Below are 65,223 nucleotides of genomic sequence, written 5' to 3' on the forward strand. Positions count from 1 at the left end.
ACAAGACCAGGGAGGAACAACATGTGCAATGACCAGTTGGGGAGGAGGGGGGGAAAGAGCAGAGAAAGACGGGAGAAAAGACTTGACTCACATTAAGAAGGTGAGTTTAATAACTGTAAATATTCTTAAGATAAATGTGTCAGAAACTTTCACTGTCTGAATGCAAACTGTTATTTTTTTAATGATTAACTAAGTTAAAACAAAACAAAAAGAAATTTTGAGGAGCAATGTAACCAGAGGAGCAGCTCTGCAGCAGGGCATTACATGAATTTACGACGTGTGAAATGTTTCCTTTGTTCTTCCCTGTGGCAGCTTGCTCCGGGCAATTACAGAAGGCAGTGACCTGAAGTGAGATCATTACCCCCACAACCTATCATCAGCCCACATCATTTTTGTCCAGTATGATATGATTGACGCAGGAAAACTTTTCATATGCTCTTTATCAGCTCTTGCAGTAACACGGGGTTGGTGGTAACATGAAAGTAGCTTTTGCCTTCTGCGTTTCCACCTTAAATAGCTGTTAGAAGTGTAATTTATCATCATGTTTTCCCAGTATTGTGGTAAAATCTTACACCGAGCCGTGGCACCTTGCCAAAGTCTAAATTGCTCCACACTTCTTCTGTTTTTTTCTGGGCACTCGGCCCCTGAAATAAACTCCATTTGCCATTCCATTTTGCAAACCAATTTGAGATGTAGGGTGGGGGCAGGAAAGGGAGAGGTATAGGTTAGCTGTAGTAATAACCATAAATCACCTCTGAAATGCTGCCATGTCACATGCCACACTGCACCACTAATGACCGGACCCATCTTTCACTGGGTATTTTTATCTGTGTGCCCTGACACTCGACTTCTGGAATCGTCCTCTCGTTTTACGTCGTCAGCACCTCGGCCAGGACTGAGCACAAGTTCCTCACATATCTATAAATACCAGCCAGCTAAATGGCATTTTCTCTCAACCCACCCCCTGCTTGGCAAGAACCGGGAGCTCTGTGACTTGGCACACAGACTCACAGTCCTACGCCACGAAACATCTTGGGGCTTAGCCCCCCCGCACCCCACCCCAGCGTCACCCTCCAGAGAACAGCTGGCCAAAAAAATAGATCCATCTGCCACTGCCTTCAAATTCCAAAGTGGTCTCAGTTTAATTGAAAAAGCGTCAATCGGGCTTCACAAAATCGTGTAAAACATGACAAATATCGGCACTGCGGCTCTGCTTTAGGCCGCCTGTTGGATTAACTCTTTAGACTGCTGATGTAGCTGAAGCATTAACATACCGTACGTCAGCGCATGTCGGCTCATACGCACAGGCAGTCTCACACACACCAAGAGGAACACACAAACACCTGTACATGCTTCCTTTGTGCAGAATGTTCTGCCAAGTTTTTTAAGCTTGCTGACATGCGGCACTAGAGACTGCAGTTCAGCAACAGCTTCTTGCTATTCTGGGATGTGTCACAGCACGAGGTTTTAATTCATTCTGCCAGAATGTGTCAATCACTTAGCGGCGGGGTCCAGGCCCGGGTTCTGCTGCTGGACTGAGAAGCAGGAAGGCACAACAGGCTAGGCCTTATTAAAGGAGTCAAACAAGGATTCAGCTAAACTGTGCTATTCATAGACTTTCTTCAGAGGTGGGGTGTTAGAGGGGGTGAGGGGGTAGCACAGGTAAAACAGACTGACACGTGCACAACAACAAGTTGGCTGTTTACATAGTTTAAACTAGGTGACAAATAAGAAAATGAGACTGATATTTCCAAGTGTTTATATTAAAAGAGAGTGGGGGTACTAGTCACAGAGCACTGTGCTTCACCTCCTTTCAAGATAACACTCTAAGTCTATTTTATAAAGCATTTTTTTCTAATTGCTGTGTATTTGAGAGAAAATGCAACTACAGCTTTCTCTTTCTTCTGCCATCAGGGTACCATTTGCCATGCAAGTTCCTGTACACAAGCCATGCCAAGGGTTTGAATTTGACCCGCCCAATGCGGTGCCAAAACACACATATCAGTCATGATGCTATGTCATGCCAGCTACAAATGGCATCAAATGACTTTGCACTACTTATCCTGTCCAATTCCATGTGATAAATGATGAAAAAGTTAAATTGTGCAGTAGTGTGACTTTGGAAGATGACAGACCTCATTTCTGTGCCCTGTCATTTGGTGATCACTGTAAAAAATGAACATCGTGAAAGCGGCTATGAAACTTAATGTGAGATACGTCTTTCCTTTCTTACCCACAAACACAAAGAAAGATATTTACTTCCATTAGAAGGTATAGTTTTGGTAAAGGGCTGCTCCCACTTTCCTGCCTTTTCTTTAGGGCGACTTGACTTTTTGTCTCTGGGATTGCCAGTTAAACTGCCAGCCAGTCCAACAAGGAAATTTTTTTTTTGTTTTTTAGTGTTTGTGCAAAGCATTTGAAACCACAGAAACTTTGGCTCTTTTCATCTTACATAATATTACCAAGAAAACTTTGCACATAAACAAAAATTGTGTGTTTGTGAGTGTGTGTATGCGAGGGATAGTAAAAGAAAGTAGTGGAAAGCATTTTTCACTTTCTTGTATCTGTGTGTGTGTGTGTGTGTGTGTGTGTGTGTGTGTGTGTGTGTGTGTGTGTGTGTGTGTGTGTGTGTGTGTGTGTGTGTGTGTGTGTGGGCATGCGTGTGTGAACATTAACAGGATCTCTAAAGCAACAATCAGCGATCAGTCAGAGTGGTCGCTGACATCACGATCTTAAATAAATGACAGCATGGTAAAAGAGCGCTGATCCGAAGCCAGCGGGGCCCAACAGTCGGAGAATCTATAAGCCATAACAAACAATATTTCAAATAAACAGACCCCATGGCCAAGCCTGTCATCTTTCTGGGGCGTCTCCAAAACAGTCCTGTCTGACTTTACTCTCATGCTGTTTTCTGTTTGTTTTTTCGTTGCATCTCCAGCGTGTTTTCTGGCATCGTTGTCCTCTGTCTGATCCCCTGCCTGTAACTGTATACAGATTAACCACCACATTTTCCTTTGACTTGTTTGCATAAGTTTGCATTTTTGCCTTTCATGTTTACATATGTACTGTGTATTTTTAAAAAGCTGGCTTTCTATGGATGTTGTTTTTGAATATAAAAATACAGTAAAAAGTCTATATATACTTTTGCTATACAAATTTTTTTCTGAATCCTTTATAATACTGGATTAATGGACTAATTGGAGACCAGATAGATAGATTGATAGCTAGATGTTTTTGCTCCTGTGGGATATATAAAACTGTGAGCACATCATTTGGGCCAAACTATTAATAAGAAATCATTTTGGTCCCCTCCACCCCACCCCACTCTGAACCCCATTACTTCTTTGGACTCTTGCCCGGTAGTATCCGCATGGCAGCTGGACGCATGCGCAGGAGCAATCTTCAATAATGTCCCATGCCTCTGAACTGCCTGGTGCTCAAACTTGGACGCGGACTGAAAATAATGTTGTTTCCCGCGGGGGCGAGCGTTCCGGTCACCGAAAGCGAGCCTCGGGACCCGTGTTTGAGTTTGTAAAATTGTTTTAAGGACTCTGAATAACTCATCGGCTTGTTTTTGGACTCTTGCTGATAATGGCAAGCAGTAGCTGAGTGTTTTGATCCCGGTCAGTGACAGCCTGCAGACGGCAGGGAGAGCTGTGTGGCGATCACGCAGTACTTGATTATGAGCGCTCGCAAGAAGTGAAGAGAATCTGGGAGCTGATTTCTCGCTGGGACGACAATAGGTTTAACACAGGTATGTTTAAACTAGTTTGTATTTTCCCCAGACGGCTGTGGCTTTATTATTAGACACTTAAATTGTAGGTCAGGTGGCAGAAGCGAGAAAACTGTCATAGTTTTGTTGAGTTTGATTAATTCCGATTTAAAAACATTTATATGAAAGAAAAACAACAACAATTCAGTAAAATGTATCAGTAACATTAAAATGAATTATCCTCCATCAAAGAGTGATAGACTCTGTCCAGTTTTCTATAATATTATTATTAATATAAGTCTTTACCTTACGTTATTGTTGTTGTAAGGCCAGTGCATGCCTGTTAATAACGCTGATGTGTTAAGTGTGTGTTCTCCGACTTCATCCCAGCCCCGGAATCACGGCACACCGATAGATTACCTGATATTAAACAAGTGGACAAAAAATAATAATAATAAAGATTTAGTGGTTGCTGTAATTTTTTGCTGAAACATGGCAATAAATGAACAGACAATTACGTCAGATCCTTCCCCGTAAAACTGAATAGTTGTGCAAAAGGGTTTTCTTATTAAAAAGAAAAGAATGATAAAATTACAGTGATTATTTTTGGTGGTTATTGGTCACACATCAGTCTTTAACTGCAGGTCAGTGCGGTCCATCCTTTTTTCCCCTCTCAGTTTGTGGACACGTGAAGGAGTTTAGTCCCCTTGGTGTCCCCTCAGTTCTCAGTCTTCATCCCTCCGCGTGTCCATGGCTTTTTCTCTCCATCTCGGCTCTCATCCCACGTGGAGTTTGTGTTTATATTTGATATGTAGGAAATGGGAATCTTATACCACTGCCGGGCTCTCAGGGCTTGAATGGCCCCCGGCTATTGGCCTGCCTCTAACAACATGACAAGTTACACGCCGACTCAAAATCTGATAGGGGCCTACTGCGCCGTAATCCATACAGATTAGATTTCACATTAAGGGCTCATACTTAAACAACGCGCATTAATGCGCAAGATTTAGAGTGTGGAGAATTTTTGGAAAATTGTAAACTCCTGCACTGGCCTTCTATCTCATTTTACATTACGGCTCGGTCTAAGGATGATAATCCCACCAGAAATGTGAAATATTTAGGATTAAATATTTTGATGCAGCCAAAGGGGATTTTTAGTGGGTGTTGGCGTTTGCTAGTATATTTACATTTTTTGTTTAAATGTTTTTTTGGTTCTTTGTAATATCGGTTAATTAGAGGCCACCTTAAGGCATTAAATAATCCCGTATATAAACTGTATTTAACACGTCACATTTGTTTCTATTTATTCATTTTATTTTTCCTCTAGTGGGAGAACTCTAAGAGTATCCGTTTCATTATCTGGAAACTGTTTTATGTTGTTTAACCCTGACCCGAAACGGGGAGGGCTGCAAAACACACTGTTTTATCCCTTTTAAAATGACCAGAATAAAGAACAGCATCGCACTCTTACATTTTCCAAATCTTTTTTTGTACTTAAAAAAATGAACTCGTATATGCATATCGCATTGTTTATAGAAATGTTGCGTTAGGCCTAAACCTGCCTAGCATAAAATATTTTATTCTGATATGAAGATTTGAGTCTTCATATCAGAATAAAATATTGTATTTTTATTTATTTGTTTATTTTAACTTTTTAGGTTAAAAGCAAATGTAAATATTGACCATTTAAACGTCAGAGGCCTTAGGGGTTTTTTTTGGGGGGGGGGGGGGGGGGAGGGGGGTGTAAACAGTTTAAATTTTGCACAGACTAATCCTTAACTGGTAATCTTGGAAACTGCTCGTGTCATTTAAAGATCGATAGCTGCATATAAGCGATTGCTAAGACAGCGAGGTTAAACTCAAATTTAACATATGATTTTTCCCTGCAGCCACTCCGACCAGCAGCAGTCTGCGGTTTGTTCAACATTCTCCTTCCTTCGGCTTTTATAGCGTGAAATTACCGCGGTGTAGCTATTTGGTCCACTTTCTAACCCTCTGCCGTCCCATATGTGTTTCTTATGTCGCTGTCAATAGCCATAGTGAGAAATATAATTCTCTCTTCTGGGACGCCGAAGGAAATGGCAGGCACTATTGATTCCCTGTTTAGTGTCAGGTAACTGCTGGGTGGGTTTTAGGGCCGTGCAGGGCAGCTGGGGCAGATAGACAGCATCATTTAATAAGAATTAGTTCTGACATTAAAAAAAAAAAAAAGATCCCCTTTTAATCAGTAAAACTCCTTGTGGCTTATTTGTGCTATACTTTAATATAAAAAAAAACAACAACTAAGGAAAACTAAGACAAATGCTCCATTACAAGCATGAAGTAAACTTTGCTCTTTGTGGGTTTACTGCCCATCACGTTTCCGCTAAAGAAGAATAAATCATGAAGGGAAGGGTGAAACCCAGCCAGCTCGAATAGAAGGCTGATTATGTCCTCCACAAAGGTGAGAGAGAGAGGGCGGGAGGGAGGGAGAGGGTGGGGGTTGAGGGAAGCAGGGAGGCTTGGGCACAAATCAATTCACCTGAGAGACGCATTATTGTCTTCGGTTTCAGGCTAGGAGGAGCTGAGCGCTATGAAAAATTAAAAGGATGCCAGTTAGTTTAAAGGATCGAGCCAGAAAACTCCACAGTGCACACACATGCAAACACACTCGGCAACAAAACACTGCGCAGACTGAAGAACAACTTGGAGTGCCCCAATTTTGTGCTCATACCTGTCCATATTTTGGGAAAAACATTTTAGACCCTGATCAGTCTTTGTGGTAAAAGTAAACAAATCCCTTGTATCTGTCTTTTAGAAAGAGCAACACACTTGTATGCACATTGTAGTATTCACGATTACAGTCAAAAAGTGTTACAGTAAAATAAAAAGTGTATTTTGATGGAGAACTTGAGATAGGTACAGTTAGTGGCACTCTTTACCACATTGCTGGGAACAACAGATCTAATGACGGGGAGGACCTTTGTGTTTGCAGGTTGTGTGTGTGTGTTTTTGCAGCTTATTCTTTTTTCTGACGCCTTTTGCGCAACATACCAGAAAGGAGCCATTCAGTGTCACCCTGTTGGGATAATGGCACCTTTTTCCATTGTTTTGTTTTGTTTTTTTGCAGTCCTTTGTTGCCGCGTCACTCCGTGCATGACAGTAGCGACAACAAGACGAGGACGCATTGTAGCTTCTGTCCTCATCTGGCTGATCGCAACGCCTCATCTTCGCTTAACTTGTAGACAATCACCTCAGGCTTCTCCGAACTCCTCCGCCAACCTGTCTCCTGTCTAGTATTAATAGGGTCACTCACTATCTTCGTGCGCTAGCCAGCCACTGTGTCTGTGGTCCAGAGGCAGCCAAGCGGCCCTATCACTTACACTTCTCCATTTTCATTGTTGATATTTACTTCTGCAATTATCTCTCCACTTCACCCTCGGCTGAAGATGATATGCTGAAGTTAACGCTGTCGCTTCCCTCCTTCGCTCTCCTGTTGCTCACACATAAACGCAGTGACTGAAGGGCTAACCGACAGATGCACACACACGTACAAAGTAACTTAAATGCTGAACCGTGCGCGATTTCATTCAAGATATAAGCCATGAAACTCCCAGAAAAGTGGTTTGTTTTTGCTGGGATTTTGGTGGAAAACATCTCAGTCTATCAGATGATCTTGTTTACTTTTAAGTAAACAAAGCGTCACTTTTAGGCTTCTGACATCTATTTTATTTCCCTATTTTCTTTTTTGGCTTTCAAGTGTGTGGCAGATCAAAGCCAGAGGAGCCATGGAGGCCTCACAGGACCTCAGCGAACAGATGGTGAGTTAAAGGCTACTGTATGTAAGTGTGTGTGGCTGAGCGAGTAAGTATACCTTGTATCGGCCACACAAGTGTGAGGAATGGGTGCATTAGAGACATACATTGTGTGTGTGTGTGTGTGTGTGTCCAGGCTAATACACAGCAGCTGTGTTTCAGTGAGCGTACAGTAACCATATGGCACCAGTCAGAGTGAATGAGACTTCAGGAGAAACAATGTTGGGCATAGATGTCAATTTAACAATCATGTGTGTGAATTTTGTGAGCCGAAGTGTGTAACGCAATTCAAATCACTCATTAAATTGAAAAAGGAGGTAATTTTTATCTTTATCTTTTACATTTCAGTCACACACTGACACAGACACACAAACGCACACACACACACACACACCACACTTGAGCCCGAGGGTTTGTGAGCGTCCCAGGACAGCGGGCCATCTCTGCGTCACGTCAGCGCAGCGTCCCAGTTCTGCTTGTTTAAAGATCAGGCCGTATTGTTGGGAAAATGATTTTGGCGGCGAGCGAGGGCCACTCGCATTTCAAAGTCGTTAGTCAGCCACCAGAACAGGTGTAATTTCATCTTCTTCTCCTCCTCCATGAAGCAGCGTTCTCTCTCCCTCCCTCTCTCTGACCTGCCAGCCTCGACAGTAATAATAGCGCAAAGTGGGACAGAGCCCACGAAGTATGTTGTTTTTTTTTTCCCCCCCGACTTTTTGTGCTGCTCTGTTAGCCTCACTTCAGGTTGGATTACAGGCGGACCCCAGCGGAGTACATGTCACTCATACATAAAATGCACGCGCACACACGCACAGACACGCACACTAAAGAACACAAAAACACAGAAATAAAGAGAGAACAGAGAAAAACATCCATCTTGTCTTGCCGCTATCGCGACATCAAATATTGATGTGCATATTCCACAGTTACTTCACCTACTTTAAATAGGGCAGTGATATCATCTATAAGTGAATTTGAGCTGCGGCTCAAAGACATTGATTAATTGTTCGTGTTGGAAATGAGATATCGGAGCAAGGACAGAGATTTTTATTAGTTCGATGGTTTTATAGGCTCAGATTTGTGACTTCTAAAATGTTCAGGCTCAGCATTTTCTGTAAAGGGGCCAAAGCTTACTTTGTAACTTGGACAACCGGAGAATTCAGGTGTGTTGGTATTTAGGAAACTCGGTATATGGTTTTCACATGTGGACATAGCTAAAATCAATACAGGTCAATATAATAGCCCTGCACTAACACTACTTTCAGTTATTGGAAAAATTGAGTGATATTTGGGGTCATTAGTTCCAGTTCTAACACCCGACAGTATGCTGTAACTGTACTTAAGGACTGAGACTGAATTACTATAAGGTGGCCACTGTTTTCAGATATATGGCTAAACTTTGAACTGCAGTCTAATTTCAAAGGTTTATCAAAAAGATAAAGAAAACTGCAGTTTCATCTGAAACTGTTAAAACAGCTGACATATGCCATTTTTTCCTTTTAAAAACGGTTCAAAATATGTCAACCTCAAATACATTCAACCTCTTTTTCAAGGCTTTAAATGGAAATTTAATTTGCAGCTTTGCTCGTATTGTTTCAGTCTGATTACAGCTGAACCTTTAAACCTTTGATTCTAAGTATGAATGACAGCTTTAACATCTGACTGAACATTTTAAATTATAAACTTATCCTATACTTGTAAAAAAATTTTCAAGCTTTCCTTTTGGTTTTAGTCTTTAAACTGAAATTGGCTAATTCTTTCCCCGCACTCCTTCATTGAAATAGGCGTGTCTCGGGTGACTAAGAAAACAACTCAGACCTCACACACAAGGTTTCGGGGAGTTGTCTGTTGATATTTAATACCCCCACTCCTCCTCTTTACCCTTTAAAGTACCCTTACTTCCTCCACCCCGCCCTTTTCCCACCACATCCATCGCACGTCATCTGGGTTATGGTCAGGCGTCCTCTCTGGCCGCCTGCCTGTCGAGAGCCAGCCTGCCGTCTGGGGTCCTCTGGGAGCGCTGGAAAGGAGCCTGAGATGGCGCTTGCAATGGTTCGCTCCGAAGCGCTGCTTACAGCTTCTTGAGGTGTTTCGCTTCACCTGTTGTCGCATATTTTGTTTCGCTTTGGAGAAAAGCTGTTGTTTTTAGGTGATGCTCTGTGAGATGATGTCGACGAATACAACGATTTGTATTTGAATTCAGCTGTGAACATTAAGGAGATTGGATTGACAGATCAGCGTCAGTCATTCAGTGCACACACAGAAAACAGAAAACGCATGCAAACTCCACACACAGTCTCAAGAGCTCCTGATCCAACAGACCTCCGATTGAAGTCTCCAGTCTTTGGCTTGGTGGAGGTGGAAGCAGTGAGAGATGGGGGAGCAGGAGCATTTGTTGACCCCAGGGAGCTTTGCAGGATTTAAAATGTTGAGCCACCTGAAGGGAAAAAAAGTAAGAGAGATGGAGAAGAAAGAAAAAGCGTCTGAAACATGAGGGGAAAGGGTTCTTTTAGCTTTAGCCTTTTCCTCTGGTGCACTGGGAGAGGCCCCTAGTATGGCAGCTGTCCTAGTGTGTGTGCATGTGCGTGAGACACAGAGCGAGAGACCAAGTAGGAGAAGGAAAGGGGTCAGGTTGCACCCCTCTTTCACCCCTACAACCCCATACAGACACATTCACACAAACTTACATGCAGCAGCAGTAGCTTAATATGACTACAGCCCAACCCTGATTGCTAAGATTGCACTGGCGTCATAGATGGCCGTTTCAAAATCTGCCCGGCAACGGGACAGATCACTGAAGTGTAGAGTGTAACAGCTACCCCACTGGCATCCCTCTGGTAGGCTGGCATCCTAGCTGGGGCACCGAGGGGCACTTCAATTTCAGCTTGGTGTACAGTGCTTCTCGTAAGATTTATGTGTAGCTGACAGCTGAGTGTTGCTGAGTGAGTCTTCTCTCTCTGTGCAAGAAACGCTGCAGATTATTTTGATCAGCACAGGAGAAGGCAGAGGAGTAGGGAGAGCAGGATATGAAATATGGCATGCACAATGTAGACAATAAATGCTAAATGATATTAAACTGCATGCAGTTGCAGAGAAACCGTGACAAGAAAACCAAGCAAATGAGAGCAGATTTAGAAAATCATAGCATAATAGCAGGAGTTATGATAGTTTTAAGATTGCATGCAGAAGAATGCTCAGAATTTCAATATGTACATATATTTAATTAAAGGAATGCCTTTCAAGGACCGACAAACTCTGAGCCTCCATCCCAAAGTTTATATTAATGTAGTATTCAGGTTGACTAAACATTATATTGTTAAAGCTACAAACTTTAGCATGAGCCCAATATGGTAAGTGCTTACAATTTTAGCGGGAAATGCTAGTTTTTGGCCAATGAGTTAAATTGGGCTTACCATGGCAACACCGTTTGATCTAAATGGTGCGTGTGGGGGGGAAAAATTCACTGAAAAGTGTGTTAAACAGTTGGACACATGTTTCATCTCTAAAGGACTTCTTTCCCCAGTCACTAAATCACCCATCAGCACCTGAACCGCTAAATAAGCTAAACCTGTTGTTGCACTGGTGCAACAATGGATAAGACTCACAACAGATTCCCAACAGCTCCACCCATGTGGCGATGCATAGTTGCGCGTTACTGTAATAAAGATGTAGGGAAGTGCACAGCACAGTGTTTTTCCTTGGCTTAGTGCATCCATAACATGAATCGTCCTGGTGCTGCACATTGTTATTATTTAAGATGTGTGAAACAACCAAAACATCTGTCTTTTGCCAAAAGCCCTTCAGTCCATGCTTTGGTACAGATAATTTATAACTCGTATATGAGAATAGAGTGAGAGTCTGTCTGGCCAGAGAAAGGCAGCTAGGTGTGAGGTCAGCGGGTCACAGACAGTCCCTGAGCCACTCAAAGCCTGACAGAGTCAAAGCCCCCAAAACAGACTGGAGAATCCATCTAGAAGCCAGAGCAAGTGGCGTGGGTTTTCTAGAAGAACACACCAGACAGGAAACCACATGATATGTGTGCTTTAGTGTCTGGTGTGTGAGAGTACGAGTGTGTAGGTGTTTCTTTCTCTGTTATACGCATATACTCTCTGTGGTGTGGGTTGGCTGAGGTCATCTGAGTGGAGACTGTCTAATACTGTGGCCATGCTTGTTTAATGGAAGTCAATCAGGGCTATGTATTTCTTGCCAAGACTCATCACTTTATTGATTACTCTGAGACTTCTCAAGAAAATCCCTATATTGCCAGATGTGACATTTTAACATAGTTGGTTATTATTTCTTTCTTTTCTTTTTTTTGTAACTGACGTGCTGAACTGATGCTTTGAATTTGCTCCGTAAAGATAAAACACGTTTAAAATGTAAAAGCATAACCCCAAGAAGAAGTCATTATTAAAATAGTAAAACATTTTCTTCTTTGTTTGCAGTAACTTCCATAAATAGAGCCGTCGATATAGCCCACCTTTTGTTCGGCCCCAACTTCTGGCTAATGCTCATCTGCCATTGGTTCCAAAAAGAGGAGCATATTTCCTCATTTTGCTGGGAAGGAAATGAAATTGCAACAATTGTGCTTTGGTAACGGAGGAACCTTCTGCCTCGCCTGCCGCAAGAACTTCCTCTGTTGCTCTGCTGGGAGATTGGATTTCTTTCTCTGCAGCAGCGCAGAATCAGAGAGGTGGGAGAGAGGGGTCGGCGAGGCTGTGACCTGTGTCTCTGTGCTGACTTGACTATTGCTACAACTAATGGCTGTTTTCATTATCTGCCACTTTGTTTCTTGTTTTAAGCAGAGATTAATGCCTTATATTATTAGTGTTCATAGTCATGAGCATGGCCAAGTCACATATTTTAAAAAATCCATTTAAAACCAAAAGATCTTCAGTTTTTCATCGAATCTGACAGTTTGGAATTGGAATTTTGCACTTGTGTGCAATTCATGCTTTCCTGTCTCTTAAGAGTATTCCTTCCTGAATACATTAAAATAATATTGATATTAATTTCTTACATGTTTGTGCTTTGTATTTGGTGCTGGTGTTAGCCTAAAGTTCTGCATGGAGTAGAACAATGACTGGATACACTGAAAGTAAAAAAATTATTTATTAATCTTAATATTCATGAAAGACTTTTTGGTTTTGGTTTTTTGCGACCACATCTGAACTGCATCATTGCAGCAGTGATATCCAAAGAGAAAAATGAAGTCTTTTTTTTTGTTGTTGTTGTTGTTTTTGGTTTTGTCGTGTTTTTCTTCTTCTTCTTCTTCTTCTTCTTCTTCTTCTTCTTCTTCTTCTTCTTCTTCTTCTTCCTTTTTTTTTTTTTTTTTTTTTTGCTCCATGTCCTTGATTTTTTTTTTTCCTTTTCTTCGATCTGTCTGACTGACTGTCTGTCCCACCTTCTCTTTCCCCGCCGGCCTTCCCGCCTCTTCGTCTCTCTCTGTGTCTCTCTGGCTACAGAGTGATGATTCAGGCCCTATTGTGAAGTCAGCAATCCGATACAGAGCAAGCCCAAGAGCGAGGGTGGGGGGGGAGGGAGGAGGGGGTGGATGGAAGGATAGAGAGAGGGAGAGAGCGGGGGGGGGGGGGGGGGGGGATGAGAAACAGGATTATGGGTGTTCTCGTAGCGGCGCCCGTGCTATTGCGAGCCCTAGGCGGTTTGGCACCCTTACCTGTCCTCTTCTTTACCTGTTGCTCTCATTCTCCAAGTTCACTCTGTAGTCTACGTGTCTCTCCTTCTTTGTTTTCCTTTATCTTTATCCTCCTCACACCCACCGAACTCCTCACTGACCTTTTTTTCTTTTTTCTTTTTTTTAAGCTCCTTGACCATCTTTTTTTTTTTTTTTTTTTTTTACACTTACATACTCTCTCTCCCCTCAATCTGTCTTCCTTTTTTGTAGACATCTGGTATTGTGAGTGATTTTATTAGGAAGTTGATATGAAGTGTTTCGAGGCCTGGTATGATGGAACAGCTTGCCACTTCTGAGACATTTAACTCCTGTTCGCTCTCCGTGGTGCATAGGCCAGCCGTAACTTCTAATAATCAGCCGCATAAAGAATCCACGAGCAGATGGTGTTTGCATGTGTGGGTGTGTGCGAGAGAGACCATACCTTTCTCTGCACTGAAAGTCTCTCCTTGTGTCCCTTTTTTTTTTTTTAAGGATATCTACCTTATGTTGTACCTCTCGCATGCATGCACACTGTGATGTCATGAGCAGCATTATTTAACAGGCAGCTGGGAGGCCATTCATCATTTAATTAAAAGCGTCTGAAAGGGATCTGAGGCCTAATGAGATTAGCTTTAATTATTGATGCCGCTGCTGCTGCTGCCCCACACACACACCACCTCCAGTGATGACCACCACAGATATTTAGACCGTCTAGTCTTTCAGCCTTAACACAAGTAGTTGCATGCACATTTTTTTTGCTTTTCAGTTCTTTTCTTCCCTACCTGATGTCTTCCCAGACCCACGCACATCCCATTGATATTTGTTTCCCTTTGGGATGTCAAGGTGCTTTGGAGGGGGGGGGCTACGGTATGAAGACCAAGCAGGGGGTGCGGTAGCTGTGGTCAGGTTGGCGATGGGGGTGTTGCTTGAGGCTGGTGTTGAGTTTCTTTAGGTCTCGCACACCAGCAGAGAACTTGCTGCTTTATTTTTTTCCCCTTAGTTTCATCGCTTTCATACATATCAGTGGATTTATTTTGGATCCATTCTGTTAAGTCCTTGGTTTTCATACTGTAGCCTGGGCAGAAGGTAATATTTTGTATGGCTTGTGATAACAACTTACTTCATGTCACACTATGAAACATTAGTATAGAACCAGACCCAGACAGCATTTTCTTCCACTCTGGCTGTAGCTTATCATAGCAGGCCAAACCTTTTTAACTTTAACAAGGATCTGGTGTCGCCTTTATTAATCGTTGAAGAACACTATTAGGTACACCTTGCTAGTGTCAGGTTGGACCACCAAATGTTTTCAGGATGGCCATAATTCCTCATGAAATAGATTCAAAAAGGTGTTGGAAACATTTCTCAGAGATTTACGTCATGTTGATATGAGAGCATCAAACAATTGCTGCAGATTTATCAACCTCACATCCATGATGTGATTCTCCTGTTCTTCCACATCCCAAAGGCGCTCTATTGGATTGCGATCCGGTGACTGTGGAGGCCATTTGAGTGCAGTGAACTCAATGTCATGTTCAAGAAATGAATTTGAAATTCTTTGAACTTTGTGACGTGGTGTGTTATCCTGCTGCAAGTAGCCATGAGAAGATGGGTACACTGTAGTTATAAAGAGAGCAAAAATAACAGTCAGCTAAAATATCAGCTAGGCTGTGATCATGCTCAGTTGGTACTAGAAGGCTCAGTGTGCTAAGAAAATATCCCCCACACTATTACACCAGCACCACCCTGAACTTCTGGTACAAGACAGGATGGATCCATGCTTTCACGTTGTGTACCCCAAATTCTGAGCCTAACATCCGAACGTTGCAGCAGAAAATGAGATTCATCAGACCGGGCAAAGTTTTTCTAATCTTCAGTTGTCCAATTTTCATGAGCCAGTGTGAAAAGTAGGCTCCGTTTCCTGTTCTTTGCTGTCAGGAGTGGGGTCTTTTATTACTGTAGTCTATCTGCTTTATCATGTTGTCCATTCACAGATGTTTTTATGCATGGTTGTAATGACTAGTTAAGTTCCAAGGCATTCTCCTCTGACCTCTGGCATCAACAAGACATTTTCACCCGAACATCTGTAACTCACTGGATATTTTCTCTTTATTGGGCCATTCTCAGTAAAGCCTCGGGATGGTTGTCCCGGTTCGACCAAGTCTAGATGACTTGGGCCGCAATCACATGTTGTTCAGATAATAAAAACTCCGAAGACCTCTGCCCTTTAAAAACCTCTTTTTATTTTCTGTTTAAAATGTAATTTATAATTAAAATTCAATCTATCTGTCCAAGGTCATGACGCGAGAGAAAGGATCACCAGTATGTTTAAATAGAACACCATTAAAAAAATGTAAAAGTGGAATATTGGCCAGGTAAAATGGTTCCAAGTTAGGCAGATTGCTTGATCAAGGCTTTTAGAACAGCTTATAACACCACGGTCCAGAAAAGTCTTCTCACTTACTTTTAAGCTTAATCTGTGAAAACTCATATTCCTTCTCTTTCACCTCAAGGCTTTTACATTCATATCACACTTCCCAGGAGTTTCATATATTGTAGTCATAATTTTTACGACTGCATCGTGGGGTCTAAACCAGCGATTTATGGGGATAAAGCTAATGCAGGTGGGGAAAAGATGACAAAAGAAAAATTATTGCATGAAAATTACTTATATTACCTTGCATGCAGGGAAATTTGCAAATTAGTTTGCCATTGTGCTGAATTTTCTTTTAATAAAATTTAACATTGGTCCTTTAAACAGCATACTAAATCGCAATGCAGCGCAGATATGGGAGTCACTTAATGACGCATACGTTATGTTGTCATTTAGATCAATTAAGGGTCACTGATTAATCATTATGTCTGAAAAAGGTTAACCAACAGTCGATTAAATAGCATTTTAAATTATACTGATCCTTCCAGTTCATTGTCCACTCATCTGACCTACTGTCAGACTTTCAAGAACTTCATATTAAGGTGTTTGTTCTGGAGTGTGGTTCTATACCACTAAGTAGTTGAGTGATGTGCTCAGTATGTGTGTGTGTCCGTGCACGCAGTCAGCCATGGAGTGGTTTAAGTTTCTCCCAGTTGTTTTTTTAATCACTCTCATCAGATTAGCTGAGCAGGGCCAGTTGAGGCCAAACGCACTATTAACAACCCAGAACCAGTGTACACACACACACACACACACACACACACACACACACACACACACACATCCATCACTGACTTTTCATTTGTCTCCACTGAGTAAAGCTGCATTAAATCGTGTCTGTGATCCGTCACTCCCTTAGACAATGAGGAGCCAATTTAAATAGGCGACATGAAGACCACCAGCACGGTGAGCAGCATGGAGATTGGTCTGTTCCCCTCTGTAGCTCTTCCTCCCCCAAACACGTGGATTTACTACCGCAGTTCGACTGAAGAAAAACAAACGCTTGGGACTTCAGGATTAGTAAGATGCACTAATGATATCTGCGGTTTTGCTTAAACATAAACGCCCAGAATTTATACTGTGATAAGACTTAAATGGAAAAAGAAAAACAGTTTTACTGTAAAAGTGTGACTTTTATCAGCGAGCCGAATGGAACAAAAACTAGATCCACGAGGCGGGCGATAGTCATTGATTCCTTGTAGGCAGCCCACTTAGCCTTTAGTGGCTCATTCTGACCTTTGTCAGCAAGCTTGTTAGAAAGAAGAAATAATAAAAATAAAAAAACAACTTGTTTTTTATGTATTTTTATATTTTAAAAAAGTCCCAGTTTACCTTTGGAGACGCTGATAACAGAACAGCTTAGAACACAGTATTGTGCAACATTTTGCTGGCTTCATTTTTATTTGTATTTAACTGTTTATATTTTTAAATGTCTTTAATTGATTAGCATAATGTAGCTACTGCTTGTTGTAACAATAACTATTTATTTGGTGAAATCTTTCACTGCGATTAGTTATGCTGTCCAACTTCATCATATTAGTACAAATATATTCTCCTGGCATGGTTTGCTGAAGACATCGCAAGTCACTCGGTGTTGTGAGTTAGGCTCTCTTTCTATGTAGTAAAAGTTGTGAACATCACCAGGCTGGCAAATTTATGTAAGCATGGCCAGGTGAAGCGAAGTATACCTGGCTAGAAAGACATGGAGGGAGAGAGAGTGAGAGAGGTTTTCGGAGAGTACCTATTTCACCCAAACACCTCCTCCTTCTCCCTGCTCCACAAACTGTTCTCTCCTTTCACTCCCTCACTTTTTTCCCCTCCTTTATAGCTTCCTACTACACCTGAAAAAGGGGCATTTTTGGAGGCATAAAGAGAGGGATAGATTTACACCTCCCCAGGCTTGGGGAACTGTGGGGTGTAGGAGGAGGGAGGGCTGGAGGGTGGAGGCTCGGCACAATGTATTTTACATGAAAGGAAGGGGATAGAGTTACCATCCCGATAACCACTCATACAAACGTGGAGAGCAGAGAGCTTTGAGCAGGGGACAGGTAAACGGGTGACTCTGTGTGTGTGCATATGCGTGCACGAGGGGAAAATGCAGAGTATAGATCGAGATGAAGCTTGTGTTTGTGTGGTGAGCAACATTCTTCATGAATGTTTTGTGGTCGACACACCAGCCGATGGCGCAGGCAGGGATGGTTGGGTGATCGTGTTGCACAGGTGTATGCGTGCATGCCCGTGTTTGTGCGCGTGTGCAACGACTGTCCCTCTGTGTCCCATTAACTACACAACTAAAGACTACACAGCTACATTCTTTTTCTGATCCTGATGTTTTTTTAGCCTTTTTAAATGCAATTAAATTAAAACTATAGGATTTATTTAATACAGAAAAACATTTAGTGTCCATTTACATTTACAGTTTTCAAGTTTTAGGATTATCATCAGTAACTATTTAGAGCAGTTGTGACTATTTTTTTTTTCACCCTTTTTAGAATTTTATCCAAATCATATAATCAGGCATATGAAAAAGAAGAAGAAAAAAGTCCATAATTAAGCTGGTCACCCCTCTGTAATAGATTCCTTGGGTCTGGCTCTTTCAGATTAAAAGGAGGGTGTTTTTATTTAGTTTTTTTCTCCATTGTTGCTAGCTGCTCACTCACAGCACCACCTGGATCATTGTGTTTTTAACTAAAATGTCCTGTAAGGGCTGTTTTAAAGTAGTGGTACTTTAGTTCTGTAAAAGGACGTGCTAAGGATATAAAGAATGTGAATACTTTTAACACCACTAAGGTTAGCTTACTAAACCTAGCCAAACACTGGCCTTAACTGGGAATTCTGGTGCAATGTTGTGTCTTGAAATGAGGTTTTTGGAGATCTGGAATGTTAATGCTTTTGTCTGGAAAGCATTTTAGTGCAACTTCTGTTGATTTAAATGTGCCATATGAATAAAACACATTTGATCTGACTTGACTTGATCTTCTTGTCTAACTTTAACTGATGAAGTGAATGAGCCTATGCTTAGGCCAGATTTAATAAATCAATTCTAAATTTGTTAGATCAACATCAAAGTGCTCAGAAGTGGATTTTTAAAGTGTGATGATGGAGCTAAAAAAATATAAGTAAATCATGAAAAGCTAGATAAAAAAGGAGCAGGGTCTGTCTTAGTCAGCCCTCCTGTTGGAGGTGAAGAGATAAACTGCTGTTGTTCCACTTGAAGAACACAGTTATTCTCAAGGGCCTCTCCAAATTGAATGAGCCACCTCCAACAGGCCCTTTGAAAACACTCCTAAAGTCAACAAAAACCAAAAGTAAGTGCAGCTATTTGACTGTATTAATATAATGCCCTCTTCCTCTGCTCAGTTCACTGCTCAGATGTGCCCATGCCCCACTCCTGTTTTTTTTTTTTCTTTTTGTATGTGTGTGTGTGTGTGCAAGTGCATTTCATCAGGCGTGTTTTGGGACGCCTCCCCTGCTCCCTTCTCCACTTGCTGTGAAAATATTTCATCGGGGATGTTTTTGGACGACCCCCCGCCCCCCGATCGGGTCTAGCCTGGCTAATAATAAAGTGCTTGAGTTGTCAAGCGCTTCGGCAACACCCTAATCTGTTCTGACAGCCAGTCCTCCACATTCACTCTCAAACGTCCAGTACACACACACACGCGAACGCACGTCGGCATCCACATATAACACACTTTCAACAGACATTCGCCACGATCTGTGCACACAGGTCCTCTAGACAGTCTATCAATCACGGAGTTTATTGGGGCCGGGGATAAATGCTTTGGGACGGGGCCGCATGCTGTCACTATGGTGAGCGAGCTAAAGGTGGCTGGAGCACAGTTGGAGACAGTGGCTCTGTTCCAGATTGGTCTCCAGGCCTGTATAGATTTGTTACTGCTCCCTTAGCTATTTTCTATTGCCGTGTACACACACAGCAACATTCAAAATGTTCTGAATGTTGTTGAAGGATCATTCATGCCAATTAAATTCTATTTAGTTATAATCGTATCTAGCCACCATTTGCAACTATTAACAGTCAATTCATTCTTGATTGGTCTATTTAAAGTGGCATCACCAGCATAAAAAGCCTACACATCATGTTTTACATCTCATATTTTCCAGAATTTTAAGTGTTTTGACATTAAAACCCATCCACACACATATTGAAACAGCAAAAAATACAATAACTAAAACTAAAATGTTAATAGTAACTTTAGAAATGTGATGCTTTGTGTGCATAAATCTAAAAGAGTCAAGATCCACTGGTTTCCCCAGCAATATGCAACAATATGAGGTCTAAAATGTAAACAGGAGGAGTTTTGTTGTGCCTAAATTCATTAATTTTTTTCACAAGGCACCTTCATGTAATATAAAGTTAGTGAAGAGCACTGAATTTTCTTCCCCTCTGGGTTAAACAGGACTAAAATTGGGCCACGTCTCTCCAAAATGTGCTGAGGGAGTCAGATGTCAAGAGTTTGCTTCATGAAATATTTTTCTCCTCAAGTGCTTTTGTGTTAAATGTGTTTTTGTTGTTTTTTTAGGTCCTTTCAGCTTTAAAACTCTGATTTTTTTTTTCAAATCATGGGGAAAAAAGTAATGATCTCTATTTTTTTTTCCCATTTTAACCATAGCAGTATAAATAGAATAGCATTCGTCTTGTGTTTACTGGGAAATCTCAGAAACATTTATCTCAAAACTATACGCATGATCCTGTGCTGATACAGAAAAGTAAAAAAGCCAGTTTTGTAATGTGGGCGATCTGATCCCAGTATTGGTTCTATGGTGACGTTTAGGTAAAGAAGTGAGTGTCAGAAATTTGCAGTGGCCTAGTTTAGGCGCATGTATGAGTGTGAAATCATTCACTTTTGTTTGCTTAACTCCTAGTGAGTGTGCAAATGTGTGTTTGAGTCTGTCTCCAGGGGTTAAAGTGGGATTTGGCATGTTGGGGAACCCTAAGATTGGTTGTAAAGGCACCGTATGGGTAAAAGAATTACTTGTGAAGCTGTGATCAGCTGACCCAAGCTGCTACCCTGATTTATGGCTCTCTGTGGGTTCTACAAGATATAAGCAAATGTTTCATGAGCCATGGCTGATTTTCCAGTATGATAAACACTGTGAAGCTAATATAAAAGGTAGAATTCAGTGAGTGATTCTAATCAGCATCTTTACCTTAAATATAAACAGATTTTTGTTACCTTTTGATGTAACCTAACACTGATCTTGAATGCCGTGTCTCCTGTGTACCAGTCCAGCATATAGTGTATCACTGTGAACTTCACCATAATAGCACAAGCCAACCTGTTTAGCCTGCTCTACAATGCTTTGTTGAGCATTTCGTACCTCCTGTCCTCTTTCTTACATTTTTCTCTATTTTGTGACAAACATATTCCTGTCTGTGTACTTGCTGATATTTGTTCAGAGGCTCACAAAGATGCATCTTAATTTATCTCCCAAGTAAAGACAAAAAAGTTACTGCTTATAGCTCCATTCAGTGCCTCTAGCTAGTTGAGAAGCAGTTTATATCTACACCTTGAACGCATCACACGGATGAGAGGAAAGGATGTGTGGAGGGTTTAAGTGGGCTGTGGGATGTCTTTATTTTCTTGTTACTGAGCAAGTATCTCCATGAAGCATTAACTCGTTTGACGGTAACACGTCTTAAGATGCCTTTTTGGAGTTAATTGCTCGTTAGTTGACAGCGCCGGAACGCCGGTCCAGATCATTCCGAGCCCACTTTGACCCCTGTTGTTGTGAAAGGGTGCCATCTTCAGACTGAGGAAACTGGCCGCTTGTGTGTCTGTGTGTGAGTGTGATTTGATATTACACTCAGCCCATTGCGCTAGCTCTGTTAGACTTCACATATGAGACAGATGTGCAGCCGTGTGTTTCCAGTTAACACAGATTGAAAGTATGTGTGTGCGCGTGTGCTCAGGTGCACATGTGAGTCAGTGGGTGAGATGGGGGAGGGTGTGTGGGGGTAGTGGTGTGTGTGTGTGTGTGTGTGTGGGGGGGGGGGTCTCCTGCATGGTGTGAAGTTTATGGTCTGGCCTGTACTTTCTACTGCACAGCAAGATATTGACACTGCGTCCACACCATTTCAGCTTCATGGAAGTAATCACGGCAGAGCTGCCATCAGTAGGATTTATATACATGGATGTCTTTGATTTTAGGAAACATCCTAAAAACGTGTGTACAGCTCAGATGTTTCCTAACTTAGTTACTTCTGTTTTTCATTTAAATTCTCTTCCTTTTATGTTTTCATTCACAATCGAGTTAGGGAATTAAGTTTAACGGTGCCTATGTTAGGATTGGACCCACACATAAAAAAAAAAGACATCTGTTACATTTAAAAAGTTCTTTGGGTTTAAACGTAAGCTTGAGTGAGCCTGTAATGAGTGACAGCTGAGAGAGGGAGGGAGAGAGGAGGAGGAGGAGGAGGAGGAGGAAGAGGAGAAGAGAAAAAGAGGGGGTGGAGGCAAAGGAGGAGGGAAATGGGACGAGTGAAATGTTCCCCATTACTGGAGTCGAGAAGACAGAAGCTGAGCATGGATTGACCTTAGAGACAGAGAGGAAGAGAAAACGCTTGGTTTTTGTGCGGTCGTCATTTTCTAGCCCCTAGATATTTCTTCTGAGTGAAAGGGAGCGTCACAAAAGGAAGCAGGAAAAAAGTCGTCATTTGCTCCCTTAAAGCAGAAACTAGATAAACGTAACACCTGGAGTGCAAAGTGAGGAGAGGCAGGTAGACAGAGACGAGCGCTCAGTGTGTTTTCCGATAGTGTGTGAGAGACCAGCGAGCCTGCCTGTGAAGGGGAAGCTGGTGGATCGTACAGCTCTGTAATGCTTTGTGGAAGTAAAGGACTGCTAACGGACCCGATTACACCCTGAGGTAAGAAAAGGATCTCTCGGTCTGTATGGACGTGAGTGTGTTTCACGCTCAGAGTAATGCTAGTTATTTTTATTCAAGCAACTGAGATATTTTCTATATTCTTACATAGTTTGCTCATTTGTGAACAAATGTAAGTTGGACATCATTTGACACAGCACTCAGAGAATTTTTAAATGTATGGTGACAGCAGTGTTACTGGATTAACATTTGTTTTACTTAAATAAGACACGCTTTTACCGTAATTCTGTGTAAATACATTTTTCTTTGTGCTTTTAATACAAGGCGTGTTTTATTCTTCATAGTACTGTTTTCACATATACTGAAAAATATTCCACTTGTTTTTTTAAATGTTAATGTAGAAAATATAACCTCATCTGTATTTTCCAGTTTTTAAAAAAGCGACAGAAATTGACAAAAAAACCCCTTTTTTTTAAAAAATTGTGAACCATAAAATCTTATTTGTAGACAAATTTAGAAATTGTGTTTTTTAAAACCATCAAATATTACGTGTGTGTGTAACTCACTCATTGCTGATGTGCTGGATTATGTGTTGTTCTTCATTCTCCATCCCTGTTTTGTCTTCCTGCACTGAACTTCCATAATGTATCAAAGAAAATAACAAAAAACTCGTTCAAGCACCATTTTTATGAACACTTTTGGATTCTGTAGTGAACTTTTCTTTTTAGAAGAACAAGCAAGAGAAGGAAACACAACTCTGACTAGACCAAGGGCAGCTTCTGCTTATTTCTGACTCTCACATACGCGTTAATGCTTCTTAAGGCCAAAGAAGGCCTCACGTTATTATTACATCCATTAGATTGAACAAACATCATTAGTTACACAAACACAGCAGTGTATAATTCCCTTTAATAAATCATTGTTATTAGTTCTAATTACCTGTAGCACTTGTATTTTTCCCGTAGGGAGTGCTCGGGCTGCCTAGGTAGTGTTCTAGACCGGTCACCTGGCCAACCAGGTCAAAGGTCACCTATTTAAATGGCTCAGGTGACACAATTGGGGTCTTCGAGCATAGTGGCCACCAAAGAGTGGACTCAGAGGTGTGTCGTTTCAGTATTAGAAATGAAAATTGGTGCATTGTACTACAAAATAAAGGAAGAATAGCATAGACTATCTAAATGCGGGGCTTAGTCATCATTTATTTGCAGCTTTTTTTAATGTGCTGCAAGTTGACATCAATAATGTAGTTTAATAATATAGTCGATGAAAATGGCTAAAGTCTGTATTGATCAAAGCCAAAACAAGTGGAACAAATGAAAGCTGGATGAAACAGGAAAAATAATGCTTTTGATTGTTTTATTATGTTAAAAAAAAATTGTGATGTGATTAGATCAGTAAGAGAGTTGAGTAAAATCAATATGTGGAATCTGTTTAAATGTGAAACTAGTTGTCCTCGATCCGACTGAAAAAGATAAAAGTGGCGAGATGTTAAGAGAGGTGAGAGCCTCTAGACCGCGGTTGACGCGGAGGGAAAGCGTGCGCGGGGATAAAGCACGACGATAAAAGCTTTTCAGGATCAAAGCCCGCGTGTGCTTTCACAGATCATGCCGGGACAGAAACAGTCCGGCTTGTGTATTTTCAAGTGTGTGTGTGTGTGTGTGTATATGCACGAGAGCTGTGTGTACACCTGCGTGCTGTATGTAGCCCTATGTGTACGTTACATGTGCATTGCAGTTTCTCACGGCCATGACGCTGATGTCGTGAGTGACAGCCTTGTTAAATTTCACTAAAGCATGAAACGTGACATGAAAGTGGCTTGTGTGTGTGTGTGTGTGTGTGTGTGTGTGTGTGCGTGTGTGTGTGTGCGTGTGTAAAGTGATCCATACTAGGGCACCGGCTAACCTTTGAACCCCGTCTTAAACAGCTAAGTGCTGCTTCTTATTCACTCACAGCAGGACCCTCTAATCAGAACCATAACAGCACAGTGTGTTCTCCACACACACACACACACACACACACACACACACACACACACACACACACACACACACACACACACACACACACACACACACACACATAAATATTAAAATGTCTACATACCTGCAGTTCAGAGTCTGCTTAGCCATGCACTTTCTCTGTATACTTACCTGTGATTGCGATAATGTGCAAATGACTGCTTGAATTTGGTGTGGGTGTGCGTCTGTATGCGAATTTCCATGTACGGGTGTGTGTCTTTGGCACCCCACACGTGCCCTACACCGCAGCAGTGTGTTGACACAGTGATTATAGGGCAGCTGGTACACATTGGCCCTGGCTCCGCCCTGCATTTACTGTTCTAATTAGTTCCTGTTGCAAATAAGACAGAGGAATTTTAATAGAGAACCACTGGTCTGCAGTCTAGCTGCACATACCCTCACACACAGCAACAGCCTGCGTGTGAGCACAAGGAGAAAGTTTGCGGCTGAAGAGTGTTTTCTTGATTCTTTTTTCTTCCCTACATCAGTGAAGAAGTAAAAAGTTCCAGCGCACTAACTGACATGGCCAAATGTCCCCCCACCCACACAAAAAAAGTTAAGGCTTGTTTTAGTGTCTGTGGTGACCTGTTTAACGGCGAAGACTAAACCCCGTGCTTTGACCTAACATGACCCCGCCGTGACCTTTCAACTCTTTAAGGGTTGAAAATGAGGCTTGAGCGTGAGCTGGAGTGGGGTCACGGGTGAACAAGGGAAAATTAATATCTGTCACTTAGATGCCAGTTAGTACTTCTGTCACAGTGGCGGCTACAGCTACTGACACCACATCCTGATTTATTTCTTTTTAAACATTTAACATTTGAAAATGAGAACATTTGTAAGTCACATTTGATGTGATGTAATTTCCCGTTGAGGTAACTGATGATGCGATTTGGGTTTTTAATGCCTACTTGGCAGAATTTTCTCTGTATTTGGTGTTGTTCAAAATGTGATGATTCTAGTATATGAAAAAAAGATCTGTGTTCAGCTGCTCACGTATTAACATGGTCGGTAGTGGCACATGTTGGAATTGACAGATTTTTAAGCGGGATGCCCTTCCCAAACGCAAGCCCGAAAGGATTTGTGTCTCCCCCCAGGATCGAACTGGCAAACCTTAATTTGTTAGTTAAATGTGTTAGCCACTTCGGTGTTAATACTAATATAATCTGTCCTGTTTACAAACTGATTTATGAGGTTTGTTTATGACACACTAAATGCGTTTTCTCATGAACTGTGTGTGTGTGTGTGTGTGTGTGTGTGTGTGTGTGTGTGTGTGTGTGTGTGTGTGTGTGTGTGTGTGTGTGTGTGTGTGTGTGTTTAATAACATTTCCTTTCCTCTGTTGTCTCGGCAGGTAAAGAAATCACACACTGAATCTCATGTTCCAGACCCTTCAGACGTCAGGTACGCTCATGTGTCTGTTTGCATAATGTGAGATACAGAATGTGCTTTTTCAGAACTCTGTGTGTGTGTGTGTGTGTGTGTGTGTGTGTGTGTGTGTGTGTGTGTGTGTGTGTGTCCGTCCTAGTTCATTAGTCATGGTGCAGAGAGGTGAGGTTTCACTGCAGTTGCAAGCAGTGATGAGGTCATCAACACTTCCCCAAGACCTCTGTGTCCTAAAACTGCACACCTACACACACACACACACACACACACACACACACACACACACACACACACACACACACACACACAAAGAGGAAAAGATGTACTGATTTGATCAAACAGACAATAAAAAGGGAATGTGCTTTACACACAGTCAGTACATCAATTAGTCAAATTAGGAAATCAACTACATGCACTAAAATGCTACACCTTTGAATCTTTGAATTCAGGAAAATCAAGCACCCTTAGTGCAGTCTGTCTGTCTCTGTACTACGATGCCCCCTCCAGTTTGTGGAATTCCTCCCCTCTTGGGAATTCTACGATCAGCTGAAAGCTTTAGGCATTAACATCAGCACAAAAACTGTGCGCTGGGAGCTTCATCGAGAGTCAAAAAATTTTACAGTGTCAAAAGACTGCTGTAGCATGCTGCGTCTAGTTAGCTGTTGATAGCCTGAAGTGCTGGCAAATGTAGACAGTTTTGTTTTTGTTTTTTTAATTATCCACTTTAACTACTTATCCTAGTCTGAAATAGCTTAAATTGCAGAAACAGAGTAGCTGCAACCTGACAATTTGGAGATTTGACTTACTGCATGCCAGGATCCTGTAGCTTTGCCATTCTTCTCTTACTACCTGTTTTCCCCTTTTGTCCCCCTTTGGTAGCTTATTGATGAAGCAGTTTATACTTCTTAACAGCTGCATTGCAGCTCCTAACTATTTTTCTTTTTCTTCTTCTTCTTTTTTTTGCCTTCAGAAGGAATTGACAAGAAGGCACTTTCTTGCATAAAAAATCCTCTGAAATGGGCTTCTGTTTATATACTGCAACTTATTCAGTTAAGAGGGGGGAAAGGAGTGGATAAATCAAAAACAACCAGCTACAGGCCTAAATCTGCTAATTTAACAAAACGCGCCGTGCATCTCGGTAATATAGAGCATATTTTTTCAATGACCGAGCCATGATGTGAAAACCAGAGAAGAGTTTATGAAACACCACAACTCTTGCCATCGCCTCCCGAGAGGAGTGAAACAGAGGGAAAAGAGGAAAAAACAAGAAGGGGAGACAGAATCATTTCCTGCTGTTGAAAGACAAAAGAAAAGGATGGATGAAGGGGTTTAAGCACATGATGGAGAGAAAAAAAAAATGCGGGTTGGGGGTGGGAAACGAAGTGGTGGCGGCAACATAATCTGTGAAAGTTCTTAACTTTTCCCTTGTGTAGCAGATACACTTAAGGCCTTTGTTTGAAGGTAGGACTTGGCTCGTTTATTTTGTCCGCCGTAAACTGTCGTTGACGTCCATGCAATGAACGGGAGAACAAAATGAGTGTTTAGCCGTAAATAAGGAAACAAAAAGAAGAGTTGACCGAAATGGAGAGAGCTGATTTAGAGTGTTTATCTTTCACGCATTCTCCATTTTGCACCGTTTAGCAGGGTCTTTCTCGTTTGCTGAAAGCTATATGTTTATACCCATCAGTCCGACTGTGGGTTGCAGTCATGTGTGGAGATACTATCTGCCCATAGCATTGAGATGGCCTTCTGCCAGACCGCCACACAGATGCACACGCTCTCTTTTCGTACACACACACACGTGCGCGCATAAACACACACCGAGCAGCAGCGGCCCGCATTTGTTTTATTCTTCTTCCATCTCTGTCATTTCTGGCTTTGATGTCTCACACAAGAGCACAAGTGTGACCAACCTGCGGGCTGCATGAGTCAGTGCTCAGAAATATGCACACACACACACATTCGTAAGAAGTATTGTCCACACACAGACCGATTCAACATGAAACTATAGTCTTGGTCCGAATGTACTGAAATCTGGGTTTGTGGTAACAGTGGTGAAAAGTCTGAATAAAGTATTTAATATACATTTGCTTGAAATCTAGAACTATAAAAATGTATTAATAGGATTTTTACCTCTTAGTTAGGGGTTATAGAGCCTATAGAGAGAGCAGTTGTTGCCACAATAAACTGTAATACACAAAAGGCAGACTTTTATTCCACTATGTGCATCTGCACTCTGTTCATGTCTTACTTACTTCCACTTCCAGTCATCCGCGCACACACGCAGACACACTCTCACTTTACCATTACCACCTTGTGTGCTGGTTCGTCCCAGTCATGCATGTGGAACACATTGTAAAACTAAAGCACGCTGGCAGGCTGTGGGTTTGTATTGGAGCCCAGAATTTATATATATACACACACACACACACACACACACACACACACACACACACACACACACACCGCCACACCATAAAAGAGCCAGCAGGCCCACATACAAGGTGTAGCCCCTCTGAACACATGCTCATGTAAGCTAACTGGTGCTGAGAAGTATGAAGTTTATGACTGTGAGGATCTACAGTACAGTGGGATCTTAACATAATGTATGGTCGATGTAAATTCCCACCTGTGAGAACATATTGGCATTGATCTGCTATTCATTAAATAGCACATACAGCACATAACAGTAGAAGAGAGTTTACCTCTTTTTCCTTGCCATCTTCTCTCCCCAAATAGGTCTATGGAAATGCAGGACCTAGCCAGTCCTCATAACCGAGTGGGAGGTGGAGATTCGACAGGCTCCAAGCTGGACAAGAACAACCTTGGCAGCCCGTCTATCACCACCAATGGAACAGGAGGTGAGAAGATGGGATTTTTAGGAGGTTTTCTTAGGGGCTCCAGTATTTTGTACTCAGCTGTGTATCTGAAACTCAAAGAAAAAAATGTGTTCGACTGCTTAATAAATCTGCACACATTCCCAGAGGAAGTCAATATGATGGCAAATGCATAGATTTAGTTGTTTTCTGAGAAAAAGTGGGCTTATGGGTTCATGGCAACCCCAATGCTACTCCACCATCCCCACATTACTTTCAAGTAGCTGATCAGCTCCCTCCCACTCTAAGATGCCAGTTTAAGTAAAGCACAAAAAAAGAACTAAGAATTTTAAAAATTAAGTTTTATTTTTCCAAAATAAAGGTTGACGTTAAATTATATGAATCTTTCTTTGTTTGCAATCTTCTTCCATGAAAAAGGACATTCGATATGCTGCTGCAATAGATCTTTGCATTATTGACTGCCCACTGTGTCACAAAACCACTGTCTGACTATGGCCAACTTTAGTCAAAGGCATGACCTAATATCCCTGTGTGGATGCTTTTCCCACATCGTCATATTAATGTTGGTCCAGAATGAGTGTTACAGCTGACCAATAATGTTGTGATGTCATAGCTTTGTAATGTTGGGGTGGGGGGGCTTTTGTTAGTATAAAATTCTCTTCTGGAACAAATGCTAAGCATTTCAAGCATTTTCTTAATTCATTTATACAATATGATAAATATTGTTTGGGTTACATTTAGATTTAAATTTAGGTTACCAATGTTGCTTTGCTACAAGTGATAGTTTCTTTATAGCATTAGCTAACCTCTTGGCTAATGCTAACTGATTGCTCAGACAACATCATCCGTCAGATGCAATGTTTATCCAGGAACAACACCAACATGGGGTATGTCAGATACATAAATATCAAATATACTATATAAGAAATAAATAAATAAAACCTATATGTTTCCCTTTTGAACTAAACAAACAAGATTTGTTCATTTTTAAGCTTAAAAAGGTGCTGGTAAGCCAGATTGGTTACATTTGGACAGGAAAAAGCCAACAGTTTCATGTGTTTCAAGGCTAACTAATCTGACCCTCTTAGTCCTTTCTAACTCTAAGCTAGAAAACAAATTTGCCAGTATGTACGTTTACTTGAAATGCTGCATAAAGGTCCATGATGTATTAAAGTTAAAGGGTGAATTATTTCTTTGAAGAAAGGAGAGAGCCATTGATGCAGGAACAGTGAATTTACTGATTTCTATTTTTTTTTACGTTGTATAAAATGTAGTTGAAAGCCTAAACTCCTCCATTCAGAATACTCATTGTCTTTTATTCCTTTTTTTAATATAATCTTAATGCCAAAGGAGGTCCAATGCACATGTTGAAAGTCACTTAAGGCAAGAGCATTTGATGAGAAAAATGTAATGCAATGAAATTTATTGCAAAATCATCAGTCAGAAATCCTTTCAGCATGTAGAGATAAATACTTTTTGAGGAATTTATGGAGATGGAGGGACACACGCACATACAAATGCATGCATACACACTTCCAAGCTGGCATGAGTTCTTGAATAAACCACCGGAGAATGTGTGTAAACACACGGCGAAGCACTTCTGCACTCCTCCGCTAACGGCTTGGCAAAGTGTCTGTATGTGTGTGTTGGAGAGCAAGCTCAAAATCCCACTGGAAACTATTTCCTCTACAAGAGCATTAAAGCATCACTGCTCTCTTATATGTCAACACCAGTGAGCCCGCTCCTCTCTTTTTCTTCTTTTTCTTTACTCTGAGTCCGTATGCGTTTCTCCTTCTTTCTATTAATCTTTTTTTTCTCCTCTCACCCTTGATCTTCCCACTTTCTCATGCTCTGTCCTCTGGAACCATTTCTGTCAGGACAGTTTGATGATATAGCCCTGGACATGGTACTTTTGTTGAGGGCCATCGTTTGATCTATTGCTGATTTACCAGGCGGTGGAAACCACTTCTAATAATAATAATAATGTCATGGAAAAAGTGAGATGCTGTATTTTAGTCATTTTGATGTGTTAACATACTCGCAGTCACACATGCTCAGTGTGGGCTAACAGCACACCGAGACTGTATTAGAGCACATTAAATCATTTTTGATGAGCTCACAGTTAATGATTTAAGCAGACAGAGCTCGGGCTTCACAGAGAGCCAAAACAATCTACATACTCAACATTCCCCTCACCTGACATCAGCGAACGCTCAGGCCCAAAGGCCATCTCCATAGCAATTCATTTGTCTTCATTACAGCTTGTCCAGTGGATTGTATTGTTCCCTTAGGGGATTAATGAAGTTGTCCTGAACTCAATTGAGTTTTCAGATGGTTGCTAGTGATGGGCGTTTGAGAAAAGAAGCCCCTGAAACACATTATGTAGAATGATAAACTGATTAACAGGTGTCCTCTTCTTTTAAAAAGCGCAATCATGTGATGATAGATGAGCTGGTAATTAGAAGAATAGCTCGAGACTTTAGCAAGAACATATTTGTAGAGACAGAAATATCAGGAGATTAATCTAATAGCTGTTTGTTAAAGCAGATACAGTTGTCATGTATTATAATAAAATAGCTCTGTCTTAAAAGTCGCATATCCTTCTACTTTGACATATTAATGTTAGTCTCACATGTCCCCAGAATGTATATGTATTTATATTTCTCACTCTAACTCAAGCTATCTAAATGTGCCTTTTTGTGGATGAATCAGGGATTAAATGTGTTTAACCAAAATTCAGTTCAGTTTCATTAGCTACAACCAGTCCTGGCTACTACCAGACCTGTTGAATCAAGAACTTATTGAAACAGAATCTGTATGACAAAGTGAAATAGGCTTATAGACCTCAAAAAGTCCCAGATCATGCCACCATCTATAGAAATGTAAGACCTGTTTAGAATCGGTTAAAGTCACTGGTTGGAAACTGCCATTTCTAAGGCATTGGGACTGCATGGTGAGAGCTATTTTCCACAAATGGAGAAAAAGTGGAACCATGGTGAACCTTCTCCGGAGCGGTCAAGCTACCAAAATTACTCCAAGAGCACATCGACAATTCATTCAGGAGGTCACAAAAGAACTGAGAATAACATCTAAAGAACTAAAAGGCCATACGTTCCTTCAGTTATGGTCAGTGTTCATGATTCAACAATAACAAAGACTGGGCAAAAATGGCACCCTTTGGAGAGTTCCAAGGAGAAAACCGCTGATGACCAAAAAGAACACAAAGATTCACATTTGCCAAAAAACTTGATGATGCCCAAGACTTCTGGGAAAATATTCTCTGGACTGATGAGACAACACTTGAACTTTTGGGAAGATCTGAGTTCTGTTTTATCTGGCATAAAACTAACACAGTATTTCATAAAAATACAAAACCAATATTCAAACATGGTGGTGGTAGTGGGATGGTTTGTGGCTGCTTTGCTGTTTCAGGACCTGGACGACTTGCCATAACTGATGGAACCATAAATTCTGCTCTCTACCAGAAAATTCTGGAGAATGAGGAGAATGTCCGGCCATCAGTTCATGCCCTGATATTCAAGCAGGACAATAATTTGAAACACCAGCATTCCACCTCTGAATGGCTCAGAGAAAAAAGGTTTTGGAGTGGCCTAGTTGTAGTCTGGATTTCTGATTGAGATTCTTTGGCATGACAGGACGATCATGCTTAAAAACCCTTTAATGTTGTTGAATTGAAACTATTCTGCAAAGAAGAGTGGGCCAAAATTCCTCCGAAGTGACATGAAGACTCACTACATGGGTTGCTGTGTGACTTTGTGTGACCAATTGAGGCAGCATCAGTTCTTTCTTCTGAAACATGCTCAGTTTCAGAAAGTTTTTTTATTGGATCTTTGATATCATAAAGAAGGGATATCCTTAATATGGTCATCACAGCCTTCTGGTTATGGATGTGAGCATAGGAGCCCAATCCATCCGTTCTCTTCAGTTTATCCAATTCAGGGTTGCTGGTGGGCTGGAGCCTATCTCAGCTGTCTTAGGGTGAGAGGCAGGGTACACCCCGGACAGGTCATCAGTCTGTCGCGGGGGAAAGCACATAGAGACAGACAACCATTTGCACCACATTGACTCACCCAGCTATTTTTCTTTTCTCTTTTTCCCTAAGGGGCAGCCAATTACAAGAATGTTTGCATAAATGGGGTGACTTAAAGGGAAAATTATTCAGACAGAGAATGATTTGAAGGGCTTACCAAAATCCAGTGTGAGATACATAAGGGTTATTTTGACCTACACCCAAATGGATATATTACCTTTGATTTAAGACTCAAACTAGACTTAACAGGTGGGAAAATTACGTCTGGCTTTGTCCAAGGGTAACAAAATCCACCTACCAGCACCTCTAGAGTTCTGAAATCAGTTTGTTTTAATCTGTACAAAAAATCAGCAGGTTGGGGGTTATATATGCCTTTACTGACATCTTGTTTCTAAGCTTTTGGAGCGCTGGGAAGCAGCTGTTCTACCAGTTTTATAAGCTAACCATTTCCTTACTCTAGCTTCATATTTAGCATAGAGACAAAATTGTTACTGACCGTCTTAATAACTTGGCAAGAAAACATGAAAGCAAGACGATGGGGAAAAAAACACAAGTCTTTAAATATTCCCACAATATAACTATTTCGGGAATGTTTGTTTTTCTTTTATATTCAACGCAAATGTCTACGAAAAGATCAGTACCATGTGACCCCGTATACCTTTGACCTGCATCTGGTTTTCAGTGGGTCGTATCCTCATCACCTTCCCACCTTGCACCCCTATAGGTGAAAGCATGACCGTTCTTAACACGGCTGATTGGCTGTTGGGCTGCAGCAGCCCATCCCCTGCCACAGGCTCCAAGGAATATGGTACAGAGGTGCATGTGTGTGAATCCCAGAGCAAAGATTTTACAGCAATACAGCAAAAGCATAGCCGTTGAACTTTCTTTAGTTTTAGCTAGCCACGGTTGTTGACTTGTTGTTAGTTGTGTTTTTTTTATTTTGGGTTTTGTTTGTTGGTTCTTGCCAGAGTTGCTCTGACTGATTTTTGGTTTGCTGTGAATTTTTTCTCTGCTTTCTGAATCTTCATTGTTTTTCTGCATCCCAGTTTATTACTGTGTGTGAAGTTTCTTTCTCTCTTTTTTATTTTTTTATTTTTATAGTATATTTACAGGGTTCCTACCAAAGACCCTCTGAAAAGAGGGGAATTTGATAAATTTGCAGGGGGAGGGCAATAAATCGCAAACATTTGCTAAGGATCACTTTGCATTAATTCATTTTTGAATGTGTTACTTACATTTTATAGTTTTCAAAGTCATCCATATCTTAAAAATAGCATCAGAAAACAATGACGAAGTAAAAAGCTTCAAGCATAGTGGTTATAGAGAGCCATTTAAAGACTGTGAAATTAAATAGTGCTTGCAATGGGAACCCTGCACGCAGCATTAAGTTGACATGCTGGAATTGCATGGACGTTTTCTGCTCTTACCCACTAAGGTTTGTTTCTGTCTGTGTGTTGCGGGAAGTCTTTACTGCTTTACCCTAATACTGACCTTTTCCTTTTCCTTTAAGTGAAAACAGAGCCGTTGAACAACAGCGATACAGTTACTACGACAGGGGACACAGCCCTGGATACATATGCAGGCTCAGGTAAAGCACAGACCCTTGGATAAATATGCACACAATTCAGAAATATCACCAAAGTCCATACCTGTCAGTCAGAGTTTATTCATTAATCTAGCATTAAGAATCCAAAAGGAAGACTAGGAATTTGCAAAGCATCATGGGCAGGATAATGGCGTGTGGACTTGTGACAAAACCAGAAGAAGTGTATTTTGCATAGATTATAGTTAGTTTTTAACTTGCTTCCCCAAAACAGCTATTGCTAATTTTAAATTTGCAGGCTTGAGTTTAACCTTTTGACTGTCTTTATGTAGTAGTTGTATAAGTAGCTGTGATAGTGGTCAGAAAGCTGATCAATATATAATATACATTCTGTGATTCAGGTGAATACACTGCTTTTTAAAAACAGTGTAGGTTTGAAAAAATCAAATCCCTCTGCACTCGGAGTTGCTGTAAGACTGTAGATGGGGAAAAAAAGTACAGTGAGTTGACAACTGAATCAGCCATAGATAGACGCAGAAATATAAATGCCTTCTGGTCTCCGCTTGTCTGTTTTTGTTCAGACGCACAGAAGTCACACAATCACCATCATCCATTTGAGCTCACTGGTAGACCTGCTGAAAGCTTTAATCCAGTGAAATATTGCCTGTCCTTGGATTGCATCATCAAAGGCTGGCAGAGGGATAAGAGAGGGGCAGAGACATTTTACATTTTACATTTGTCTTTTTTCTTTTTTTTTTTTGGACTCACACACGTCCCCCATTCTCTTTCACACTGTAACACACACACAAAGCCATTCTACAAAACAGAGAGAGGGGTTTAAACCCAGCAGGGTGTTTGTCAGTACTGAGCTCTGACATCTCAATGACCACAAACAGACATTGTGTTTTGCTATGAGGCCCACTGTAAGGGTTTCAGGGACTGCGGTGATCTCTAAAGGAAGAACTTGGCTCCCCTCCATTCAAAATGCTTCAAATTATGTTTACTGGAACGGCATCTCGGCTCAAATAAGCTGGAGGCCCCGAATTGTCCTGCTCAGGAGTGGTTTTGGTAAATGCTCAGAAAAACAGCAGATTTGAGTTGACACCATCCGTAACATGTTTTTGCCTTGTTGTATTTGATTATTTTGCTGTTTTTAGTAATCACCAGCAGCGGCTATAGCCCTCGTTCAGCCCACCAGTACTCTCCCCCTCTCTACCCATCCAAGTAAGTCCAAGTTTTAAAACTGAATAGGCATCTTTGTTTACATTCTGTAAGGTTAGCTAAAGTTGAATTTTACTCAACGAAATAACTCCTAAATGCTATAATATACCAAGTGGCTAATTTACCTACTCCCACTGTCACTTTCCTCTCTCTTATAGGCCCTACCCTCACATCCTCTCCACGCCGGCAGCTCCTTCCATGCCGACGTACACCGGCCAACCTCAGTTCAGCAGCATGCAGCAATCAACCGTCTATACTGCTTATTCGCAGACAGGCCAGGCCTACGGATTGTCTACCTATGGTGTGAACCAACACACGCTGAATAAGCCACATAGTTCTACCCACACATCTCCATACAAAAACTGCAGAAAAATTATTTTTCGAAGATTTACAAACTAAACTGCAAGTGTTGTGTGAAAGAAGGAATCTTATTTATATGGTATTATTTTGTGGTAGGAGACATTGTTCAAACTCAAACCTAAGTTTTCCCATGCAACTGGGTTGATGTGTTTGTGCTGAGTGACTGGTTTGGATGCCCTTTAAAAACTAGAAGTAAACTCATTATGCTGTATTCTATTTGGGGAGAAATTAAATATTTTCACCCATTCAATCATTGCAACTGGGTACAGCCAAAGATTCGAATAAACTGAACTGAAAGTGAACTCGTAGCAGAATGAGGACAATATGCAGTTAGATCCATAAGTATGTAGGCGATGAAACAATCTCTTGTAACTTTTCCTGTTGTACACCACCGCACTGGATTTTAAAACAAGCAATCAAGATGTGATTGAAGAGCAGACTTCCAGCTTTAATTAAATTGAATTAACAAAAGTATTGTATTAACTGTTTAGAAATTACAGCCATTTTCATACCAGTCTCCCCATTTTTAGAGGCTCAAAATTAATTGCGTAGTTGACTTTTGTTCAGTTTCGTGTCCCAGTAAGGCCTATTCATTTGTTATTCAATGAAAAATTAAGCAGATGAAAATGTGGAGTTGATTCAAAGTGTTTTTATATTACATTTTGGTTATTCTTCATTAAAACTGTCAAAATGAGGTCTAAAGAGATGTTGATGTAAGTGAGGGAAGCCCAAATAAAGCTATCAGAGAGACAGTGGCCAAATCACTGGTAGACTCTTAAAAATCTACGGCGTTACTGCCCATCTCAGCAACACCAAAAGTCTTGAAAGAACACAGAGGCTAACTAAAGTGGATGAGGACAGAACTATTTCCGTGGTTAAGAAAAACAACTTCAGAACATTTAAACACGTCGGGAACACTTTCACAGAGATAGGTGTTTCATTGTCAAGGCCTACAATCAAGCAACACCTTCATGAATGGAAATGCAGACCAGCAAAGTGCAGACCGCTGGTTACACTCAAGAACAAGAAGGCCAGAGTGGACTTTGCCAGAAAACATCTAAAAGAGTCTGCACAGTTCTGACAAAAATTTTTGGACACATGGAACTGAGATTAATGTGTATGGGTGCCAGTGGAGCTGGGTCACTACTGTTTATTGATGATGTGACTGCTGATAGAAGTAGCAGGATGAATTGTGAAGTATTATGGGCTTTACTCTCTGCTCAGATTCAGCTGCAAAACTGATTGGACAGCACTTCACAGTGCAAACGTTAATGACCCAAAACGAACTGCAAAAGCAACCTAGAGTTTCTGAAAGCAAGAAAAATAGACTCTTTCTGATGGGATATGCTTTTCAGTCACCTGATCACAGCCAATCAGAGCATGCTTTGCAGTTACTGATGACAAAACTGAATGCACCGAGAACCTCAAACAAGCAGCAACTGAAGGTGGTGGAAGTAAAGGCCTGGCAGAGCATCTCAAGCATGGAAGGAGCATATAGTAATGCCCATAGTATCTTGACTTCAGTCAGTCATTAACTGCAAAGGATTATTGTTATAAAAATAATCCTTATAATTGAAATTACGTTAGTTTGTTCAGTTTATTTCGAGTCTCTAAAACTGGGGACAATGTATATGTAAATAGTTAATGCAATACTTTTCAAATTCAAATTTTATTTGTCACACACACAACCATACACAGTACGACACGTGGTGAAATGCTTATTGCTGTGCAATGCCCGACCATTAAATGATTTACATATTTACAGATTACTACAAAATTTGCAGATTTTAACTTAGAAATTTACAGTTAAAATGTGCAAATAACAGTTTACGTAAGAAATTATGAATAAAAAGAAATGAGAGGAGTCCATTGTTGGGATGGGAGAGGTCCATCATAATCTTCCTGGCTTTAGTCTTGCACTGCTTGGTGTAGATGGACAGCAGGTCAGGAAGCTCTGATTGAATGATGAGTTCAGCCGAGCACACCACTCTTTGCAGATCTTGTCTGTCCTGCTTGGTGCCGTTCCCAAACCAGGTGCAGATGTTTCCCGTCAGGACGCTCTTGATGGTGCAGGAGCAGAAGTTCTTAAGCACCCTCAGTAGCAGGTGGAAGTCTCCAAGTCTTCTGAGGAAGAAGAGACTTTTGTTAAACTCTGCAAATTAAAGCTGAAACATTTAATATCATTATTTTTTTTTCAATTGCCATAGACCTCGGTGTAATGCTTCCCGGCATAAAAACAGAAAGCGGCCTAGCCCAGAGTCAGTCTCCTCTGCAGACAGGCCTCAGCTACAGCCCCGGCTTTACCACACCTCAGCCTGGACAGACTGCCTACTCCCCCTATCCAATGCCAGGTCTGTTTATAACACAGCCTTTTATTTAACTTAAACATTTTTGGTTTTTAAGTTCTTGCTAAAGGGGGGTTAATTTCTGAACAGGTTCCAGTTTCACTCCTTCCTCAGGCCTCTACACCACCAACAACTCAGTGTCCAACCCCGCCAACTACACTGCCACACAGCAGGTACGACCGCATGCATTTGTGAACACAGGTTGGTCTATCATACGAAGCTAATGTGTTAGCTCTTTGTTGTCATTTAATGTGATTATCTTATAATGCTGTCTCCAAAGCAGAAAGACAGAAAGAAAGGGAAAAAAGGATCCGAATTTCATATTAGTTGCATTAGGATTTCAGACCAGAAATGGTTTTCCAGGCATGCTCCCACGCAGTTTTCATCATCACAATGCAACCTTGCAACAGGGAAAATTCTGGGAGAGAAACAGACAATTAGTCTTTGTGAAAGAGTGTTATGGTCTGAATATTTCTCTATGTCCATATGATGAATTGCATTGTGGTAGTAAAAATGCTTAAAGGGGGATTTTAATGTCTCACTATGATAGATGTGGCTGTTTACAGGAAGAAAGTCAAGGTTTGGCCCATGTGGGTGGATTAAGGGGGAATATAGTGTGTGCGTATGTGTGTGTACTTGTATTACTCATGTTGTGGGGACATAAATCTTTTTAAACAGTCACACTGTGGGGACCTGCCTCTCTTTTGGGGACAAAGAAGCAAGATCCAGTTGCATGAATTGCAACATTTAAGTTGGTTTAAGGTTAGGGTTAATCTTGTTGGGTAAGCAAAGTAAAGTTGAAGTCATGGTTAGTCTCCGGGAAACAAATGCAAGTCAAAGTAAAAATCTCTATGTAGAAACAAGCTTACTTTCTATGACTCTGTTGCGTTTACATTTTTCCTTTACCCCTTTTGATACTTCAGAGCGTGCGCACAAGTGTTGCACTGTATGACTACACACCAACTGTGCCTTCTTATTGTGTGTGGCTTTGTTTAAGGACTTCTGGAGATGGATGTAGTGACAGGTTTAGAGAGCTGACTCATAAAAAACGTCCATCTCCACTGGGTCTGTAAAAAGCAGCAGCACGAGGTTTTAATTGTTTCAGAGATATAAAATACAGAAAGGCAGGGACAAAAGATTAGAGACATGAGAGGGAACACTTGTAAAATCTGTCTTCAGAAGTCAGACTGGTCCTTTCAGGAAAACCTCTCCGTCTCCCTGTTTCTTTTTGTTTGCTTGGTATGTCTTTGCGTGCTCATAATTCTTGTTATTTTCCGCAGGATTATCCCTCATATACGACATTTGGCCAAAACCAGTATGCTCAGTATTATTCCACCTCCCCTTACGGGACGTACATGACCTCCAACAACGTGGATGGCACCGGTTCCACAGCAGCCTACCAGCTGCAAGATCCCACCCCCGCCATAACCGGACAGGCTGCTGAACTTCACCCAGGTTTGTGTTAACATGGGCATAGTTTAGAAAGAAGCAGTCGAATTACCAACACCACACCCCGGCTCTAACTTCATAAATATGCAAACAAATGTCAAAAGAATTTTTCACCACTTCTGATTGCGGTTTCATAATCTTGTTTCCACAGTTTTAAGTTAACCGAGTTCAAAGCCCTCTTTCTACGATGATGAAGCACAGGAAGTAACTTTAGACTGTAGCCATAGTTACCTGGCATTGCGCTGGCTAATTGGAGAATCGACATGTGTTTACATTAGCGTCCGAGACTTTGATTGGAGACAAGTCACGTTAAATATTGCACTTTGGTGGGCAAGCCGGAGGAGAAAGTGGGAAGCAAGAAGGACTTAAACTGCACACTTGTGCTCAGGAATATGGATTCGTGTTCGGCTTTTCGTTTTTTCCATATTATTATTTGGTTTATTTTGGCTGTAATTCAGGAAGCCTGATTAAAGGAGCTTATCATTCTTCCTGTCACTAGCTCTTTTTCTTCCGCTGGCTTTCTCACTTTTTCTCTTTCGCTCTTTGTCCAGGAGTGTCTTTTTTTATTTTATCACCAACTTTTTCTTGTGTGTGAGTATCTTTATCCACCCCCCCCCCACCCCCCCTTTCACTCTCTCCACCCCCCCTCCCTTTTTCTCCCTGATTGAGACATAATAATATGCGAGCCGAAGCTCAGAGTCTGGTTCTAGTTACCGCGCAGCAGTGGGAGCATATGGCGTTAGGAAAGTGTGCGTGTGTGTGTGTTTGAGCCTTTGGGAGCATTCCCATGTATTCTCCTCAAGAAAATTGTATGTACTGTATCTTAGCAAGAAGCATCACATTACCTAACCTAACTAATTTATTGCACACTTCAATCTTCCCACTCCCCTGTTAAATCTTTGCATGTGCACGCTGTCATGAATCAGTCAGAATACCGGTGGTACTTTTGTTTAGGTTTCTTGGTAGCCTTTAAGTTGATCCGTCATGCCAATTACCTTGAATTATTAAACCTGACAACATGGCTTATTACTGTACAGGGTTTGAATTATTGCTTCTCCTGAAGTGGCTACAACTCCAGAGCACCTGTGGGATCACCTCAAACCACATCATTAGTGCTGCTTTTAATGGAGTGACTTTAGTTTGTGATTGCTTGTGCAGTTTAAGACAGATATTTGATCACATGTAAATTTAAAATGTTTCAAAAGCCCTGTGTGTGTTTATATACACTCTCAGGGGACTTTGATACAGTGCAGAGCCCTTCCACACCCATCAAAGAGCTGGATGACAGAGCCTGCCGGAGTGGGGGGTCTAAGTCTCGGGGCAGGGGCCGCAAGAACAACCCCTCCCCTCCTCCTGATAGTGACCTGGAGGTAAGAGACTAGAAAACATACACTGAGAGCACCGAGATTACTGAATGAATGCTCCCTTCAATTCTCCATGGACACATGGTATTTTCTTTGATCTTTGTCCATTTTCTTTACTTTAGTCTCCAAATTCAATCAAGCAGAAGCTATTAGAGTCATTGTCATTGTCAATACAGGCCTGAATGTATATATTGGCCCTTATTTGCTAATATGCATATATGTAAAACAAAACAAAAAAGTGTAGATGCTATATTAACAGCAGATTTATAAAATCTGTACACCGGACTATTTTATTTGTACTACTGCGCATTATATTAGTAAATCAAACTGTGAAACAGCAGGGTTGTGCAATCTGCATCCTGCTCCGTCCCAGTTTCTCTATATAAGGAAGCATTTACCGTTAGATGGAATTAGATTAGATGGCAGGGGGAAAAAAGAAAGAAGTGGTGACAGCGTTGTGAGAGTTGAGCTTGCATCTCTAAAGCAAGAAAGCAGGAGACAGACTGAAGAAACTGAAACAATCGCGTCCAAAGACGGGGACAGAAAAGGCGCCCTCTTCATAAAGCGAGGCTCCGGCTGAAATAACAGAGGTTTAGAATATTGTTTCTCCTGAGAACGCTCACTGTGGCTCAGGTTTGGACATCAAAGCTGATGTGAAAAAAAGGCTAACAGAATATAAGAAAAAGAAGAAAACAGATGGACGACAAGGAGAACATGATCTGTCAGCCTGTGATGAGAAACTCATTAAAAATAAATAAAAAGCACCAGTGGGATAGTGCCAAGATATTAGACTGTAGGTGATGACATCCAGCAATAATAGAAGTCATTTTTAATGGAAGACCAGATATTTTAAGATAAGAGAAAAGGAATGCTGGGATATGTTTAAGTAAACCCTTTAAAGTCTGCATCTTTATATCTCCTACTTTGTTTTCTTTACATACAATTTAATTTTAGGTTAAATCCGACTGTAATTCTGAGCATTTTATTGATTTATGGTGTTTTTGAAAGCAGTAAATAATAACCAATAGGCAATAATAGTAGTATAATAATCATGCTATCATCTTACTATAATGATGTAGCCTATGTTTGTCTGTTTCCTAACTCCACCTAGACAATCATAATATTTTCATGTACAGATTCACTTCTACATTTGTTCATGAAGTGTAAGTAAATTCAGGAATGAAAATGTTGATAAATCAGAACATTTGTACTTAATAAATAAATGTACTTATTAAATAAGGGCCATTTGTAAAATCAGAAGAATAGACTCAAATTTCTTGCATTGTGTCTTTTTTGTTGTGATGTGCAGAGGGTGTTTGTTTGGGATCTGGATGAGACGATTATTGTCTTCCATTCTCTGCTCACAGGCTCCTATGCACAAAAATATGGCAAGGTAAGACTGTTTTACTGTGTTTACTTGCTACGTTAAGTTTACTGTTCGTAAAGCTTCTATATGTATCTACGCTTGACTGCCCATTGGATTCACGAGCAATGAACCTTCACATCGTGCCAGATTTAAAGCTTAAGCATCAGTTTGACTACTAACACAACTCATAATAGATCATCCATAATAACTGAGCCATCGAGAGGAGGGCCTAATCTTGAACTTTACAAAAGGTGGGCATGAAAATAAAGCCAGTGTTGTTTCTTGAACCTTCAACTCCCCAAGTGAGTCTATTCATGTGGATACTCATTTAAAAAAATCTGGTACAGAAAGAAAACGAAAATTGTTACAGTACAACAGGAGGTAAACTCACCCAGTTAAGTGATGACACCTAATGTTACGCATTATTAGAGGTGTGGCGTGTTGGTGCTGACACCAGCAGCTGCACCCAGCAGCTGTCTGCTAAGCTGCACCTCAGCTATGTAACGCAGCCCTAAGTACACCAAATGATTCGATAGTTTGTGCAGCTAGCTTTAGCAGCAATAACTTGTTAAATTGTTTGATGTCCACAGCACTTAAGTGGCGTTTAGATCTGGACTTTGATTGCCTTGTTTGTTTGTTTGTTTTTTCTTTTTCCTTTTTCTGTCATTCTGTTGTCGATTTGCTGCTGTGCTTGAGGTCATTGTCCTTTTTGTGACCCAATTTGGGCCAGCTTTAGCTGCTAGACACATGGCCTCAAATTTTACTCCAGAACACTTTAGTATACAGAGCGGTTCATGGTCAACTCGATGATTGCAAGGTGCCGAGGTCCTGTAGCTGCAAAACAAACCCAAATCATCACCTTGTGTAACCGCTGTGGCAGACAGTTGGTATGAGGCATTTGTGCTGATATTCTGTGTTTGATTTTCTCTAAACATCACACATTATGGCCACACATCTCCACTTTGGTCTCGTCTGTTCAAAGGACATTGTTCTAAAAGTTCCTGTGGTTTGTTCAGAAGCAACTTTACATCCCTAAATTCTGCCTCCATGTTCACCCTGCCCGGGAGCCTTTCTTCTGGTAACACTTCCAAGCTAGCAATTCTTGTTCAGTATTTTTTCTAATTGCATTGTCATGAGCATTTAGTATGCTACCACAGACCTGTAAAGTCTAAGATGTAGCTCTTGGGGTTTTGGCTATTTGTCTGAACATTTCACGGTATAACTTTAAGGTGAATTTGCTGGGGAGATTTGGGCACACCTGAATGATCTGCACTATTAAACAGCTAAAATTCCTGCTGTTATAAGGGCGCTCACACTTGCTGCATAGTTAATCAAGGGTATACTTACTCTCTTGAAGAAAATATATGGTGGTGGTTTACTGTTCAGGCTACTGTGCCCTGTGGTGTAGTGAGGTGTGGAGCTTTTTTTTGGTGGTACATGGCCACATTCTGAAAACACATCCCACCTCTTCTTATTTACAGGTGGAAAATAACGTTAAATGCTAGGTTAAATTTTAGCTTTGAAAGTTAATGTTTTCTTGAAAAGATACAATCAACATAGATTAAAATTGGTAAGTTACCATAAATTGGTAAATTATATAATGTAGTGAGGATCTATCAGTGAAGCAGATTTTTAGGGACCAATACTCCACCTTCATACACCATCTCTGAAACCAGAGTTTCCATCCTTACTTTGATTTTCACAATGAGCACGCAAAGTGAATAAGCTTCATTTGTCTCTGTAGATTTTTCAAAATGACATCAGCCACTTCAGGAATGTTACGGTCAATTTGGGATGATAATCTAATGGATTATAAAACAAGTCTTTAAATTGCCAATGCTTTCTTTAATTGAATGATAATTTAATGTGCTAATTTCTTACTTGGGCTGATGTTTATTCCGCTTTTCTCTGTGAACTTATTTGGTGGTCTCTCCTTCTCCCATAACAGCATCCCTGTTTATAGTTCCCTTTATTTTAATAAAAAATGTTCTTGGAACTGATCTGTGGTCGTCCCGCGTAGCCAAGGCTGCAGATTTTTATTGGGTGATGTCGTTTCCTGTGGGCACCGGCGTGGCCACCAGCCCGCCTGTACGGACTTTGCATCATAAATCCGTTCTGATATTGCTGTTTGGCAGTCGAACAAAAGCTGGCACAGCGTACGCACAATTTGGAGCCCGACTTGCATTGAGCCATAGGAGCCCAGGCTTTTTACAAATAGGGTTTGCAGGCATTGATGTGCTTCCTAGTTGTTCTGCATTTGTGGACTTTAAGGTTTGGCAATTGGGATTTAATGGGCATAAGACAGGCCCTGGTGAGTTGTAAAATGCCATGTTTAGAGCGAGGGCACACGTGGTCTTGATGGATAATTCAGCCTCTTTGTGTTGTATTTTCTGTAGAGAAGCACTGAATTGAATGGTAATATCAAGAAGTGAGGTTTTGCATTTGTCTTGACTTGCAAACTAGTGAATTAGATGTTTCCAAGAACTCAAATCGGGGTTTAATGTACCCTCTCATAGCACGCCACGTCAGATTACCCGCATGGCTCATGACAACTGGCAAATCATCGGCATTAAAAAAAAAAAGGATATGCCTCCTAATATTTGCCTGAAAATATTTGCGAGAGAATTTTTTTCACCTCGTTTTCTGCCGCTGCCCTTGAGAAATATAGCAGCAGCTGTGTCTGTTCACACCTCACCCAAAATAGTGTTTACACTATTAACATAGAAACCACAAGACCTAAGTGCCCCTCTCATGGAGCTTTGAGGATACAGCTGCTCCAAATGATGTTTTGCCTTTTTGTCAATACAAGCATAGACGTCTTTATCGCACAAGCCAATCTCACTCTCTGTTTCTTACTATACTTAGTATGCTGCTCACATCATGAGGAAGTGTTGAGTTTCCAGAGCTTAAGTGATACCAGCGAAGGTGAAGAGTGCATCTGGATTTTTGTGCAGTAATATTATAATAGTTATTTAGCAATAACAAGTAGGAGTTATTGACTTTTGTATGTGCGTAGAATATAGCCAGTGATGAGTCATAGTGGAGATTTAACAGATGCTCTTCAATCTCTGTCGTTCACTGTGTGTCAGAGATAACAAATTTCAGTAACATGTGTTGTTATGGTACAGAACTCATAAGTATATGTGGTGACAGTTTTGATTAAATGAAAAAGACTTTAGGCGATCGTCCTCAGTCTTCCTCACCGTTAGCAAATTTCTGATTTAAGATGCACATCCTTTTGCACTTTCTGACATTCATGAATGCCGCCAGTTTCTCTCGCTTTCCGTGCCTGAGCACCTCGCCTGCTCACTTTCGCTCTCCTTCCTGTTAGTTTCTTTCTATTCTGGTCGTCTGACAGCGTCAGCGAATCGTGCGGCAAGCTGTCGACCCTTGCTGACCTATCACAGATGATAGTTTTTGCAGCTGAGCGCTAGCCTGGCAGTGCAGGCCGCGTTCTCCAGAACGCCCGCACACACACACACACACACACACACACATAGACACACACAAACCATTCACACACCACATACACTCCAGGCATCTCCCTTTGAGGGCACCTACAATTTGCAACACACACACATGGAGGGACACAATCTTGCTCTCTCCCCCCCCCCTCAAAACGTAAGGAATGCTGATGGGACAGAACAAGTGCAACCTGTCTGTCAGCGTCTGCAGTGATGAGCGGAACGTACCAAGTATACAAATAGGGGTTTGTTGAGGGTGGGGGGTCTAAAATGGTTTTTGAGGTGGAAGTAAGTATTAACTCTGGAAATTTGTTGTCATGTTGATGTCATGATGATGTTATCTTCCTCTTCTCTTAGGACCCTCCCATGGCGGTAACACTGGGTCTGAGGATGGAAGAGATGATCTTCAACTTGGCTGACACACACTTATTTTTTAATGACCTGGAGGTGAGTCACAGCTGTTAACATTGTCAACAGTTTTTGCTCCGTCTTTAGCTTTTGCACAAAGCGTAATGTTGAGAATGTCATTGTTCCACTGATTTGATATACACACCTTATCATACACCAGCTTGGACTGAGCAAACGGTAGGGGACACCACTGTCAAAATTCGTGCTCACAGTCACATCTAAAGCCAATTTCCAATCAACAGTTATCTTAACTTTTGACTTTTAAGTTAATACATCGTCTTCTCGTTTATCTGTATTTGTTTCTCTATTGTTTTCTCTTGTTCTTAACTAATTGTGAAGCACTTTGGTCAACTCTGTTGCTTTTAAATGTGCTATAGGAATAAAATCTGAATAGAACTGAATTGAATTAACATAATGACTTTGGGCTGTGGGAGGAAGCCTGAGGTCCAAACCATTACCCAGTTAGATACAACTGCTGCCCTCTAGTGGTGAAAATGAAGTTAACATACTGTAAATGTCACAACATGTCTATATTCTATCTTCGGCACATTGTGCTTGCAATAATTGTTATTTTTATGTGTATCTGTATACAGGAATGTGATCAGGTGCATATTGATGACGTGTCATCAGATGACAATGGCCAGGACTTAAGGTGATTATTTAAAAATTAACTTTTGTGTAAAGTTGTAGTATTCATTCATTTCTGTAGATCATATATTCAGATAAACATTAACAACATTTGTCCAGTTTGTGTTTTAATATTAACTTGATGACTAAAATTTTAAAAGTATGTAGATGATACTTAACTGCATTCTTAGAAATAAATGCTTGCCGTTATGTTTGTGATACCAATACCAAAATACAAATAACCATCTTGTTTTTTTTTCTACCAGAGCAGATTTCCAAATAAAACATATTATTATTATTGACAGTACTTACAGTTTTGCAACTGATGGCTTCCATGCAGCTGCAACCAGCGCAAACCTGTGCCTGGCTACGGGCGTCCGCGGTGGAGTCGACTGGATGAGGAAACTGGCCTTCCGCTACCGACGAGTCAAAGAGTTGTATAGCACGTACAAAAACAATGTGGGGGGTAAGCCAATCAGAATAGACTCAGAACGGAGTTGAAAATGAGTTTTACTTTAGTTAAACTCTACAGGAGTTGAAATGTTCTAAAATTATATTCACACTCTGTCTGGGAAAGGGGGGAGCATTCAGTCCTGATCATCTATTAGATGTTAAAAAACTGTTTTGTTTTGGGGGGGTTTAACTTTGTATAGGACTATTTAAATATTAAAGTTAATTAATAACAGAATAGAAGAATAGAATAGTCCCTTGCTGTCACAGGGAACACTGTGCAATAAAATAGTGGAACAGTATAGACACAGATACAAATACAGCAAATACAGCTTATTTTTTAATGCTCAAACAAAATTGGAGTGCATTGTAGAGTGCTTATAGAGTAAAGAAGTTGGTGCTGTGTTTTAGGTCTGCTGGGTCCTGCTAAGAGAGACGCCTGGCTGCAGCTCAGAGCTGAGGTGGAAGCTCTGACTGACTCCTGGCTCACCCACGCACTCAAGTCCCTGTCCATAATCAGCTCCAGGTGCCACTTTCCATTTTATTTCCACGATTTACACAGATGGCAATGTCTCTTCTAGTCCTCTCTTCCTTTGATTTCCGTGGTTAAGAGTTAGGGTTGGACCTGAGCACCAGTGGACACTAGAGGCACTCGGGAATCTATTCATGCATTTACCTACCCACCTCCACTGTGCATAATATGGCCTATTCTTTCTCTTTGTCCCTCAGGAGTAACTGTGTAAATGTGTTGGTGACCACAACACAGCTCATACCAGCGCTGGCCAAAGTTCTCTTATATAGTCTGGGATCTGTTTTTCCTATTGAGAACATTTACAGTGCAACAAAAATAGGTAAGCACACGTAAACACACGCATCTGTACACAGTCCATGAATTTAAAACAAAGACTAAATTAATGATTTCATTCATGGACTGAATTAAATAATACAATATATTGTGGAATAGAAGTCATAAAATAGTAACTGGATAGATACAGTACTGTGCAAAAGACTTGAGTCACTCCTCATATCTTTGTTTTTCTAGGAAAATGGGAAATAGGTGCAATGATTTATTAAAACATGTGTAAACACACACGGGAAAACAGTCCATTTGTACAATTCACACAAGTTTGAAAGTCAGTGTTTAATATGACCACTTTTATACACAGCCTGGACTCTCTTATCGTTAGCTTCATAGCATAAGTGCCTAAGTCATTGACTTAGTCAAATGACTTAGGCACTTATGCTATGAAGCTAACGTTATTTAGGCTTTCTGGTAGATTCCTTGAGCAGTCATCAGGAATAGTTCTCCAGGCTTCTTAAAGACATTCAAATCTCCCCCTCTCCGTCAATAGAGTGTGTGTGTGTGTGGGTGTTTTAAATCCAGGTATGCTTTTACTGCATCCTTTCCTTTTTTTATGCTTGAATGACTCATAGGTCAGTGTTAAGATGTTAAATGGCTTAACAAGCAAAAAAATCATCCCTGTGAAAATGATCAGATATAAGAACTCGACTGAAAATGATGAAAAAGCTGCAAAAAATAAATAAATATCGAGACCATTGCTAAACAAACTGCAAGATAATCTGGATAGATAGAAGCAAGTAAGGGGTGACTCAAGACTAATTTAAACGTGTGCTCTTATACTACTAATGTCAATGATTTTGATTGAAAGGGAAGATGATCTTTTTGAGGTGGATGACGTCACACAATCCGAAACACAGCTCCACCCAGCAGATGTTTCATTTGCCACATTAGGCGAAGTCACCTGTGTGGGTGTTGAGTGTCTTTAGTATGACTTACTTATCCCCACACTTACAGTATTCTTCCAGCATTATATCCGCACTCAGCTCGTGCGTTCCCGATCTGGCCTCGACACACATGTCGCTCAGGCTGCACGTCTACACTCTGAACGGACTCTAACCTCAGCTGGTTGTGACAGTGTACCGCAACCATGGCCAGTGCTGACTTATTGAAGAGTGGAAACAAAACAACTCAGACTGGGGTTTGGGTAGAAAGATACAACACTCAGGAAATGTATGTGTGTGTCACTATGTGATATGCCTTGATTCAAACAGATGTAACAATCTGATATCTTTAAAAACTAGTGTTTAAGGTCAGATGCCACGCCACTTCTGGGTACGCTATTTTTAACTATTAAATCACTAGACACCATCTTGTGTGTTTGTGTGTGTGTTCACTTCACCCTAGTACGCACAGCTCTACCTCTTCCTGTGTTTTATTTCAATCTAAACAAAGGAAAAACCTGTGAAAGCCATTTGTTTGTCTCCAGGCAAAGAAAGCTGTTTTGAGCGTATAGTCTCCCGCTTTGGCACAAACATTACATATGTTGTGATTGGCGATGGAAAGGATGAAGAGCATGCTGCCAGCCAGGTAAACAAATGACACCTGAACTTTGACCCCTCTGACCATGTGACCCTCCTTCCTCCCCCTTGTTTATTTGTTTTTTGCAGGAAAAGAGAGTTGCTTTGAACGCATAATGCAAAGGTTTGGCAGGAAAGTAGTGTATGTTGTAATTGGGGACGGTGTGGAAGAGGAACAGGCGGCCAAAAAGGTAATGGACCCGCAACCTCACCGTGACCCCCGCCTACTCAGCACAGCGTGTGCTCTGATTGGACGAAGCCCGCCTTTCTTTGCTGCTGCAGTTTTGTGTTGGTCCTTTACTTTTTCTGGTCTACTTGCTTTGGTTTTTGTTTTGTTTTTTTCATGGGGTGACAGGAGACTTTTGCAGCCGTCAGAGTGAAAATTTGAGAATGAGCCTCAGCTGCTGATGGATATTTTTGCACCAGCTTTTTCAGCGTCAGCTATTCCAAATTTGTGTCAATAACAGATTTTTATTAGATTGACATTGGCATCTGCAATTGTGTAATGAATGGCTGTGTAAATGTACACGCTGACTGGGCTGTGAACGGCCTCATTTGTTCAGAGCAATGATCCTGCCGTATCCTGTGACGTGTCTCCTGTTATGTGTTTTTAACTGATGTTGTAGTTGTATAACAAAAAAAAGGGAGATAAGTAGTGATCTATTTTAAGTTTGCTACACCAGAATATTTTCTTAATCCTCTCTTCTACAGCTTTGGGTTTCATTCATCGTGCTGGGTGCTGGGGTTGTTAAAAGATGGCTTTGCATTTTGGGATATACTCTTTTTTTTTTTTTTAACTTTCTTACTGAGCACTAAATACATTGGATTTGGATGGTTTTCAACATTAGCATCATCTTAAAATTGGTTCAGTCCCCCTCCTGGCCCCCATCAGTCTACACACAATACTCCACAAGAACCTAGTATAATAGGATTTTGAAGTGTTTTGTCAAGTTATTAAGAATAAAAACCTGGAATAACCCATTTGCATGACTACCCTTCACTTGTGTTAAAGCTCCTTTGGCAGCAGCGAGCGGAAATGAACCTTCAAGCTTTCATTTGAAGATTTCTCCAGTTCTCCTTAGCAAAATTGTTAAACATCAGCCAGCTCAGTCAGACATTTTCAGGACTCTCCAGAGGTATTTAGGTCTGGACTCTGGCTGGGTCAGTCCAGGAGTTTTCCCAGAGCCACTCCTGTGCTTTTTTGGCATTGCACTAGGGCCTTTTTTTCCTGCTGAAATATAATCCTGAGCACTCTGACAAAGGTTTTCACTCAGGATTTCTCTATATTTTCTGCCTTCATCATTCCCTCTATCCTTACTGGTTTCCCAGTACTTGACAGAAAATTACTGATGGAGCATAATGCTGCCACCTCTGTCTTTGACTGTAGGATTGGAATTAATGAGGTGATGCCCAGTGCCTAGTTTCCTCCATGCGTCTGTCTTTATTTTAGATCAGATTGGATTATTGTCTTAATGAATGTTTCTCCCATCCCTACAAAGGATTTTATTCATAGTGACTACTGGGTTCTTAGTTACATGGCCTCCGTCCCAGTTACGGAGTTTGGCTGAAACAAGGAGAACATTTAATAAAAGTAGGAAGCGCCACAACTGTGAGTGTCATAACAACAGGTTTGTTATCATCCATCCATTCATCCATCCATCAATCTTCTGCCACTTATCTGACACTGGGTCATCAGTCTATTCACAACACAGGGGTCATGTTTACCTCTGTAGCATCCCCTTTTCTTTTAACGACAGTCTGTAAATGTCTGGGAACTGAGGAAACCAGCGCATGGACCTTTGGGAAAGGAATGTTGTTCCTTTCACACAGTCCAGTGTCATAGCATCAGAAATGCAGGCTTTCGAACTGAACACTCTTGAATCCATTTTACCAAAATTTTGATTCATCTGACTGCAGAACAGTTTTCCACTTCCAAAACTGAGGTTATTGTACTAAAAATCTTAAAGATACAGTGTCTAACCAGATGCTTACTCTGGATGGCTTTACCTTGGCCTCCAGTAACACTGGGATGAGTCTTGGAGTCTTTTTTGACCAGGATGTCTCCTTCAATGCACATATTAAATATTGTACAATAAAAAGCACCTTGAGGCAACTGTTGCTGTGATTTGGTGCTTTATAAATAAAACTGAATTCAACCTGATGCTCTTTTCATACCCAATCATCTTAATGGCCTGCCTCAAGTTAACCTGATAAGTAGCAAACTCTTCATCTAGATATTTGTTTTAGCACCACTTTTAGGCTTTTCTTGTCCCCATCCAAACTTTTTTGTGATATTCCGCTGCCGTCACCTTCAAATAAGCCAACATTTCTCATAAAATGGTATATTTTCTCAGTTTAATATCTTTATTAAAATATGGGTTTATGAGATTTGCAAATCATTGCATTCTGTTTTTATTCACATTTCACAGAGTGACCCAACAGTTTTTTGGGGTTACGCATGAAGACAATGTTTCTGTCTCTAATTTTAGTACAGTATCACAGGACTCTGAAAACTCTGTTTTGTTATTGTGGAGTATTATGTGTAGACTGTGTTTAGAAAAAAACTGAATTCATTTCAAGATTAGTCTAAAACATAATAAAATGTAGAACAGGATGTAAAAACTTCCCACATACAATTTTGGCACTACTGTTAAAGCTTTTTAGGAAACTATTGACTTCAAGCTACAGTCAGCAAAAAGTTAAATTACCTTAGCATAAAGGCTGGAAACATTGGGGAAACTGGTGTTTTAAAAAGTAAAAATTTCTTAGTCTTTACAGCTCACCAATTTAGTTATATCTTGTTGATTTTATTGTAATGAAAACAAAAGTCAAAAACAACAGCTGCAGGGATTTTCTATGGGTTATATGAGTGTTTCAAAGTAGAGGCTAGCATCAGTCAAAGTAGAGGCTAACATCATCAGCACAAATCTTGTTATCCTTCATACATTTTTTAAAGTTCTTTGTACATATTATTGCTGATACATATATGTTACAATTAAGTTGGTGATATTGAGAATTGCCCTTTGTAGATTTTTGTGCTTTTTTTAAGGCTAAGGTACCTATTTTTAAAATTTTTATGCTAAGCTAAACTGACGAACCGCTGGCTGTAGCTTCACCAAGAGGGGAGAGATGAGTGATATAAATTATGTCATCTGATGTAACCTTCGGAACAGAAGGATAAGCATAATTCCCAAAATGCCACCCTTTGTCTTAAAGCCTTAGAAATGCATGGATTTTTGTTTGCAGTGCAGCTACAAGCTACAGTAGTGTAGCTTGCATGTGGTTAGGCGGTGGTGGTGTGCAACAGTGATAATTGTACGTCTGATTTTAATGATGTGTGTCCACTCCGCAGCACAACATGCCTTTCTGGAGGATATCAAGTCACTCTGACCTGCTGGCATTACACCAAGCACTGGAGTTTGAGTACCTGTAACTATTATAGCAATATGGACTCATTGCATTGTCACATGGACACGGTCAGCCAGGCAGCCCCTTTCTTTTGTATAACTATTTAAGAACACACGACACTGCAAGTGTTTCTGTGATTACTTTCGTTTCCTGTCTTGTTTTTGAATGTCTGGATTTACAAACTCGTAACGGTCTTAAGAGGTTAAAGGAGGTAAAGAAGAGGAAAGTGGGATTAGGAAAAGGCTATCCGACACATCCTTGCTCAGCCCCCCTGGTCCTGATGCTGGGGACAGACCTCTGAAAATCCAGTCTGCTGTTCTTGCAGCTGTAGCAGGCTAAAACTGTCAAGGCTTAAGACCTTCCTTGGACTGGGAGGATATTTTTTTTCCCTTGAGATCTAGTTTGTGGTCAGAGCACCCAGGTGGAAATGAGGACTTGTGACATCACTTGGGGGGGAAGATCATTGGCTATGCATTAATTTGAAGGCTTCTCTGTACAGACCATATCATGTATACTGGGATAACAGCTTTTTTTGTAAGGGTTTTGTTCCCAGTGGTATAATAATCACGACAAAAGAATGCAGTCTGTGGTAGAAATTTGTGTAAATTATTTACAATAAACTTACATGACAGTGGTAGGGTTTTGGGGTTGTTTTTCTTTTTCTTTTTGGTCAAATAATTGGAAATTTTGAGGCTCTTTTGTTTTTTCCTTCTGGTTTTTGTATTTTGTTTTCTTTCTGGTGGGTGGGGCTTGAAGATGTGCGTCATGATGTGTTGTGCCTTAATGTGTTTGAATGTCTTTTCTTTATTCAGAAATGTCTATGTATGTAGATATAAAGGAGAAAACTTATCCACATGACCTATGCATCTTCTTTCATAAAAGAAACGAGATCCTTAGCACAACCTGTGATACTCTGAAACTAAAGTCACAAAATGACAGGGCTATAATAAGAAGGGAGAGCAATCTGTTAGTGAGCACACTGAGCCTAAAGAGTTTAACATCCCTATTGTGCTCTACCTGAACAGATTGCCTTTGAACCTTATACTGCATACCTGACTCCTCTTAAGGTTATTTTCATGGTTTTTGCTTAAAAAAACATGAAAACCCAAAAAACAAACACACACACCACACAGGTACGATTTCCTATTCTGCTGATGTACTGAGAGAGATGACAAACAATGGAATATTTTGATTTTTTTTTCTAAATTCAGAATAATAACTGTCCCATATTCAATATCCATTTTATGTACATTGGAGAATTCTAGGCCTTTGTTTTAATTTGATTACGGTTTATTTATAGCTCATAAAAACCATCAGAATACTTGATTTCAAGCAGTATAAACACTCTTTTGGTCTGCTCAAGTACCCACAACCTTAAGGAAGACGGCTGACTTGACAGTTCTCCGGGTCATGATCATTAACACCTTCCATAAGAAGGGTAAGCCACAGAAAGTCACTGTTGAAAGGCTGGTTCACAGTGCTGTATCAACAGATATTCATGGAAAACTGACTGGAAAGGAAAGTTGTCGTAGGAAAAGGTGCACAAGCAATGGGGATGCCCGCTGCCTTGAGGGCATTGTCAACAACTTGGGTGAGCATCACAAGGAGTGGACCGAGGCTGGTGTCAGTGCAGGAGACACCAGATGGAAAGAGGCTACAAATGTCACATTCCTCATGTCAAACCACTGCTGAACCAGAAATGCGAGGGGCATCTTACTTGAGCTGAGGAGGAAAAGAAATGGACTGCTGCTCTGTGGTCTCAAGTCATCTTTTCAGATTAAAGTAAATTTGGGATTTTCGTTTGAAAATTAAGGTCCCCGAGTCTGGAGGAAGAGTGGAGATTCACCCAGTGAAGTTTTTTCAGTCTGATGATTTGGATTTTCATGTCAAATACTAGTGTTGATGGTAGTCGGTCCATTATGTTTTATCAAGTCCAAAGTCAATACAACCATTTACCAGGCGATTTTAAAGCACTTCATGCATCCATTTGCTTACAATCTTTATAGAGATGCCAATTTCCTTTTTCCAGCAAAACCTGGCTCCTGCTTGCAGTACCAAACCTTCCCAACTGAATCTAACATGAACACATGTTCTCTGTAGAGATGGAAAAATAATCTGACTCCAAAATACAGACAATCTGAAGGCTGCTGTCAAAGCAAACTGGACTTTGATTATCAACTCAGCAAGGCTACAAACTGATGCAGTAATTTGAGGCAAAGGAGACTCCATTGAGTTCCATTTAAATGAAGCTGGGCATTTCTGTATTATAAATTAATGATCTTAGGAAATATTCTAATTATCAGGTTTGATGTATGATTTCCTTGAGTTATAACCCATTATAATTAATTCCAAAATCAAAGGATTGAAATATTTCAAGTCATACTTGATAAAAGAATTATGCAACAAACTCGTGATAGTCTGGCTTTTTGGTGTACTCGATTGTAACCTGAGGAAACGTATGCAAACCTGCCAAGCTGCACAAGGTAAATGGTAAGCTTCTCGTGCAAAAGGATTTCACATGCATCATTTTATGTAAAAAAAAAAAAAAATAATAATAATACATAAGCGCTGTTTATTAGAACTGGTTTTCATGTCATTTTTTGACACTAGTACTATAGCAAATAGAACAATCTAGAAAACCAATTACTTCGATGGTATTCATCTCAACTATTTCATTTCTCTCCAATTACGTAACTGTTATTCCTTTATATTCTTTCTTGGATAATGTTCCATTTAAGTGTTCATTTGATGTTTGCGTTTTAACATTTCAAAGCTCTGTTCAATGTAATACATTGGGAGGCATTCAGTATTACACTTATATAAGTTTTTAAAGATGTTTTGAAAGCTTCAACAATGTTCATTATCTGACTGGCTTTTTAGTTTTCAGTCAAACCAGCTAAGAGACAGCAACACTCCATGGAGCCTAAATCATAGTAAGTGGACTCAACTTGAGGTCAAGTTAAGGTCACCAGGATTTGAACTTTTACTAGATGCTCCAATGGTGTGAATTTCAAAACTGCGCATTGCACGGTTCAAGTTTCACTCGTTCATACTCACAAATTTGGGATCCATGCTGCTTGACCATCAACGTTTTCTGGCTAAGCAGTAACAATGTTATCCAGAGGGCAAAGAGCTTTTTCAAAATTAAAAATAAATAAATCTGAAATTTTCAATTTGGAGAAAGAGCTCATGAAATGATGCACTAACCAAGCAACAAGATTGGTACACAGTAAAATAATGCTCAATATCCAACCAAGCAACTCAAATCAATAACACACTCCAGAGCTTCATTTCATTGTTTTATTGACACTTCATTTCTTGGACTTGAAGTATTCCTCAATCACATCCTTGGCCTGGGACTCCTTGCCATAATCCTGTAGGGGGGATAAATAAATAAAATTAAGGTCAACTGAGCCCAACATCACAGACATGTATGCCTGCAAACATTAAACAGCCATTTGGAAATAAATGTAAGTTTATTACGCAAGGGAAACATAACGAGCTATAATTAACATGTCTCCAGATATATTTAAACACTACTTGTTTCAGTCTTTGTCATAAATTATGGCTCAATGCAGTGTGGAGGTGATCAGCTTGTTACACCGTGTCAACACAACTCACCTCTGAATTTCATTTAGTTCAGGCACACATGTTTACTGCAGCTGTGGTATAGGTATGCTGCTTAGACTGAGTTAAATACACCAACCCTGATTTTATAACTACACTAGTGATGACACCGTGGCTCGCCTTCTAACTGGTAATCGTAGGTTTGAGTCTATCACCCCATTTCTCACTGGCCTCCAATTAAACACTGCATTGATTTCAAAATCCTACTGCTTACTTATAATACTATCATACTATTCACACGTCTGATTCAATCCAGACCTTCAAGTCTCAATTGAAACCCCACCTTTTTAGCTTAGCCTTCCCGGCCTCCTACAGCATGCCTTTTAAGTGTACTTTCTTTCCCTTCACTTTCTTTGCCTATATTGTTTTATTGTTTTTATCGTTAAGTCTTGCTTGCTTATCTGCGTACTTGTATACTTGGTTAATCAATGCCTTCCACCTGCTAGCTTCTCTGCTATCTGCTTTTGTACTCTACTACTGTTTTATTGGATGATGTGAAGCACTTTGGCTACCTCTGGTTTTAAATGTGCTAGACAAATAAAGTTGTATTGTGATCATTAAAGGGAAGAGGAATTGCATGGATTGCCTTTATAGCACCTTTTTTTGCCTACTGTCATTTGGTACTCTATGTAGCCATCCTTAGGGACCCCGGACACCACAGGCAGATGACGGGGCTTGTACGCTGGCTCCTCTCTAGCCAGGAGTTAAACAGCTGCATGGCATGAGGCACAGCAACTGCACTTGACTGGCAAATATAGTCCTAACTCATAACTCTGTTTCTTTCGCTGTTATGTTAGAGGGATCTCATTGAATTCCCATTTAAGGTTTCCTATATAGATCAAAAGGCTAATCAAGTGAATTCAGACTAGCCAAAGAAAGAAAGCAACATAATTACCTTAACAACGACGCAGCTGCAGCCAACCACCTTGCGTGGTTTACCCTCGCGGTCGATCTTGCACAGACCAACCCACTCACCAAGCTTCTTGTTGTCATCAACCTGCCAGAGTTTAAAAGGTCACTTCAACTTCATGAATGAATTTAAGTCAACACAGTAAAAATAATAGTAAGCACGGGTAGAATAGTGCATTATAGTCCAAGCTCAACTGTATCTCAGACAGAAATTGGGTAACAATTGGCAATCTCCTCACAGTGTTCAGTAGAGGGAGCCAAATTGTCATCAGCGATACAGCAGTGCTACATTCACTTTATGCAACTGGTTTAAAAAAAATAAATAGAAGAACGCAGTCCAACTGTCCATGAACATCAAACCAAACCCAAGCAAATTCAGTACCTTGATGAGATTGATCTGATGCTCGGCGCAGAGGGCCTCCACCAGCTTGACGTACATGGGCTCATCGCAGTTGGCAGCAAGGACGCAGAGATGGGCCTGACGTCTATGAAAGAACAGGGGAAAAAAAAAAAAAAGAACTCACATTAAAAGGCTACTACATTATACCATTCACACTTTAAACTGATAGGATGGCTCAGACGTTTTAAGTTAAAGCTCTCTAAAAGGTTTAAGACTTACTTGTCCAGAGCCTTGGCAGCCTCACGGATACCGCGGGCTAGGCCATCGTGGATGAGTGCGGTCTTGAGCACTTCAGGGAGAGCGGTGTTGACATCCATCACACCTCCGGCAGGACTGCTGTTGGAAGTAAGATAAAAAAAAATCTTAAAATTTTGAGGAAGATGAGCACAAGAAATTGGGGCCTCTTCAGCTGAGCTTTTGGCATGTCAGAGCGGCGAGCGTCTCACTCATTGTAGAGTGAAGGGGTATCCGACAAAAGATGGGATCATCAGTCATGCACAAAAGCTCAGCTGGCAGAAAAACACAATAATGAAATTTCAGAATAATATCCAGACTAAAAACCTAAATCTATACCAGGTTTATCAAGCCTTCCTGCATCTAAACTGGACTACGACGGTTTGGAACTCCTCTCTTGCCAAGTTACAATTAGTTGTAAATACTGCAGCCAGACTGCTGACGACATGATATATTCCATCAAGGTGTACATGTTTGGCTTCTCAATCATTTAAATCTGAGCTGAAGAAAGGCCAACTGAGTCAGTGTTCTACACAACACTGTCACTAGGTTTCAAATAAGTTACTGCTAGCATGTCAAAGCCCTTAAATACTTCAGATCAGTGAGAAGACTTCAAGTTACTGAAAAACATGCCTGTTTAAGACTCCACATATATTTTTCATACATAGCTGCACTAAAGGCAGGACTACTACTTCTAAACCCTTTGACTGTATTCACATATGAAGAGCAATATAACAAAGATCAAGGTGATTACACTAGTGATCATTAAAGGGAAGAGGAATTGTAAACGTCAGTGAAGCTGCCGCATATCAGTATCTCAGGTTAATTTTATACTAGATTTACTATTGTGTGATTGTATAAACCTGTTAAACATTAGCCCCCTGGACCGGACTATGGACATGACTTATCTATGAGCTTTCTATTATGTGCCTTTCTCTCATTTTTGCACACATTTCTTGTGACTGTATACATTTCTCCTGTTTGCAATTTATCTGGCTGGTGACCTGTTACATTTTATTCCTACACAGTTGGTGTTGTACAATTGCGTTGTACATGTACAATGACAATAAAGGGCTATTCAATTCAATTTTATAGTAAATTGCTACATGCGTGGGGGTAGTATAACTGAACCTCTATCCCTGCTAAGCTAGCAACTTGTCTCATGTGAAATATTCTCTTTTATGCTATAAAGCACACTGTTACCAAAAAGCTTATGTTTACAAGGTCACTATCCTCTCCTAAACAAATTTCAGCTGTAGTTTAACTACGGCTCGTTTAAGTAACTTTTATTATCAAGTCATCATACAGAAATGTCTTGCTCACCCTTCCTCGGCCATTGTAGATTTGCGATGGATGGTGAACTAAAAGTTCTGCAATGAAGAAGAAATGTGATATAAAAGTTATTATCCATTGTAAAGCGCCAACTCTTATGAATGTACAACTTAGGATGTTTGATTAATCCAGACGATTGTGTCAAGAGTTGAGGGAACGCACCTTTCCTGCAGATAAGCAGCGAGTAAAGAGGACGTCATAAGCCCGCGACGCGAATTTAACACCAGCAGGCCCCATCTGCGCCTCACTGTGGCGCCAGCTAAGTTGCCTGTTGTAGCTTTAGTTAACAGCTGAAACTACAAGTTGCCTCCTAGATATTATTCAGGCCTGCCAATACCGGCGAAAAACACGTTTTATGACCCACAGACACAATTCAGACAAATACATCTCAAGGACAGATGCACATTTATTCATGTCGTTAGATAAACTCGTCATATGGGGTACTTCTTAATGTCATTCAACATTTCCCATTGGACATTTTCACAGTGTAAACACTGATCCTCCTCAGAAACAGTGGATTTTGATCTTACTGGAATTTTCTTCCTTTACATGTTTAGAGGAAAACAAGCAAACCAAAGAAGTTTAAACTTTAAGAAAACGTTAAAAAAAAAAGATAAAACGTAAATAATAATCCATAAATGCAAAAGATGCATAATTTTCCTCAGAAATGTGTTGTTTTTTTTTAATTTTAGGAAATAGATTTTTTCAATAGAAAACATAATAACATAAAATATGATCTCCCCTACCAACTAATAAATAAATAAATAAATACATTTAACCAGCTCTCACATGAATATGGAAACAACAACATGAGATGAGTAGAAAACAAAACAGCATACAATACAATAAATAAGCATCTTCTTTGATGTGTAGATAATCAGAGCAAATTCATAGGAAGAGTGATGCTGTATTTTTAAAGGAGCCACATTAAACCGTGACCGTGCTACTTCCTGGCTTTTTAGTGAAGTGGAAAAAATTGCCCCCTAGTGGCTGCGGGGGCCCTATGCATCTCTAAAGTCTACTTACAGCAATAAATTGCTCTGCAGAGAACTTTATAATGCATGATTTAAGACTGCATCACATTTTATTGTACTTGAGCTTCATTGGAGCTCTGTTGCTTTAACATTAGACACTGATTTTATCATTTCAGCTTTAAAGTCAAAAAGAATTGCCTGGATTTAAGCATATTTGCACTGCAGAAGACATGATGTGGATTGCACAACACTGGACATTATATTCTTCATTTCCAGTTAATACTTGTACAGCTGCTGTTATTGTGTATATATTTATTTATATTTCTTCATACATTCTTATATAGTTCTATATTGTGTATTTTGTTTTCAACTTTAATTTATATATTTTATCTTATTCCTTCCCAGTTAAATTTACCCTTCATTCTAATTTGTGTTGTACAGTTATTTCCTTTTTAATCTTAATTTATATTTTATTCCTTCCTAGTAAAATTTACCCTTTTTAATTTTCATATTTATTTCCCTTTTTAATTTTTCATATTTATTTCCTATCTTATGCATAGCCTTTTCCTTTTTTTGTTTTCTTTAGGTCACGAGCAGTTGTCCAAGCATTTCTCTGCATATCGTACTGTGTATGACTGTGTACGTGACAAATAAAATTTGAATTTGAATTTGTCTTTTGAATCTTTTTCTCTCAAATTCACACCAATTTTCATTTCGCATAAATGATTAGTTTAGAAATTTGTTAGTGAGTTTCCATTCTTCATTTTACTACAACAAATCAAAATACTTTTTACACCTGTTCTGTACAGGATGTAGTCATTCCGGATTCAGACAGGGGGAAAAAGTAAACAAGATAGCAAAATTGCCAGGATCCTGGGTCATTTTACCTAGCGTTCTTAGTTTTCCTGTGTTCCTGTGTCATTTTAAGTTAATTTGTTATTCTATGGGTCCTAAGTTGTTCAGGTTAATTTACTAGATTTCCCCTCATGTCTTTATCCCCCTTTGTCTCCCTCTGTGTGACCGTGTATATAGTGGTGTGAGTTATTGTGCTTTGTTCATACTCCTCATGTTCTGTGTTTTCCTCTTTCCGTCATGTTCTCTCTGTGTACTCTCTGTGTTATGTTTAAGGTCCGTGTCTTGGTGTCAGCATTTTCAGTTTCATGTCCTCTACGCGCTGTCATGTGTAATTGTCCTCAGCTTGTCATGATCTGGCTGTGTGGCAGGCAGGAAATAGGACCCAAACGCACACTCACGGAAAACAGGGCTGAACTCAAAATACAGCTTTATTGCTGATAAAGATGACAACGATACAAAATAACATGAAACTAAACTGGGAAGAACTAAGGAACGGACTTACAAGGAAACACACGGAGGGGCACACAGTCATGAGGGAGAACGCGACACCGAACCGAGGGAGACGCAGACATAAATACACAGAGGGTTAACACACGGGGAACACAGCTGACACAGATAACCATAACGAGACAGGGCAGGAGTGAACATAACATGACGCATACAGACGAGAGATTATCAAAGTAAAACAGGAAGTACACGGAGGTTCAGACAGGAGGAGAGAGAGCACAGGGAGAACAGACATAACAGGCTGGGGAAAACATGGAATAAACACAAGGAGAGACTAGGGCTCACAAATACACAGAGGGGCACACAGGGGGTAAGATTCACAAGGGGAAAACACTTAGGGAACAACGTAACAGAGCAACCCAGGAAACATGGCCTAAATAAGGAACAAAATACATGAAACTAAGAATACTGGGCCAACATGGCCCAGGATCATGACACAGCTGTGTTCCCCATGTGCTTCCACTTCCCTCATTACCTTCTGTGTATTTATGTCAGAGTCTCGCTTTGTTCCATGTTGCGTTGTCCCTCATGCTGTGCGTTCCCTTGTGTGCCTCACTGTGAAGTTTAGTTTGTATTTTCCCAGTATAGTTTAATTCTGTATCTTTTCCTCGAGTCTGCAATAAAGCAGTGCTTTTGAGTTTATTCCCCGTGAGTTTGGGTCCTCTCCTGCCTGCACACAGCCGAAACATGACAAAAATAACATAATAGTTTACCCTCACACTATATCTTGCAGAGACGAACACAGTAACTTAAACAAGTACATCTTAAGGACAGACTCACATTTAAGTGCTTAGACACAATTTTAATTATATTAATGCAATATTTAAATAAAGGTTGGTCAAAATAATTTAGTCATTCATGAGAAGTGATGCATTAAAGTAAACGCTTTTAATAATGCCACTAAGTTTAGATATGTACTGCTTTAAAGCAAGAACATAAGGTCACAACAGCTGCGCATTAACTGATAACTGTGTTCCTAGCAATGCAATGACACTATTTCTATGCCTATCTACTTGTTAGACTATTATCCTGCTTGTGACATAATCACCCTGTTTATCAGGTCACGCGTGTTGCCTTCTTGTTCAAATAAAGATGTGATCTAATTTCCCATCAGAGAATTTCAAATCCTGCAATGATTTACCCAGATGTCAATATGTGCTTAACTTGTTGTCCATTACAAACATAAGTATTCTCTAATTCTCTTTTCTAGTTCTGTTACTGATATTCACTAATGTTAGAAAAAAGGCAATATTTAATACAACGGGCCAGGAAGTGTTTTCATAATGTTCAGACCCTCTGGCCTCCAAAGTAATAAGACTCTTTAACACGCAAGTGAAATATACCTACCAGCCACTTCATAAAGTACACCTGTTCAATTGTTCATTCACTCAAATATCTAATCAACCAATCACGTGGCAGCAATTCAATGCATTTAGTAGGGTAGACATGGCTAAGACAACCTCATTAAGTTCAAACTGAGCGTCAGAATGGGGACGACAGGTGATTTAAGTGGCATTGAATGTGTTAAGCGTTAGGGCCAGATGCCTTTGAGTGTAGTTCCACATCGGTAGAAGATCAGTTGAACGCAGCCTGCCTGAGTAATGCAGTTGACAGTGTCCATCCCACAGTGTGCAGATGTGTACTGATGGCTGCTTCCAGCAGGACAAAGCACCATTCCATTCCTCAAAGCACAAATCATCACAAACTGGTTTCTTCAAACATGACACTCAGTTCACTGTCCTTAAATGCCCTCAACAGTCACCAGATCTCAATCCAGCAGTGCACTTTTAGGATGGGGAGATTCACATTGTGGCTGTGCAGCCAACAAATCTGCAGCAACTGTGTGATGCTGTCATGTCAACATGGACAAAATGTCAGATGAATATGTGTCACACAGAATTAAGGCAGTTCAGAAGGCAAAATGGGGTCTAACCATGTACTAGCAAGGTGTACCTATAGATGATACCCTATGGAACTCCAAAGTGTTCAAAATTAAATAAATAAATAGGTCAAGATGAAATAAATAACTATGTGAATAAATAAGACACAGATATGTAATGTGAGAATGATATTGTGAAATCATGGAACACATTTTGAAAACAATGCTCATTATTGTGAAATACATTACATTCTGCTATATAAATTTACTTATTATTGTGAAATATTATTTCATGGTCATTATTTTTCACAATAACAGAGATTATTCCTGAGGCATTTTATTTATTTCCAGCCGTTTATATTCCAAAATGACCTTTTTTCAAAGTCAGTCTTTATTTCAAAATCCCGTTTTTCCCGATGGTCTATTTATTTCATAATGCGACTTTTCAGCAGAAGGACTTTGTCTGTCAATCAATGTAAGTGGGCTGGACCTTTGCACCTATTGGCTTATCGTTTACCATCGACTAGTTTTCCTGGATACAGACTGTATCCAAAGGTCCAGCCCATGTGCAAAGGTCCAGCCCACTTACATTGATTGACAGACAAAGTCCTTCTGCTGAAAAGTCGCATTATGAAATAAATAGACCATCGGGAAAAACGGGATTTTGAAATAAAGACTGACTTTGAAAAAAGGTCATTTTGGAATATAAACGGCTGGAAATAAATAAAATGCCTCAGGAATAATCTCTGTTATTGTGAAAAATAATGACCATGAAATAATATTTCACAATAATAAGTAAATTTATATAGCAGAATGTAATGTATTTCACAATAATGAGCATTGTTTTCAAAATGTGTTCCATGATTTCACAATATCATTCTCACATTACATATCTGTGTCTTATTTATTCACATAGTTATTTATTTCATCTTGACCTATTTATTTATTTAATTTTGAACACTTTGGAGTTCCATAGATACCTTGCTGATGATACAATATTAGAAAGTTGGATAAATTAACAACTTTGTTTTTATTTCCTATTAATTCAATCCCATAAGCCTATTGAACATGCTCAGTTTTGAAGTGTAGTATCACTGTGTGTTAAAATAATATACAATATAGAAACATAAGGAAATACAGCATAGTTTCATATGCAGACATATGCTCACTGCAAGAAGAATAAATGGTCTGATTTGCCAAATGTCATAATAAGTTATTTTAAATTTTACTGTTACACAAATACATAAAATGTAAACCATCTAAAACCCAAAAAAGAGTAGCTTTCTCTTAAAGGCTTTTCTTTCTTCCTGACATGTAACAAGAGGAAAAGCAGAAGTGGTCATATTATTCATACAGGATCTCTGCTAGACTTTTCTC

The 65,223-nt window shown here is 40.3% G+C and overlaps 2 protein-coding genes, 1 long non-coding RNA gene and 2 other non-coding genes across 17 annotated transcripts; 1 reads left to right on the forward strand and 4 right to left on the reverse strand.

The window, feature by feature from the left end:
- The first annotated feature begins 3,404 nt into the window (after window positions 1–3,404).
- eya4 (EYA transcriptional coactivator and phosphatase 4) lies at window positions 3,405–53,978 on the forward strand. 13 transcript variants are annotated; one of them, XR_013902036.1, is made up of 21 exons: window positions 3,405–3,754; window positions 7,452–7,512; window positions 25,826–25,875; window positions 28,597–28,718; window positions 33,470–33,553; window positions 34,256–34,333; window positions 35,446–35,512; window positions 35,668–35,810; window positions 38,077–38,220; window positions 38,305–38,387; window positions 39,495–39,669; window positions 40,897–41,033; window positions 42,337–42,420; window positions 46,215–46,304; window positions 46,859–46,917; window positions 47,198–47,358; window positions 47,754–47,868; window positions 48,072–48,193; window positions 49,631–49,731; window positions 49,812–49,912; window positions 53,074–53,978. XR_013902036.1 is itself a non-coding variant. In XM_026143369.2 (20 exons), the coding sequence occupies exons 2-20, from the start codon at window positions 7,480–7,482 to the stop codon at window positions 53,152–53,154; spliced, it is 1,929 nt and encodes a 642-aa protein (XP_025999154.1). In that variant the 5' UTR covers window positions 3,405–3,754; window positions 7,452–7,479; the 3' UTR covers window positions 53,155–53,978. The 13 variants fall into 13 exon arrangements, 12 of the variants coding, with proteins under 12 accessions (XP_025999154.1, XP_025999153.1, XP_025999157.1 ...); XM_026143369.2 differs by lacking the exon at window positions 49,812–49,912; XM_026143368.2 differs by lacking the exon at window positions 49,631–49,731.
- LOC145420714 (uncharacterized) lies at window positions 9,068–10,087 on the reverse strand. The gene is made up of 2 exons (XR_013902037.1): window positions 9,829–10,087; window positions 9,068–9,709 (listed from the first exon to the last, which is right to left on the reverse strand). It is a non-coding gene; the product is annotated as an uncharacterized LOC145420714 (long non-coding RNA).
- A 2,437-nt stretch (window positions 53,979–56,415) lies between the features above and the next one.
- On the reverse strand, window positions 56,416–60,061 carry rps12 (ribosomal protein S12). The gene is made up of 6 exons (XM_026143382.2): window positions 59,794–60,061; window positions 59,623–59,669; window positions 58,285–58,401; window positions 58,048–58,150; window positions 57,652–57,753; window positions 56,416–56,503 (listed from the first exon to the last, which is right to left on the reverse strand). The coding sequence occupies exons 2-6, from the start codon at window positions 59,634–59,636 to the stop codon at window positions 56,441–56,443; spliced, it is 399 nt and encodes a 132-aa protein (XP_025999167.1). The 5' UTR covers window positions 59,637–59,669; window positions 59,794–60,061; the 3' UTR covers window positions 56,416–56,440.
- On the reverse strand, window positions 57,861–57,944 carry LOC113007212 (small nucleolar RNA SNORD100). The gene has a single exon (XR_003269890.1). It is a non-coding gene; the product is annotated as a small nucleolar RNA SNORD100 (small nucleolar RNA).
- LOC113007205 (small nucleolar RNA SNORD101) lies at window positions 58,486–58,562 on the reverse strand. The gene has a single exon (XR_003269884.1). It is a non-coding gene; the product is annotated as a small nucleolar RNA SNORD101 (small nucleolar RNA).
- Window positions 60,062–65,223: the final 5,162 nt, after the last annotated feature.

Source organism: Astatotilapia calliptera, chromosome 15 (assembly GCF_964374335.1).
Source record: "Astatotilapia calliptera chromosome 15, fAstCal68.1, whole genome shotgun sequence".
Classification (NCBI taxonomy): domain Eukaryota; kingdom Metazoa; phylum Chordata; class Actinopteri; order Cichliformes; family Cichlidae; genus Astatotilapia; species Astatotilapia calliptera.

Coding starts and splice junctions, on each gene's coding strand:
- eya4 (XM_080290210.1), top strand. CDS start 7,480: ATGGAGGCCTCACAGGACCTCAGCGAACAGATG. Junction 38,221..38,304: donor CTCCCCCTATCCAATGCCAG/GTCTGTTTATAA, acceptor ATTTCTGAACAG/GTTCCAGTTTCACTCCTTCC. Junction 38,388..39,494: donor ACTACACTGCCACACAGCAG/GTACGACCGCAT, acceptor TATTTTCCGCAG/GATTATCCCTCATATACGAC.
- rps12 (XM_026143382.2), bottom strand. Junction 57,754..58,047: donor ATCAGATCAATCTCATCAAG/GTACTGAATTTG, acceptor AAACTCTGGCAG/GTTGATGACAACAAGAAGCT. Junction 56,504..57,651: donor GCAGCTGCGTCGTTGTTAAG/GTAATTATGTTG, acceptor TCCCCCCTACAG/GATTATGGCAAGGAGTCCCA.